The 72,089-nt window shown below is 38.4% G+C and overlaps 1 protein-coding gene and 4 non-coding genes across 6 annotated transcripts; 2 read left to right on the top strand and 3 right to left on the bottom strand.

Annotated features, from left to right (window-relative positions):
• Nucleotides 1-13,478: 13,478 nt before the first annotated feature.
• Nucleotides 13,479-13,582, top strand: LOC130983552 (small nucleolar RNA R71). The gene has a single exon (XR_009087537.1). It is a non-coding gene; the product is annotated as a small nucleolar RNA R71 (small nucleolar RNA).
• A 17,049-nt stretch (nucleotides 13,583-30,631) lies between these two features.
• On the top strand, nucleotides 30,632-30,739 carry LOC130983513 (small nucleolar RNA R71). Its single transcript, XR_009087498.1, has one exon. It is a non-coding gene; the product is annotated as a small nucleolar RNA R71 (small nucleolar RNA).
• Nucleotides 30,740-41,082: 10,343 nt separating this feature from the next.
• On the bottom strand, nucleotides 41,083-41,190 carry LOC130984663 (small nucleolar RNA R71). The gene has a single exon (XR_009088580.1). It is a non-coding gene; the product is annotated as a small nucleolar RNA R71 (small nucleolar RNA).
• Nucleotides 41,191-52,591: 11,401 nt separating this feature from the next.
• LOC130979117 (uncharacterized) lies at nucleotides 52,592-56,864 on the bottom strand. 2 transcript variants are annotated; one of them, XM_057902480.1, is made up of 5 exons: nucleotides 56,486-56,864; nucleotides 55,060-55,182; nucleotides 53,853-54,703; nucleotides 53,051-53,454; nucleotides 52,592-52,959 (listed from the first exon to the last, which is right to left on the bottom strand). In XM_057902480.1, the coding sequence occupies exons 2-5, from the start codon at nucleotides 55,067-55,069 to the stop codon at nucleotides 52,854-52,856; spliced, it is 1,371 nt and encodes a 456-aa protein (XP_057758463.1). In that variant the 5' UTR covers nucleotides 55,070-55,182; nucleotides 56,486-56,864; the 3' UTR covers nucleotides 52,592-52,853. The 2 variants fall into 2 exon arrangements, with proteins under 2 accessions (XP_057758463.1, XP_057758464.1); XM_057902481.1 differs by having other exon boundaries at nucleotides 53,853-54,691.
• Nucleotides 56,865-68,556: 11,692 nt separating this feature from the next.
• LOC130984004 (small nucleolar RNA R71) lies at nucleotides 68,557-68,660 on the bottom strand. Its single transcript, XR_009087966.1, has one exon. It is a non-coding gene; the product is annotated as a small nucleolar RNA R71 (small nucleolar RNA).
• Between the last annotated feature and the right edge of the window lie 3,429 nt (nucleotides 68,661-72,089).

Genomic DNA, 72,089 nt, shown 5'->3' with positions numbered 1-72,089 from the left:
TCTTTGGATTATTCTCTTTCTTGCCTCTTAAATTGGTTTGTTTTCCCTTAGGAGCCATGATATTGATGAATCTTGGCTTAGTGATCACGGAAAAGCACACCAACTTAGAGGTTTGCTTGTCCTCAAGCAAAAGAAAAGAAAGAAGAGAGAGAGAGAAAGAGGAAATTCGAATGGTGTGGGTAAAGGGAGTTCCAAACGTGATTTATAAGGGAGGGAGAAGAGATTTCGAAAAAAATAAAATTTGAAAGGAGATTTGAGAAGATATGAAAAGAAATTGAGGAAAGGGTGAGTTTTTGAAGAAGATTTGGGATTAATTTGAAATAGATTTGAAGAATGGTTTTGATTTGTGAAGATTTGAAAGTGAATGATGAAAGGTTGAAGTGCATTTATGTAGAAGAGTATGGTTAAAAAGAGGAAAGTTTGAAAAAAATTGAGTTGAAAACAAAATGTGGTCCCCCCACCTTTCTGGCGTTAAACGCCCAGAATGGCACCCATTCTGGCGTTTAACGCCCATTTGCTACCCCTTTTGGGCGTTTAACGCCCAGCCAGGTGCCCTGGCTGGCGTTAAACGCCAGAAATCCTTTGTCACTGGGCGTTTTTCCAAAACGCCCGGATGCTGCACACCTGGCGTTAAACGCCCAGAATGGTGCCCATTCTGGCGTTTAACGCCCAAAATGGTACCATTACTGGTGTTAAACGCCCAGAATGGTGCCCATTCTGGCGTTTAACGCCCAAAATGCCTCTTACTGGCGTTTTTTTCGCCAGTAAGCTCATTTTCTCTGCTTTTTGAGCTGAATCCTTCTGTAACTCTGTGAATTCCTTCATTTTTGATACTTGCCTCTGTAAGAACAATTCATACACCTTCTAATGACTGGGTTGCCTCCCAGCAAGCGCTTCTTTACTGTCTTTAGCTGGACTTTCACTGAGAGTCACTCGAGTCTCAGTTTTGAGCATTCCTGCTCAAAATTTCCTTCAAGATAGTGCTTGATTCTCTGTCCATTAACAATGAACTTCTTGTCAGAATCAATATCCTGAAGCTCAACATATCCATATGGTGATACTCCTGTAATCACATACGGACCCCTCCACCGGGATTTGAGTTTTCCTGGAAACAATTTGAGCCTGGAGTTAAAGAGCAGAACTTTTTGTCTTGGCTCAAAGACTCTGGTTGACAACTTCTTGTCATGCCACTTCTTTGCCTTTTCCTTATAAATTTTTGCATTTTCAAAGGCATTGAGTCTGAACTCCTCTAGCTCATTTAGCTGGAGCAGCCTTTTCTCACCAGCTAATTGTGCATCCATGTTTAGGAATCTGGTTGCCCAGTAGGCCTTATGTTCCAGTTCTACAGGCAAATGACAGGCCTTCCCATATACTAGTTGGTATGGGGAGGTTCCTATAGGAGTCTTGAATGCTGTTCTATATGCCCACAGAGCATTATCCAAGCTCTTTGCCCAATCCTTTCTTCGGGCCATTACAGTCCGTTCCAGGATTCTTTTTAGTTCTCTGTTAGAGACTTCAGCTTGCCCATTTGTCTGTGGATGATATGCAGTTGCCACTTTATGGCTAATTCCATATCTAACCATAGCAGAGTATAGCTGTTTGTTGCAGAAATGAGTGCCCCCGTCACTGATTAGCACTCTGGGAACGCCAAACCTGCTGAAAATATTTTTCTGGAGGAATTTCAGCACGGTCTTGGTATCATTAGTGGGTGTAGCAATTGCTTCTACCCACTTAGATACATAGTCCACTGCCACCAGAATATAAGTGTTTGAGTATGATGGTGGGAATGGTCCCATGAAATCAATTCCCCATACATCAACAATTCTATCTCTAATATCCCTTGTTGAGGCATGGCATATCCGTGAGGCAGGTTACCAGCTCTTTGGCAACTGTCACAGTTACGCACAAACTCTCGGAATCTTTATAGAGAGTAGGCCAGTAGAAGCCGCACTGGAGAACTTTAGTGGCTGTTCGCTCACTTCCAAAATGTCCCCCATACTGGGATCCATGGCAGTGCCATATGATCCTTTGTGCTTCTTCTCTGGGTACACACCTGCGGATCACTCCGTCAGCACATCTCTTAAAGAGATATGGTTCATCCCAAAGGTAGTACTTGGCATCTGAAATTAGTTTCTTTCTCTGCACATAACTGTACTCTTTGGGTATGAACCTCACAGCTTTATAGTTTGCAATATCTGCAAACCATGGAGCTTCCTGAATGGCTAAGAGTTGCTCATCTGGGAAAGTCTCAGAGATCTCAGTAGAAGGGAGGGACGTCCCAGCTACTGGTTCTATCCGGGACAGATGATCAGCCACTTGGTTCTCTGTCCCTTTTCTGTCTCTTATTTCTATATCAAACTCTTGCAGAAGCAACACCCATCTTATAAGCCTGGGTTTTGAATCCTGCTTTATGAGTAAGTATTTAAGAGCAGCATGGTCAGTGTACACAATCACCTTTGATCCCACTAAGTAGGATCTAAACTTGTCAATGGCATAGACCACTGCAAGTAATTCTTTTTCTGTGGTTGTGTAATTCTTCTGTGCATCATTTAGAACACGGCTAGCATAATAAATGACATGCAGAAGTTTGTTATGCCTCTGTCCCAACACTGCACCAATGGCATGATCACTGGCATCACACATTAATTCAAATGGTAGTGCCCAATCTGGTGCAGAGATGACTGGTGCTGTGACCAGCTTAGCTTTCAGGGTCTCAAATGCCTGCAAACACTGTGTGTCAAACACAAATGGCGTGTCAGCAGCTAGCAGGTTACTTAAAGGTTTTGCAATTTTCGAAAAATCCTTGATAAACCTTCTATAGAATTCTGCATGCCCCAGAAAGCTTCTGATTGACTTAACATTGGCAGGTGGTGGTAATTTTTCAATTACCTCTACCTTTGCCTTATCCACCTCTATTCCCCTGCTTGAAATTTTGTGCCCAAGGACAATTCCTTCAGTCACCATAAAATGACATTTCTCCCAGTTTAAAACCAGGTTAGTCTCTTGGCACCTTTTCAAGACAAGTGCTAGGTGATTAAGACAGGAGCTAAATGAGTCTCCATATACTGAAAAGTCATCCATGAAGACTTCCAGAAATTTCTCTACCATATCTGAGAAGATAGAGAGCATGCACCTCTGAAAGGTTGCAGGTGCATTGCACAGACCAAAAGGCATCCTCCTGTAGGCAAACACGCCAGAAGGGCAAGTGAATGCTGTTTTCTCTTGGTCCTGGGGATCTACTGCAATTTGGTTGTAGCCTGAATAGCCATCCAAAAAGCAGTAATAATCATGACCAGCTAATCTTTCTAGCATTTGGTCTATGAATGGTAAAGGAAAATGATCCTTTCTGGTGGCTGTATTGAGTCTTCTGTAATCAATACACATGCGCCACCCTGTGACTGTCCTTGTAGGAACCAGTTCATTTTTTTCATTATGAACCACTGTCATGCCTCCCTTTTTGGGGACAACTTGGACAGGGCTCACCCAGGGGCTATCAGAAATAGGATAAATAATCCCAGCCTCCAGTAATTTAGTGACCTCTTTCTGCACCACCTCCTTCATGGCTGGATTTAGCCTCCTCTGTGGTTGAACCACTAGTTTGGCATTATCCTCCAACAGGATCTTGTGCATGCATCTAGCTGGGCTAATGCCCTTGAGATCACTTATGGACCACCCAAGAGCTGTCTTGTGCGTCCTTAGCACTTTAATCAGTGCTTCCTCTTCCTGTGGATTTAAAGCAGAGCTTATGATCACTGGAAAAGTTTCATCCTCTCCCAGAAATGCGTATTTCAGGGATGATGGTAGTGGTTTGAGTTCAGGCTTGGGAGGTTTATCCTCCTCCTGAGGAATTTTCGAAAATTCCTTTGCCTCCTCTGGCTCTTCCTGATCAGTTTGAGCATCTTTGAAGATGTCCTCAAGCTCTGATTCTAGGCTTTCAGCCATATTGATCTCTTCTACCAGAGAGTCAATAATGTCAGCGCCCATGCAGTCATTTGGTGTGTCTGGATGCTGCATAGCTTTTACAGCATTCAACTTGAACTCATCCTCATTGACTCTCAAGGTTACTTCCCCCTTTTGTACATCAATGAGTTCATCCAGTTGCTAGAAAGGTCTTCCTAGGATGAGAGTTGCACTCTTGTGCTTCTCCATTTCCAGTACCACAAAGTCAGTTGGAAAGGCAAATGGCCCAACCTTGACAATCATGTCCTCTATTATGCCTGATGGGTGTTTAATGGAGCCATCAGCAAGTTGGAGGCATATCCTGGTTGGTTTGACTTCTCCAATCAACCCAAGCTTTCTGATAGTGGATGCAGGTATTAAATTGATGCTTGCTCCAAGATCACATAAAGCTGTCTTGGTGCAAGTGCCTTCTAATGTGCATGGTATCAGAAAGCTTCCAGGATCTTGAAGCTTTTCTGGTAAGCTTTTCAGAATGACTGCACTGCATTCTTCAGTGAGAAACACTTTTTCAGTTTCTCTCCAATCCTTCTTATGACTTAAGATTTCCTTCATGAACTTAGCATAAGAAGGTATTTGCTCAAGTGCCTCTGCAAACGGAATCTTTATTTCAAGAGTCCTTAAATAGTCTGCAAAGCGGGCAAATTGCTTATCCTGTTCCGCTTTGCGGAGTTTCTGAGGATAAGGCATCTTGGCTTGATATTCTTCAACCTTAGATGCTGCAGGTTTATTCCCTACAGAAGTGGTTGAAGAAGCCTTGTTAGAGGGATTACTGTCAGCACTCTCGGGTGTCTGTTTTTCCCTTGGCGTTTGGACGCCAGGATTGGGTGGAAAATGGGCGTTTAACGCCAACTTTTCCCCCTTTTCTGGCGTTTGAACGCCAGAACTGGGCAAGGAATGGGCGTTTAACGCCAACTTTCCTTCCCTTTCTGGCGTTTGAACGCCAATATTCCTCTCTGTGCTCTTTGATGAGCGGATAATTTGTACACTTTTTGGTATTGTTTTTAGTATGTTTTTAGTAGTTTTAGTTGAGTTTTTATTATATTTTTTATTATTTTTTAATTAAAATTTACTTTTCTGGACTTTACTATGAGTTTGTGTGTTTTTCTGTGATTTCAGGTATTTTCTGGCTGAAATTGAGGGATCTGAGCAAAAATCTGATTCAGAGACTCAAAAGGACTGTAGATGCTGTTGGATTCTGACCTCCCTGCACTCGAAGTGGATTTTCTGGAGCTACAGAAGCCCAATTGGCGCGCTCTCAACGGCGTTGGAAAGTAGACATCCTGGGCTTTCCAGCAATATATGATAGTCCATACTTTGCCCAAGATTTGATGGCCCAAACCGGCGTTCAAAGTCACCTCAAGAAATCCCAGCGTTAAACGCTGGAACTGGCACCCAAATGGGAGTTAAACGCCCAAACTGGCACCAAAGCTGGCGTTTAACTCCAAGAAGAGTCTCTGCACGAAAAATGCTTCATTGCTCAGCCCAAGCACACACCAAGTGGGCCCGGAAGTGGATTTTTATGTCATTTACTCATTTCTGTACACCTTAGGCTACTAGTTTTCTATAAGTAGGACCTTTTACTATTGTATTAAAAATCTTCGGATCTTTGGAACCTTTTTCTTGAGATCTTTTGATCACTTTGGGAGGCTGGCCATTCGGCCATGCCTAAACCTTATGCTTATGTATGTTCAACGGTGGAGTTTCTACACACCATAGATTAAGGTGTGGAGCTCTGCTGTACCTCGAGTATTAATGCAATTACTATTGTTCTTCCATTCAATTTCGCTTGTTCTTTGTCCAAGATATCACTTGTTCTTCAACTTAATGAAGGTGATGATTGTCATGAATCATCACCATTCTCACTCATGAACAAGGTGACTGACAACCATTCTTGTTCTACAAGCATCTGAGGCTTAGTGAATATCTCTTGGATTCCTGATAACACGATGCATGGTTGATCGCCTGACAACCGAGTGCTCGCCTGACAAACGAGCCAGCCATTCCGTGAGATCAGAGTCTTCGTGGTATAGGCGAGAACTGATGGCAGCATTCAAGAGAATCCGGAAGGTCTAACCTTGTCTGTGGTATTCTGAGTAGGATTCAATGACTGAATGACTGTGACGTGCTTCAAACTCCTGAGGGCGGGGCGTTAGTGACAGACGCAAAAGAATCACTGGATTCTATTCCGGCCTGATTGAGAACCGACAGATGAATTCCGCTATGCTGTGACAGAGCATATGCAATCGCTTTCACTGAGAGGATGGGAGGTAGCCACTGACAATGGTGAAACCCTTGCTTAAGCTTGCCATGGAAAGGAGTAAGAATGATTGGATGAAGGCAGTAGGAAAGCAGAGAGACGGAAGGGAAGGCATCTTCATGCGCTTATCTGAAGTTCCTACCAATGAATTACATAAGTATCACTATCTTTATCTTTTATGTTACTTTTGTTCATCATCATATACATTTGAGTTTGCCTGACTAAGATTTACAAGATGACCATAGCTTGCTTCAATACTAACAATCTCCGTGGGATCGACCCTTACTCGCGTAAGGTTTATTACTTGGACGACCCAGTGCACTTGCTGGTTAGTTGTGCGAAGTTGTGTAATGCCATGGTATTGAGCTACCACGTTTTTGGAGCCATTACCGGGGATTATGAGAGTTGTGAAAAAGTATTGTTCACAATTTCGCGCACCACTCTTGCTGTCCTCAGAGGGATTTTGAACAGTGGTTTGGTTGTCCTCTATTATTTGTTCCTTATTAGGCTTTTTGCTCTTTTGAGCAGTGGTATTCAAGTTCTTCCCACTCCTCAATTGAACTGCTTGACACTCCTCTGTTATCTGTTTAGATATTTGCTGTTTTGCTTAATTCAACTGTAGTTCTATGCTCTTATTAGCAACTTTAGTTTCATGGAGCATCTCTTTAAATTCTGCTAACTGTTCTGTCATCAGGAGTAGTTGTTGATTAAGCTCCATTATCTGTTCTTGAGGATTAGAGTCAGTGACTACTGTCATGACTTCCTCTTCTGGAGAGAACTCATTGCTAGAGTACAAATATTGGTTTCTAGCAACAGTGTCTATAAGCTCTTGAGCTTCTTCAATTGTCTTCCTCATGTGTATAGATCCACCAGCTGAGTGGTCTAAAGACATCTGAGCTTTCTCTATAAGCCCATAGTAGAAAATGTCTAACTGTACCCACTCTGAAAATATTTCAGAGGGGCATTTTCTTAGCATACCTCTATACCTCTCCCAGGCATTGTAAAGGGATTCATTATCCTCTTGTTTAAAGCCTTGGATGTCCAGCCTTAGCTGTGTCATCCTCTTTGGAGGGTAAAAATGATTCAGGAATTTGTCTGACAACTGTTTCCATGTCTTTATGCTTGCTGTAGGTTGGTTATTCAACCACCTTTTAGCTTGATCTTTTACAGCAAATGGAAACAGTAATAGTCTGTAGACATCCTGATCTACCTCTTTATCATGTATTGTGTCAGCAATTTGTAAGAACTGTGCCAGAAACTCAGTAGGTTCTTCCTGTGGAAGACCGGAATACTGGCAATTTTGCTGCACTATGATAATGAGTTGAGGATTTAGCTCAAAGCTGCTTGCTTTGATGGGGGGCGTGCAGATGCTACTCCCATATGCAGCTGTAATGGGGTTAGCATATGACCCCAGAGTCCTTGTGGACTGATCAATTCCACTTAAGTCCATAATGGACAAAAGGGAAATGATAATGATTGCAAAGAGATAAATTTTGTTTATTTTTATTTATTTTTTTTTTGAATAACCGAAAAAATAAAACAAAAGGAAATAAAAAATAAAAAAAAAATTTCGAAAATCAAAAGGGAAAATGAGATCAAAGCAAATTGAGAACTGAATCAATTAATAAAAAAAAAGATTTTGAAAACAGCAATTAAAAAGATATTATTGAAAAATTTTTATGAAAAAGATTTGATTCTTAAAAAGAGGAAAGAGAAAAACACAAAAAGACACCAAACTTAAAATTTTAGAAAATCAAACACTAATTTTTTCGAAAATTTTAAAGGAAAAACACAAAGAGGACACCAAACTTAGAACTTTTATGAATCAAAAAGGGACTAAGAACAAGAAAAATTCGAAAATCAAAAGAAAAACAACAGCATGCAATTGACACCAAACTTAAAATATGAAACTAGATTCAACTAAAAGACTCTAAACCAACAAAAATAAAACAGTCCTAATCTAAGCAACAAAATAAATCGTCAGTTGTCCAAACTCGAACAATCCCCGGCAACGGCGCCAAAAACTTGGTGCACGAAATTGCAATCACACTTTTGCAACCTCGCACAACTAACCAGCAAGTGCACTGGGTCATCCAAGTAATACCTTGCGTGAGCAAGGGTCGATCCCACGGAGATTGTCGGCTTGAAGCAAGCTATGGTTATCTTGTAAATCTTAGTCAGGATATCAGAAATTATCAGGATTGATTGTAAAGAGCAAAAGAACATGAAATGGTTACTTGTATTGCAGTAATGGAGAATAGGTTGAGGTTTGGAGATGCTCCATCTTCTGAATCTCTGCTTTCCTACTGTCTTCTTCTTTAAACACGCAAGTCTCCCTCCATGGCAAGCTGTGTAGGGTTTCACCGTTGTCAGTGGCTACCTCCCATCCTCTCAGTGAAAGCGATTGCATATGCTCTGTCACAGCAGAGCGGAATTCATCTGTCGGTTCTCAATCAGGCCGGAATAGAATCCAGTGATTCTTTTGCGTCTGTCACTAACGCCCCGCCTTCAGGAGATTGAAGCACGTCACAGTCATTCAATCATTGAATCCTACTCAGAATACCACAGACAAGGTTTAGACCTTCCGGATTCTCTTGAATGCCGCCATCAGTCCTAGCTTATACCACGAAGATTCCGATTAAAGAATCCAAGAGATATCTACTTAATCTAAGATAGAACGGAGGTGGTTGTCAGTCACACGTTCATAGTTGAGAATATGATGAGTGTCACAGATCATCACATTCATCCAGGTTAAGAACAAGTGATATCTTAGAATGGAAGCAAGCATGATTGAATAAGAAACAGTAGTAATTGCATTAATCCATCAGGACACAGCAGAGCTCCTCACCCCCAACCATGGGGTTTAGAGACTCATGCTGTGGAAGTACACAAGAAACGTGTAAAAAATGTCATGAGGTCATAAGGTACCGATACAATGTCAAAAGATCCTATTAATAGTAAACTAGTGTCCTAAGGTTTACAGAAATGAGTAAATGACAGAAAAATCCACTTCCGGGCCCACTTGGTGTGTGCTTGGGCTGAGCAATGAAGGAATTTCGTGTAGAGACCTTTTCTGGAGTTAAACGCCAGCTTTCATGCCAGTTTGGGCGTTTAACTCCAAATTTTATGCCAGTTCTGGCGTTTAACGCTGGAATTTCTGTAGGTGACTTTGAGCGCCGGTTTAGGCCATCAAATCTTGGGCAAAGTATGGACTATTATATATTGCTGGAAAGCCCAGGATGTCTACTTTCCAATGCCGTTGAGAGCGCGCCAATTGGGCTTCTGTAGCTCCAGAAAATCCACTTCGAGTGCAGGGAGGTCAGAATCCAACAGCATCTGCAGTCCTTTTCAGTCTCTGGATCAGATTTTTGCTCAGGACCCTCAATTTCAGTCAGAAAATACCTGAAATCACAGAAAAATACACAAACTCATAGTAAAGTCCAGAAAAGTGAATTTTAATTAAAAACTAATAAAAATATACTAAAAACTAACTAAAAGATACTAAAAACATACTAAAAACAATGCCAAAAAGCGTACAAATTATCCGCTCATCAATGTTCCACCCTTAATTGTTCCACATTGTGGCTTAAATCTTCTAAGGAAGTGTTGAGTTGTTCCCAATAGTTGTTGGGAGGAAAGTGCATCCCTTGAGGCATCTCAGGGATTTCTTGATGATGAGCTTCCTCATGCATCTCTTGAGAATCGTGGAGGGTCTCTCTTGCTTGCTCTATCCTCTTCTTGGTGATGGGCTTATCTTCTTCAATGGAGATGTCTCCTTCTATGATAACTCCAGCTGAGTAACATAGATGGCAAATAAGGTGAGGAAAAGCTAGCCTTGCCATGGTGGAGGGCTTTTCGGATATTTTGTAGAATTCATTGGAGATGACTTCATGAACTTCTACTTCCTCTCCAATCATGATGCTATGAATCATGATGGCCCGATCCACAGCAACTTCAGATCGGTTGCTAGTGGGAATGATGGAGCGTTGAATGAACTCCAACCATCCTCTAGCTACAGGCTTGAGGTCCAGTCTTCTTAGTTGGACTGGCTTGCCTTTGGAGTCTCTCTTCCATTGAGCTCCTTCCACACATATGTCCATAAGGACTTGGTCCAACCTTTGATTAAAGTTGACCCTTCTAGTGTAGGGGCGTGCATCTTCTTGCATCATGGGCAAGTGGAACGCCAATCTCACATTCTCCAGACTAAAATCTAAGTATTTCCCCCAAACCATTGTGAGATAATTCTTTGGACTCGGGTTCATACTTTGATCATGGTTCCTAGTGATCCATGCATTGGCATAGAACTCTTGAACCATTAAGATTTTGACTTGTTGCATGGGGTTGGTTAGGACTTCCCAACCTCTTCTTCGGATCTCATGTTGGATTTTCGGATACTCATTTTTCTTGAGTTTGAAAGGGACCTCAGGGATCACCTTCTTCTTTGCCACAACATCATAGAAGTGGTCTTGATGGCTTTTGGAGATGAATCTTTCCATCTCCCATGACTCGGAGGTGGAAGCTTTTGTCTTCCCTTTTCCTTTTCTAGAGGATTTTCCGGCCTTAGGTGCCATTGATGGTAATGGAAAAACAAAAAAGCTTATGCTTTTACCACACCAAACTTAAAATATTGCTCGCCCTCGAGCAAGAGAAGAAAGAAGAGAAGAAGAAGAAGAAGAAAATATTGAGGAGAATGGGGAGGGTGGGTTTCGGCCAAGGTATAGAAGAGGGTGTTGTGTTGTGTGAAAATGAAGTGGAATGGAAGGGTTTATATAGGGAAAGGGGAGAGGGTAGGTTCGGCCATTTTAGGGTGGGTTTGGGTGGGAAAGATTTTTGAATTTTGGAGGTAGGTGGGGTTTATGGGGAAGAGTGGATGGATGTGAGTGGTGAATAGGTGATGGGGAAGAGAGATTGAGGTGATTGGTGAAGGGTTTTGGGAAGTGTGACATGGGGAAGAGTGTTAATAGGATTAGGAGGTAAGGTGGAAATATGTTAGGTGGGGATCCTGTGGGGTCCACAGATCCTGAGGTGATCCTGTGGGGTCCACAGATCCTGAGGTGTCAAGGAATTCCATCCCTGTACCAATTAGGCATGTAAAATGCCTTTGCATACCATTCTGACGTTTAAACGCCGAGGTGATGCACGTTCTGGGCGTTCCACGGCCATGTAAAGCATGTTCTGGGCGTTCAACGCCCATATGTAGCATGTTTCTGGCGTTCAGCGCCAGCTTTTCTCAAGGCACATTCCTGGCGTTCAAACGCCAGAATGTTGCTTGTTTCTGGCGTTCAGCACCAGATTCATGCTCTGTTCTAGCGTTGAACGCCAGCCAGATGCTCCTTACTGGCGTTGAACGCCAGTCTGTCCTTCCTCCAGGGTGTGATTTTTCTTCTGCTGTTTTTTATTCTGATTTTAATTTTTATATTTTTTCTTGACTCCACATGATCATGTACCTAATAAAACACAAAATAACTATAAAATAGAATAAAATAAAAATTAGATAAATAAAATTGGGTTGCCTCCCAACAAGCGCTTCTTTAATGTCAATAGCTTGACAGTGGGCTCTCATGGAGCCACAAGGTGATCAGGTCAATGTTGTATAGTCCCAACACCAAACTTAGAGTTTGGATATGGGGTCTTAACACTAAACTTAGAGTTTGGTTGTGGCCTCCCAACACCAAACTTAGAGTTTGACTGTGGGGGCTCTTCTTGACTCTGAACTGAGAGAAGCTCTTCATGCTTACTCTCTTTTGTCATAGAGAGATGGCCATGTGCCTTAAACACAAGGTAGTCCCCATTCAATTGAAGGACTAATTCCCCTCTGTTGACATCTATCACAGCTCCTGCTGTGGCTAGGAAAGGCCTTCCAAGGATGATGCATTCATCCTCTTCCTTCCTAGTGTCTAAGATTATGAAATCAGCAGGGATGTAAAGGCCTTCAACCTTTACTAACACGTCCTCTACTATTCCATAAGCTTGTCTCAATGACTTGTCTGCTAGTTGTAATGAGAACAAGGCAGGTTGTACCTCAATGATCCCCAGCTTCTCCATTACAGAGAGTGGCATAAGATTTATCCCTGACCCTAGATCACATAGAGCTTTTTCAAAGGTCATGGTGCCTATGGTACAAGGTATTAAGAACTTGCCAGGATCTTGTCTCTTTTGAGGTAAAATTTGCTGAATCCAAGTGTCTAGTTCCCCAATGAGCAAGGGAGGTTTATTTTCCCAAGTCTCATTACCAAACAACTTGGCATTCAGCTTCATGATAGCTCCTAAATATTGAGCAACTTACTCTCCAGCCACATCTTCATCCTCTTCAGAGGAAGAATAGTCTTCAGAGCTCATGAATGGCAGAAGGAGATTTAATGGAATCTCTATGGTCTCTATATGAGCCTCAAATTCCTTTGGATCCTTAATAGGAAACTCCTTCTTGCTTGAGGGACATCCCAGGAGGTCTTCCTCACTAGGATTTTCGTCCTCCTCCTCCCTTGTGCATTCGGCCATGTTGATTACATCAATGGCCTTGCACTCTGCTTTTGGATTCTCTTCTGTATTGCTTGGGAGAATACTGGGAGGAGTTTCAATGACTTTCTTACTCAGCTGGCCTACTTGTGCCTCCAGATTTCTGATGGAGGATCTTGTTTCACTCATGAAACTGAAAGTGGCCTTTGACAGATCAGAGACTAGATTGGCTAAATTGGAAGTGTTTTGTTCAGAATTCTCTGTCTGTTGCTGAGAAGATGATGGAAAAGGCTTGCTATTGCTCAGCCTATTGCGTCCACCATTATTAAAGCCTTGTTGAGGCTTTTGTTGATCCTTCCATGAGAAATTTGGATGATTTCTCCATGATGAATTATAGGTGTTTCCATAAGGTTCACCCATGTAATTGACCTCTGCCATTGCAGGGTTCTCAGGATCATAAGCTTCTTCAGAAGCTGCCTCTTTAGTACTGTTGGATGCATTTTGCCATCCATTCAGACTTTGAGAGATCATGTTGACTTGCTGAGTCAACACTTTGTTCTGAGCCAATATGGCATTCAGAGCATCAATTTCAAGAACTCCCTTCTTCTGAGGTATCCCATTATTCACGGAATTCCTCTCAGAGGTGTACATGAATTGGTTATTTGCAACCATGTCAATGAGTTCTTGAGCCTCTTCAGGCGTTTTCTTTAGGTGAATAGATCCACCTGCAGAATGGTCCAATGACATTTTCGAAAACTCAGATAGACCATAATAAAATATATCTAATATGGTCCATTCTGAAAACATGTCAGATGGACACCTCTTGGTCAACTGCTTGTATCTTTCCCAAGCTTCATAGAGGGATTCACCATCTTTTTGTTTAAAGGTCTGAACATCCACTCTAAGCTTGCTCAGCTTTTGAGGAGGAAAGAATTTCTCCAAGAAAGCCGTGACCAGCTTATCCCAGGAGTCCAGGCTATCCTTAGTTATGAATCCAACCATATTCTAGCTCTGTCTCTTACAGCAAAAGGGAAAAGCATGAGTCTGTAGACTTCAGGATCAACTCCATTTGTCTTAACAGTCTCACAAATCTGCAAGAACTCAGTTAAAAACTGGTAAGGATCTTCAGATGGAAGTCCATAAAACTTGCAGTTCTGTTGCATTAAAGCAACTAGTTGAGGTTTAAGCTCAAAATTATTGGCTCCAATGGCAGGAATGGAGATGCTTCTGCCATCAAATTTGGACGTTGGTTTTGTGAAGTCACCAAGCATTCTCCTTGCATTATTGTTGTTGGGTTCGGCTGCCATCTCCTTCTCTTGTTCTAATATTTCTGAAAGGTTACCTTTAGATTGTTGTAATTTAGCTTCTCTTAGTTTCCTCTTCAGAGTCCTTTCAGATTCAGGATCAGTTTTAACAAGAGTGCTTTTGTCCTTGTTCCTGCTCATATGAAAGAGAAGAAAATAAGAAAAGAAAGAGGAATCCTCTATGTCATAGTATAGAGATTCCTTTATGTTAGTAGAAGAAGAAAGGGGAGGAGAGTGAAGAAGAATGGGTTCGGATATTTAGATGAAGAGAGGTGAAGAGAAGTGTTAGTAAATAATTAAATAAATAGAAGAGGAGAAGGGATAGAGAATTTCGAAAATAAATTTTTTTAAAAAAAAGGAGTTAGTAATTTCGAAAATTGGATAAGAAATAAGATTAAATTTAAATTAAAAATAATTAAATTAATTAAAAAGAATTTTGAAAAAGGATGAGATATTTTCGAAATTGGAGAGGGAGAAGTAGTTAGTCGGTTTTGAAAAAGATAAGAAGCAAACAAAAAGTTAGTTAGTTGATTGAAAAAGATTTGAAATTTTAATTTTAAAAAGATAAGAAGATAAGAAGATAGATAAGATATTTTTTGAAATCAAATTTTTGAAAAAGATAAAATTTTGAAAAAGATAAGATTTTTAAGAAAAAGATATTTTGAAAAAGATTTAATTTTTAAAATGACTTAACTAATAAGAAACTACAAGATAAGATTCTAGAATTTAAAGATTGAACCTTTCTTATCAAGAAAGTAACAAACTTCAAATTTTTGAACGAATCACATTAATTGTTAGCTAATTTTCGAAAATTAGATATAAAAGATAAGAAAAAGATTTTTGAAAAATAATTTTTAAAACTTTTGAAAATAAATAAAAAAATGAAAAAGATATAATTTTTGAAAAATATTTTGAAAAGATAAGATTTTTTTAAAAATTGAGAATTTGACTTGACTTGTAAGAAACAACTAATTTTTTAAAAATTTTTTACTAAGTCAACTCAAATTTTCGAAAATTTGGAGAGAAATAAGGAAAAGATATTTTTTATTTTTGAATTTTTAAAGATGAGAGAGAAAAACACAAAAGTGACCCAAAACATGAAAATTTTGGATCAAAACACAAGATGCATGCAAGAACACTATGAATGTCAAGATGAACACCAAGAACACTTTGAAGATCTTGATGATCATCAAGAACATATTTTTGAAAATTTTTGATGCAAAGAAAACATGCAAGACACCAAACTTAGAAATCTTTAATGTATGGACTCTAACAAACGAAAAATGCATATGAAAAACAACAAACAACACAAAACAAGAAATCATCAAGATCAAACAAGAAGACTTGTCAAGAACAACTTGAAGATCATGAAGAACACTATGAATGCATGAATTTTTCGAAAAATGCAAGAAAATCTTTTTAAAAAAACATACAATTGACACCAAACTTAAAAATTGACTCAAGACTCAAACAAGAAACACAAAATATTTTTGATTTTTATGATTTTATGATTTTTTTGGATTTTTAATAATTTTTTCGAAAATATTTTTGGAAAAAAAACGAAAAAGAAAGAAAAATTTTGAAAAAGATTTTTGAAAAATTTTTGAAAAGAAAATTACCTAATCTGAGCAACAAGATGAACCGTCAGTTGTCCATACTCGAATAATCCCCGGCAACGGCGCCAAAAACTTGGTGGACGAAATTGTGATCATCAATGATGGCTCTTTGGCATGTGCATAAAAATTAACTCAGCACTTTCTTTCCACAACTCCGTTCAACTTAACCAGCAAGTGTACTGGGTCATCCAAGTAATACCTTACGTGAGTAAGGGTCGATCCCACAGAGATTGTTGGTATGAAGCAAGCTATGGTCACCTTGTAAATCTCAGTTAGGCAGATTAAATGGTTATGGATTTCGAAAATTAATAATAAACAGAAAATAAAATAGGATAGAAATACTTATGTAAATTAATGGTGGGGATTTCAGATAGGCGTGTGGAGATGCTAGAATCCTCTTGAATCTCTACTTTCTCATTATATTCATCCAATCCTTCTTACTCCTTTCCATGGCAAGCTGTATGTAAGGCATCACCGTCGTCAATGGCTACTTTTCATCCTCCCGGGAAAATGGTCCTATGCGCTGTCATTTTACGGCTAATCGTCTGGAGGCATCACCCTTGCCGATGGCTACATCCCATCCTCTCAATGAAAATGGTCCAAATGCTCTGTCACAGCACGGCTAATCATCTGTCGGTTCTCAATCAGGTTGGAATAGAATCCCTTGATTCTTTTGCCTCTGTCACTAACGCCCAGCCTTCAGGAGTTTGAAGCTCGTCACAGTCATTCAATACCGAAATCCTACTCGGAATACCACAAACAAGGTTAGACTTTCCGGATTCCCGGGATCCTACTCGGAATACCACAGACAAGGTTAGACTTTCCGGATCCCCATGAATGCCGCCATCTATCTAGCTTATACCACGAAGATTCTGTTGGGGAATCTAAGAGATATGCGCCCGGCCTAAAGTAGAACGGAAGTGGTTGTCAGTCACGCGCGTTCATAGGTGAGAATAATGATGAGTGTCACGGATCATCACATTCATCAAGTTTGAAGTGCAACGTATATCTTGGAATAAGAATAAAAGAGAATTGAATAGAAAGTAATGGTAATTGTATTGAAACTTGAGGTACAGCAGAGCTCCACACCCTTAATCTATGGTGTGCAGAAATTCCACCGTTGAAAATACATAAGTGAAAGGTTCAGGCATGGCCGAATGGCCAGCCCCCATTGTCTAAGGACTATGCGCCCCCAGATGTTCCTTAGATCTAAAGTGATCAAAAGATGTCTAATACAATAGTTAAAAGTCCTATATATACTAGACTAGCTACTAGGGTTTACATGAGTAAGTAATTGATGCATAAATCCACTTCCGGGGCCCACTTGGTGTATGTTTGGACTAGGCTTGATCTATCCACGAGCTGAGGCTTTTCTTGGAGTTGAACGCCGAGTTATAGCGTGTTTCTGGCGTTCAACTCCGAGTTATGACGTGTTTCTGGCGTTTAACTCCAGACAGCAGCATGTACTTGGCGTTCAGCGCCAATTTACGTCGTCAATTTCCAAATAAAGTATAAACTATTATATATTGCTGGAAAGCTCTAGATGTCTACTTTCCAATGCCGTTGACAGCGCGCCATTTGGAGTTCTGTAGCTCTAGAAAATCCATTTCGAGTGCAGGGAGGTCAGATTCCAACAGTATCAGCAGTCCTTTTGTCAGCCTTTTTTCAGTGTTTTGCTCAAGTCCCTCAATTTCAGCCAGAAATTACCTAAAATCACAGAAAAACACACAAACTCATAGTAAAGTCCAGAAATGTGAATTTAACATAAAAACTAATGAAAACATCCCTAAAAGTAGCTTGAACTTACTAAAAACTACCTAAAAACAATGCCAAAAAGCGTATAAATTATCCGCTCATCAGGTATTGTGATGAGCGGATAATTTATACGATTTTGGCATTGTTTTTAGGTAGCTTTTAATAGGTTTTAGTTACTTTTTAGTATATTATTATTAGTTTTTATGCAAAAATCACATTTCTGGACTTTACTATGAGTTTGTGTGTTTTTTTGTGATTTCAGGTATTTTCTGGCTGAAATTGAAGGACCTGAGCAAAAATCTTATTCAGAGACTGGAAAAGGACTGCAGATGATGTTGTTGGATTCTGACCCTCCTGCACGCGAAATGGATTTTCTGGAGTTACAGAAGCCCAATTGGCGCGCTTCTAATTGCGTTAGAAAGTAGACATCTTGGGCTTTCCAGCAATGTATAGTAGTTCATACTTTATACTTTGCCCGAGATTTGATAGCGCAAACTAACGTTTAAACGCCAGCTTCTTACCCTTTTCTGGCGTTAAACGCCAGAACTCGCATAAAAGTTGGAGTTAAACGCCCAAACTGGCACCAAAGCTGGCGTTTAACTCCAGGAATAGCCTATGCACGTGAAAGCTTCAATGCTCAGCCCAAACACACACCAAGTGGGCTCCAAAAGTGGATTTCTGCCCTATCTATCTTAGTTTACTCATTTTCTGTAAACCTAGACTACTAGTTGAGTATAAAAACTACTTTTAGAGATTTATTTTGTACCTCATGACATTTTACAACGAAATTTGTATCTTCTATGGCATGAGTCTCTAAACCCCATGGTTGGGGGTGAGGAGCTCTGCTGTGTCTCGATGGATTAATGCAATTATTTCTGATTTCTATTCAATCATGCTTGTTTCTATTCTAAGATATTCATTCGCACTTCAACATGATGAATGTGATGATCCGTGACACTCATCACCATTCTCAACTTATGAACGCGTGCCTGACAACCACTTCCGTTCTACCTTAGATTGAGTGTGTATCTCTTGGGTTCCTGGTTCACGAGTTTGATTGCCTCTCCTAACAACAGAGTGTTCAAATCCGTGAAACCAGAGTCTTTGTGGTATAAGCTAGAATCAATTGGCAGCACTCCTGAGATCTGGAAAGTCTAAACCTTGTCTTTGGTATTCTGAGTAGGATCTGAGAAGGGGTGACTGTAACGAGCTTCAAACTCACAAATGTTGGGTGCAGTGACAGTGTGCAAAAGGATCAATGGATCCTATTCTGGGACGAGTGAGAATTGACAGATGATTAGCCCTACGGAACCCGTAGTTGGACCATTTTCACTGAGAGGACGGATGGTAGCCATTGACAACGGTGATCCACCAACATACAGCTTGCCATGGAAGGAGCCTTGCGTGCGTGAAGAAGACAACAGTAGGAAAGCAGAGATTCAGAAGACAGAGCATCTCCGAAACCTCAACCTGTTCTCCATTACTGCATAACAAGTACTCTTTAGTTCATGTTCTTTTACTTTTTGCAAACAAAACTCTTCTCATTATTAATCTCCTAACTAAGGTTTAAAAGATAACCATAGATTGCTTCAAGCCGACAATCTTCGTGGGATCGACCCATACTCACGTAAGGTATTACTTGGACGACCCAGTGCACTTGCTGGTTAGTTGTACAAGTTATGAAAAGTGTGATTTACAATTTCGTGCACCAGCTACCATCCATCCTCTCAGTGAAAATGGTCCTCTACGGTTTTTCGCATGGCTAATCATCTGTCGGTTCTCGATCATGCCGGAATAAGATCCATTGATCCTTTTGCACACTATTACTGCGCCCAACACTCGTAAGTTTGAAGCTCGTCACAGTCATCCCATCCCAGATCCTACTCAGAATACCACAGACAAGGTTTAGACTTTTCGAATATCAAGAATGTTGCCCATTTGATTCTAGCTTATACCACGAAGACTCTGATCGCACGGAATGGAAGCTCTGTTGCCAGGAGAGGCAACCATGCATCGTGAACCAGGAGGCCAAGAGATACACACTCAAGCTCTCGCAGATAGAACGGAGGTAGTTGGCAGGCACGCGTTCATAAGAGAGGATGATGATGAGTGTCACGGATCATCACATCCACCAGGTTGAAGTACGAGTGAATATCTTAGAACAAGAATAAGCTTGAATTGAATAGAAAACAGTAGTAATTGCATTGATTCATGAGGAACAGCAGAGCTCCACACCTTAATCTATGGTGTGTAGAAACTCCACCGTTGAAAATACATAAGAACAAGGTGGCCATGCCTCCCAAATAGCATGAAACAAACAAAAAAGGGTTCAAAGACCTGATCCCAAGATCAAAGATGATCAAGAGATCACAGATGATCAAAAAGATAAAAATACAATAGTAAAAGGTCCTATTTATAGAGAACTAGTAACCTAGGGTTTACAGAAATAAGTAAATGATGCAGAAATCCACTTCCGGGGCCCACTTGGTGTGTTCTTGGGCTGATCATTGAAGCTTTCACGTGCATAGGCTTCTCTTGGAGTTAAACGCCAGCTTTGGTGCTAGTTTGGGCGTTTAACTCCAGTCTTTATGCCAGTTTGGGCGTTTTACGCCAAAATTTTAATGCTGACTTGGAACGCCAATTTGGGCCATCAAATCTCAAGCAAAGTATAAACTATTATACATTGCTGGAAAGCCCAAGATGTCTACTTTCCAACGCAATTAAAAGCGCACCAATTGAGCTTCTTTAGCTCCAAAAAATTCATTTTGAGTGCAGGGAGGTTAGAATTCAACAGCATCTGTAGTCCTTTTTCAGCCTCTGAATCAGATTTTTGCTCAGGTCCCTCAATTTCAGCCAAAAAATACCTGAAATCATAGAAAAATACACAAACTCATAGTAAAGTCCAGAAACGTGATTTTTGCATAAAAAATAATAAAAATATACTAAAAACTAACTAAATCATACTAAAAACTACCTAAACACAATGCCAAAAAGCGTATAAATTATCCACTCATCGGTGCTTAAGAGTGAAAACATGCTTTTTACGCCTTAAAATTTCCAACTATAATTCACTTTGATTCCACTCGATACCTTGATATGTTTGTTAAGTCATTTCAGGTTTAGAAGGCAAGGATTGGATCAAAGAAGTGAAGAAAAAGCATGCAAAGTGGAGAATTCATGATGAAATGAGGATTTGTGAAAATCATAACGCCACACATGCGTAACCCACACGTACGCCTGACCAAAAAATTTTTCCAATCGATGCGCACGTGTCACCCACGCGTACGTGTGACACTGGTTACGTGACCTCATTAAAGGAACATGCTGGGGGTGATTACTGAGCTGCTTCAGGTCCAAATCCAACTCATTTCTGAAGTATTTGAAGCCAAAATCAAGAAGTAACAAGGGGTAGCAATTAGACTAGTGTAGAAACCATGCCTTAGGTTAGTTCTAGAGAGAGAAGCTCCCTTTTCTTTCTAGAAATTAGAATTCTTAGTTTAATTTCATCTTAGATTTAAGTTTAATTTTTTGTTTTCAATTAGTTTTCCTTACAATTTCTTGTTATTATATCTTTGTTCTATTAGTTACTCTTGTTAATTTCTCTTTTGAGCTACTTTTTAGTTTTGAACACTGTTGTCACTTTTAATTTCATTTAATGCAATTTGATGTTTTATGTTCTTTCTTGCTTGCTTGAGTTATTCTTGTTATCTTCTTGCATTTGGTAGTATAGATTTTATATTTCTTGCAATTTAATATGCTTTTCTTTTATTGCACACCAAGCATTTGATAAAATACTTGGCTTAGGTTTAGAGTAGATTTTGAGCGTTCTTGGCTTGGAAAGAGAAATTAGGCAATCTTGATTTATTAGTACCCAATTTAGATTGGTGATCTAGAGTGATTAGTTAATCTTGTTTCCATTAACATTACTTATGGATTGGGATTAGCTAGACTTATTTGACTTTCTTTCGATGTTGGAGATAATGTAATTGGCTTTAGCTCTTGATAATTATTGTGTTACGATTAATGACTTGGATAGAAAACATAGATTCCCAATCCTTGCCATTAATGCCTCTTTTTAGTATTTGTCATCTTTAATTGTTTTGTTTACTTTCTTGCCATTTAATATTCTTGCTTCTTTATCATCAACCCACCTTTTTGAATCTCATAACCAATAATTGAGCACTCGATTGTAATTTCTTGGGAGAACGACCCAGGAGTAATACTCTCGGTTATTTTTATTGGGTTGAACTTGTGACAACCAAACTAAACTTTGATTGAGGGTTATTTGTTTTTTTAGATTTATACTTTGATGAGACTATTTTTGTGTGAAAATTCTAGACCGACGACCACCCTCTTTCAACTTGCCAGTGAAGTTGTGCGAGTTCTAATTTCACGCACCAGTATGCATGACCCTGAAAAGCTCCCAATTCTATTTCTTCATGAATTCTCCACTTGGCATACCTTTTTCTTCACTTCTTCAATCCATCCTTGCCTTGTAAGTCTGAAATCACTCAACAAACACATCATCGACTATGGAGAAAAGAGGGGTTTAATAGCAATTGACAAGAAATTAAATTGCAAGAAAATAAAGAATAAAGATAAGTAACTAAGAAAAATGAAAGGAGATTCAAATGCTAAAAGGGTCTTGGCAAGGTTTGAGAGTCAAGGTTTTCTATCTTAGTCATTGACCACAAACATGGCAATTATAAAAATTTAGTCCCACCTAGTCAACCTTAACATTGAGAGTAAGTCAAATGGGCATAATTGATCTTAATCCACAAATCCTAGCCAACTCACTAATTAGCTTAGTGAAAGACTAGCGTTAGTGGAAACAAAATCAACTAACAACCCTAAATCACCAATAAATATTGGACATCAATGACTCAAGGTCACCTAGGTCCTCAATCCCAAGCCAACAGTGTGAAAAACTACTCTAAAACTAAAATTGGCAAACAAGCAAGGCAATGAACTAAGCAAGCATAAACAAGAACAACTACTAAGCTATACAAGAACAATTACTAAGATATCACTAAATCAAAAAACAATTAATGCAAATTAAAGAGGATAGAAGCAATAAACTAATGAGAATGTAATAATGGATGAAAGGACCTTGACTTGGAGTTGAGAGTTAAGGAATCTTATCCTTGTTATAACCACGACCATAGCAATTACAATGAGTTATCCCACTTAGTTAATTCCTACACAATGAGAAAAATCAAGTAGACATAATTGGCCTTAATCCACAAATCCTAGCTAACTTGCTAATTGAGTTTAGCAAAAAGCTAGCATTAGTAGAAACAAGAGCAACTACCAACCCAAAATTACCACTTAATGTGAATTAAATTTAGCAAATTAAGGGCCTAAAAAGTATGTTTCCAATATTAAGCACAATTTAGGAGGAATTCATACAACCATACTATTTCAATAAATAAATAAGAGAAAAATTGATAAAATTCACTCATTTCAATACAAAATAAACTATCAAATTATGGTTTATCACAGCCGCCATTGCAAACCCTAGCCTCCATTCCAGTCACCTTCTTCTTGCTGCCGACATCTCGCCGTTCTTCACGTCGCCAGCTTCTTTCCCTAGTATAGCACGCTTCATCATCTGCCGCTGTCTCGCTTCATTGTCGTTCGCCAGGTCCATCTTAGTTAATTTTTCTTGCTCAATTTTATTGTGTTTAACCTGTTTTTCATAAAAAAATTGATTTGGTTAATTTAGTTTTTAATGTGTTCCAAAATAATTAGTTAATTAATTTGTAATTAGTTCCAAAATTATTTGTGAGCTCTGATCTCTTATGATGTTATGTGTGTACTATAATTGATTAATTTCATGGTTATCGATTTATGATGAGACTTGATGTTTTTAATTTGTTAAATGGGAGACTTAAATTTGTTGAATGGAAAGCTTGCTAATTATTGATTTAGTTATGCTGCTAGCTGCTGATTTTATGTTCATTTGCTAATTTTGAATTTCTTAAATGTGAAGTATATTAATTTTTATGTGTTTGCTATTTAGTTATGCTTTATGTAATTTCATATCTTGAATCTTTGAACGGTTCTAGTTTCATTAATAACTAAATAATATCATGAAAATATATCTACATGAGAGAGTTTTGAATGACAACAACAAAATATAAGTTAATAACTGTCATTTTTAGTTATTTTTTATTTTAACATGAGAGAGATTTGAATAATAACAGAAAAAATATTATTTTATATTAAGAAAAAATTAGTATAAGACCCAAGATATAAATTAGTTAGCATGTCACATATTATTGCTTTGGATTTAAATCATGAAGGCTCCCTGTTTAGTTGAGTTTAATTCTTAGAAAATAAATTGAGTAATGACTAATGTTGTGGATTAATATTGGTTGGATTTGTGGGAACTGTAAAGGTGGATATATGTTCAATTTTCGGGGAGGTTATGTCCAATTTTTTTGGAGAGTTTTGTTGAATGATTTCGTGTAGTATATATGCTGATTACTGTGAATAATATATTCTCTTTGAAGACATGACGACAAGTAGCAAAGGTAGATCAAGTGGGTCTCATGGTTGTGGTAGAGGGAGGGTTATGGTGCGCGAAATTGTGAGTTTAAGAAGATATGATTGGTTTTTTTAAAAAAATGTGATTGAGAAGATATGATTTGAAAACTATTTTAAAAAGATTTGATTTTTAAAAATTAGTAACTTGGCTATCAAGAAAAGATATGATTCAAACATTAAACCTTTCTCAACAGAAAAGGCAACATACTTGAAATGTTGAGTCAAATCATTAATTGATAGTAAGTATCTTTGAAAAAGAAAAGAAATTGATTTTGAAAATATTTGATTAAAAAGATTTGATTTGAAAAAGATTTGATTTTGAAAAACTTTGAAAACTTGAAAAAAATTTGATTTGAAAACAAAATTCTCCCCCTTGTGTCATCCTGGCGTTAAACGCCCAGAATGGTGCACATTCTGGCATTTAACGCCCAAAACTATACCCTTTTGGGCATTAAACGCCCAACCAGGTACCCTGGCTGGCGTTTAAACGCCAGTCTGTCCTTCTTCACTGGGCGTTTTGAACGCCCAGCTTTTTCTGTGCAATTCCTCTGCTGTATGTTCTGAATCTTCAATTCTCTGTGTTATTGACTTGAAAAGACACAAATTAAAAATATTTTGGATTTTTAATAATGAAGGATAATCAAAATGCAACTAAAATCAAATAACAATGCATGCAAGACACCAAACTTAGCAGTTTGTATACCACTGACACTAACAATATGAGAATGCATATGAGACACACAAAATACTTCAAGTCAATAGAATTCAAAGATTAGAGCACGGAAATCATCAAGAACATCTTGAAGATCACTAAGACACATGAATGAATGCATGCAATTGACACCAAACTTAAGATGAGACTAGTATCTCAACAAGAAACATAACATATTTTTGGTTTTTTTTTATGATCTTTTTGTGCTTTTTCGAAAATTAAGTGGGAAAAGATATCAAAATTCTTAATGAGAATTCCAGGAATCAGTGCAATGTTAGTCTAAGACTCCGGTCCAGGAATTAGACATGGCTTCACAGCCAGCCAAGCTTTCAAAGAAAGCTTCGGTCCAAAACACTAGACATGGCCAAAGGCCAGCCAAGCCTTAGCAGATCACTGCTCCAAAAGCAAGATTGATAAAAATCAACAAGCTCTTGTGATGATAAGTTGAAACCTCGGTCCAATGAGATTAGACATGGCTTCTCAGCCAGCCAGATTTCAACAAATCATCATGAAACTCTAGAATTCATCTTCAAGAATTTCGAAAAAAAAATACCTAATCTAAGCAACAAGATGAACCGTCAGTTGTCCAAACTGAACAATCCCCGGCAACGGCGCCAAAAACTTGGTGCGCGAAATTGTGAACAATACTTTTCACAACTCTCATAATCCCCGGTCATGAACTCCAAAAACTTGGTAATTCAATTCCATGGCATTACACAACTTCGCACAACTAACCAGCAAGTGCACTGGGTCGTCCAAGTAATACCTTACGTGAGTAAGGGTCGATCCCACGGAGATTGTTAGTATGAAGCAAGCTATGGTCATCTTGTAAATCTTAGTCAGGCAGACTCAAATGGATATGATGATGAACGAAAATAACATAAAAGATAAAGATAGAGATACTTATGTAATTCATTGGTAGGAACTTCAGATAAGCGCATGAAGATGCCTTCCCTTCCGTCTCTCTGCTTTCCTACTGTCTTCATCCAATCCTTCTTACTCCTTTCCATGGCAAGCTCGTGTAGGGTTTCACCGTTGTCAATGGCTACCTCCCATCCTCTCAGTGAAACGATTGCATATGCTCTGTCACAGCACGCGGAATTCAGCTGTCGGTTCTCGGTCAGGCCGGAATAATATCCATCGATACTTTTGCGTCTGTCACTAACGCCCCGCCTGCTAGGAGTTTGAAGCACGTCACAGTCATTCAATCATTGAATCCTACTCAGAATACCACAGACAAGGTTTAGACCTTCCGGATTCTCTTGAATGCCGCCATCAGGTCCTGCCTATACCACGAAGATTCCGATTAAAGAATCCAAGAGATAAACATTAGAGCCTCGTTTGCTTGTAGAACAAGAGTGGTTGTCAGTCACTTTGTTCATAAGTGAGAATGATGATGAGCGTCACATAATCATCACATTCATCATGTTCTTGGGTGCAAATGAATATCTTGGACAAGGAACAAGCGGAATTGAATAGAAGAACAATAGTAATTGCATTAATACTCGAGGTACAGCAGAGCTCCACACCTTAATCTATGGTGTGTAGAAACTCTACCGTTGAAAATACATAAGAACAAAAGTGATCATTGGTTTCGGCCCCAGAGAGGGAACCAGAAGAACCAAGATGAAAATACAATAGTAAAAGGTCCTATATATAGAGAACTAGTAGCCTAGGGTGTACAGAGATGAGTAAATGACATAAAAATCCACTTCCGGGCCCACTTGGTGTGTGCTTGGGCTGAGCAATGAAGCAATTTCGTGTAGAGACTCTTCTTGGAGTTAAACGCCAGCTTTTATGCCAGTTTGGGCGTTTAACTCCCATTTAGGTGCCAGTTCCGGCGTTTAACGCTGGGATTTCTTGAGGTGACTTTGAACGCCGGTTTGGGCCATCAAATCTTGGGCAAAGTATGGACTATCATATATTTCTGGAAAGCCCAGGATGTCTACTTTCCAACGCCGTTGAGAGCGCGCCAATTGGGCTTTTGTAGCTCCAGAAAATTCACTTCGAGTGCAGGGAGGTCAGAATCCAACAGCATCTGCAGTCCTTTTTAGTCTCTGAATCAGATTTTTGCTCAGATCCCTCAATTTCAGCCAGAAAATACCTGAAATCACAGAAAAACACACAAACTCATAGTAAAGTCCAGAAAAGTGAATTTTAGCTAAAAACTAATAAAAATATACTAAAAACTAACTAGATCATATCAAAAACATACTAAAAACAATGCCAAAAAGTATACAAATTATCCGCTCATCACAACACTAAACTTAAATTGTTGCTTGTCCTCAAGCAACTGAAAATCAAATAAGATAAAAAGAAGAGAATATACTATAGACTCCAAATTATCAATGAAACTTAGCTCCAAATTAGATGAGCGGGACTAGTAGCTTTTTGCCTCTGAACAGTTTTGGCATCTCACTTTATCCTTTGAAATTCAGAATGATTGGCTTCTTTAGGAACTCAGAATCCAGATAGTGTTATTGATTCTCCTAGTTAAGTATGATGATTCTTGAACACAGCTACTTATTGAGTCTTGGCCGTGGCCCAAAGCACTCTGTCTTCCAGTATTACCACCGGATACATACATGCCACAGACACATAATTGGGTGAACCTTTTCAGATTGTGACTCAGCTTTGCTAAAGTCCCCAATTAGAGGTGTCCAGGGTTCTTAAGCACACTCTTTTTGCCTTGGATCACAACTTTATTTCTTTCTTTTTCTTTCTTTTTCTCTTTCGTTTTTCTCCTTCTTTTTTTTTTCACTGCTTTTTCTTGCTTCAAGAATCATTTTTATGATTTTTCAGATCCTCAGTAACATGTCTCCTTTTTCATCATTCTTTCAAGAGCCAACAATTTTAACATTCATGAACAACAAATTCAAAAGACATATGCACTGTTTAAGCATACATTCAGAGAACAAAAGCATTGCCACCACATCAAACTAATTAAGCTAGTTTTAAAGATGAATTCGAAATCCTGTACTTCTTGTTCCTTTGTGATAACAACAGTTTTCATTTAAGAAAGGTGATGGATTCATAGGACATTCATAACTTTAAGGCATAGATACTAAGACACTAATGATCATAAGACACAAACATAGATAAACATAAGCATAAATTTTCGAAAAACAGAAAATAAAGAACAAGGAGATTAAAGAACGGGTCCACCTTAGTGATGGCGGCTTGTTCTTCCTCTTGAAGGTCTTATGGAGTGCTTGAGCTCCTCAATATCTCTTCCTTGCCTTTGTTGCTCCTTTCTCATGATTCTTTGATCTTCTCTAATTTCATGGAGGAGAATGGAGTGTTCTTGGTGCTCCACCCTTAGTTGTCCCATGTTGGAACTCAATTATCCTAGGGAGGTGTTCAGTTGCTCCCAATAGTCTTGTGGAGGAAAGTGCATCCCTTGAGGTATCTCAGGGATTTCATGATGAGTGGGGTCTCTTGTTTGCTCCCCTCTTGAATCAAGAATTTCATTGAACGCCCTCTTCATAAATGTCTATGAGGACTTGGTCCAACCTTTGATCAAAGTTGACCCTTCTTCATGGCCACAACTTCATAGAAGTGGTCTTGATGCACCCTTGAGATGAATCTCTCCATCTCCCATGACTCGGAGGAGGAGGCTTTTGCCTTCCCTTTCCTCTTTCTAGAGGTTTCTCCGGCCTTGGATGCCATAAATGTTTATGGAAAAACAAAAAGCAATGCTTTTACCACACCAAACTTAAAAGGTTTGCTCGTCCTCGAGCAAAAGAAGAAAGAAGAGAGTAGAAGAAGAAGAAATGGAGGAGATGGAGGTGGCTTTGTGTTCGGCCAAAGAGGTGTTGAGGTGATTGGTGAATGGGTGAAGAAAAGAGAGAGTGGTGGGGTTGGTGGGGATCCTGTGGGGTCCACAGATCCTGAGGTGTCAAGGAAAAGTCATCCCTGCACCAAATGGCATTCAAAAACACGTTTTGAGCCAATTCTGGCGTTAAACGCCAGGCTGGTGCCCTTTCCTGGCGTTTAACGCCAGGTTCTTGCCCTTTTCTGGCGTTTAACGCCAGTCTGGTGCCCCTTTCTGGCGTTAAACGCCCAGAATGGTGCCAGACTGGGCGTTAAACGCCCAACAACTAACCTTACTAGCGTTTAAACGCCAGTAAGTGCGTCCTCCAGGGTGTGCTGTTTTTCTTCCTGTTTTCCATTCTGTTTTTGCTTTTTTCATTGATTTTGTGACTTCTTATGATCATCAACCTACAAAAAAGATAAAATAACAAAAGGAAATAGTTAATTATAAAACATTGGGTTGCCTCCCAACAAGCGCTTCTTCAATGTCATTAGCTTGACAGAGGACTCTCATGGAGCCTCACAAAAGATTAGAGCAATGTTTGAACCTCCCAACACCAAACTTAGAGTTTGAATGTGGGGGTTCAACACCAAACTTAGAGTTTGGTTGTGGCCTCCCAACACCAAACTTAGAGTTTGACTGTGGGGGCTCAGTTTGGCTCTGTTTTGAGAGAAGCTCTTCATGCTTCCTCTCCATGATGACAGAGGGATATCCTTGAGCTTTAAACACAAAGGATTCTTCATTCACTTGAATGATCAGTTCGCCTCTATCAACATCAATTACAGCCTTTGCTGTGGCTAGGAAGGGTCTGCCAAGGATGATGGTTTCATCCATGCACTTCCCAGTCTCTAGGACTATAAAATCAGCAGGGATGTAATGGTTTTCAATTTTCACCAAAACATCCTCTACAAGTCCATGAGCTTGTTTTCTTGAGTTGTCTGCCATCTCTAATGAGATTCTTGCAGCTTGTACCTCAAAGATCCCTAGCTTCTCCATTACAGAGAGAGGCATGAGGTTTACACTTGACCCTAAGTCACACAGAGCCTTCTTGAAGGTCATGGTGCCTATGGTACAAGGTATTGAAAACTTCCCAGGATCTTGTCTCTTTTGAGGTAATTTCTGCCTAGACAAGTCATCCAGTTCTTTGGTGAGCAATAGAGGTTCATTCTCCCAAGTCTCATTTCCAAATAATTTGTCATTTAGCTTCATGATTGCTCCAAGGTATTTAGCAACTTGCTCTTCAGTGACATACTCATCCTCTTCAGAGGAAGAATACTCATCAGAGCTCATGAAAGGCAGAAGTAAGTCCAATGGAATCTCTATGGTCTCATTTTGAGCCTCAGATTCCCATGGTTCCTCATTGGAGAACTCTATGGAAGTCAGTGCACGCCCATTGAGGCTTTCCTCAGTGGCGTCCACCTCCTCTCTTTCCTCTCCAAATTCGGCCATGGTTATGGCTTTGCACTCTCCTTTTGGATTTTCTTCTGTATTACTTGGAAGAGTACTAGGAGGGAGTTCAGTAATTTTCTTGCTCAGCTGTCCCACTTGTGCCTCCAAGTTCCTAATGGAGGACCTTGTTTCAGTCATGAAACTTTGAGTGGTTTTGATTAGATCAGAGACCATGGTTGCTAAGTCAGAGGGGTTCTGTTTAGCATTCTCTGTCTGTTGCTGAGAAGATGATGGAAAAGGCTCGCCATTGCTAAACCTGTTTCTTCCACCATTATTGTTGTTGAAACCTTGTTGAGGTCTCTCTTGATTCTTCCATGAGAAATTTGGGTGATTTCTCCATGAAGAATTGTAGGTGTTTCCATAGGGTACTCCTAGGTAATTCACCTCTTCCATTGAAGGGTTCTCAGGATCATAAGCTTCTTCTTCAGATGAAGCATCCTTAGTACTGCTTGGTGCATTTTGCATTCCAGACAGACTTTGAGAAATCAAATTGACTTGTTGAGTCAATATTTTATTCTGAGCCAAAATGGCATTCAGAGTATCAATCTCAAGAACTCCTTTCTTCTGACTTGTCCCATTGTTCACATGATTCCTTTCAGAAGTGTACATGAATTGGTTATTTGCAACCATTTCAATTAGCTCTTGAGCCTCTGTAGGCGTCTTCTTCAGATGAAGAGATCCTCCAGCAGAGCTATCCAAAGACATCTTGGATAGTTCAGAGAGACCATCATAGAAAATACCCATGATGCTCCATTCAGAAAGCATGTCTGAAGGACATTTTCTGATTAATTGTTTGTATCTTTCCCAAGCTTCATAGAGGGATTCTCCATCCTTCTGTCTGAAGGTTTGGACTTCCACTCTAAGCTTACTCAATTTTTGAGGTGGAAAGAACTTTGCCAAGAAGGCATTGACTAGCTTTTCCCAAGAGTCCAGGCTTTCTTTAGGTTGAGAATCCAACCATATTCTAGCTCTATCTCTTACAGCAAAAGGGAATAGCATGAGTCTGTAGACTTCAGGGTCAACCCCATTAGTCTTGACAGTGTCACAGATTTGCAAGAATTCAGCTAAGAACTGATGAGGATCTTCCAATGGGTTTCCATGGAACTTGCAATTCTGTTGCATTAGAGAAACTAATTGAGGCTTAAGCTCAAAGTTGTTTGCTCTAATGGCAGGGATAGAGATGCTTCTCCCATAGAAGTCGGGAGTAGGTGCAGTAAAGTCACCCAGCACCTTCCTTGCATTGTTTGCATTGTTGTTGTTTTCGGCTGCCATGTGTTCTTCTTCTTTGAAGAATTCGGTCAGGTCCTCTAAAGAGAGTTGTGCTTTAGCTTCTCTTAGCTTTCGCTTCAAGGTCCTCTCAGGTTCAGGGTCAGCTTCAACAAGAATGCCTTTGTCTTTGCTCCTGCTCATAAGAAAGAGAAGGGAACAAGAAAATGTGGAATCCTCTATGTCACAGTATAGAGATTCCTTGAAGTGTCAGAGGAAAAGAAGGGTAGAAGACAGAAGTAGAAAATTCGAACTTATCAGAGGAGATGGAGTTCGAATTTTCGCATTAAGGAATAGTGTTAGTCCATAAATAGAAGGATGTGAGGAGGAGGGAAGTAATTTTCGAAAATTAAGTGAAAGATTTTGAAAATATTTTTGAAAAACATTACTTGATTTTCGAAAATGAAAGTGGAAAAGAAATCAAGTGATTTTTGAAAAAGATTTTGAAATTAGAAATCAAAAAGATTTGATTGAAAACTATTTTGAAAAAGATGAGTTTAAGAAGATATGATTGGTTTTTTTAAAAAAATGTGATTGAGAAGATATGATTTGAAAACTATTTTAAAAAGATTTGATTTTTAAAAATTAGTAACTTGGCTATCAAGAAAAGATATGATTCAAACATTAAACCTTTCTCAACAGAAAAGGCAACATACTTGAAATGTTGAGTCAAATCATTAATTGATAGTAAGTATCTTTGAAAAAGAAAAGAAATTGATTTTGAAAATATTTGATTAAAAAGATTTGATTTGAAAAAGATTTGATTTTGAAAAACTTTGAAAACTTGAAAAAAATTTGATTTGAAAACAAAATTCTCCCCCTTGTGCCATCCTGGCGTTAAACGCCCAGAATGGTGCACATTCTGGCATTTAACGCCCAAAACTATACCCTTTTGGGCATTAAACGCCCAACCAGGTACCCTGGCTGGCGTTTAAACGCCAGTCTGTCCTTCTTCACTGGGCGTTTTGAACGCCCAGCTTTTTCTGTGCAATTCCTCTGCTGTATGTTCTGAATCTTCAATTCTCTGTGTTATTGACTTGAAAAGACACAAATTAAAAATATTTTTGGATTTTTAATAATGAAGGATAATCAAAATGCAACTAAAATCAAATAACAATGCATGCAAGACACCAAACTTAGCAGTTTGTATACCACTGACACTAACAATATGAGAATGCATATGAGACACACAAAATACTTCAAGTCAATAGAATTCAAAGATTAGAGCACGGAAATCATCAAGAACATCTTGAAGATCACTAAGACACATGAATGAATGCATGCAATTGACACCAAACTTAAGATGAGACTAGTATCTCAACAAGAAACATAACATATTTTTGGTTTTTTTTTATGATCTTTTTGTGCTTTTTCGAAAATTAAGTGGGAAAAGATATCAAAATTCTTAATGAGAATTCCAGGAATCAGTGCAATGTTAGTCTAAGACTCCGGTCCAGGAATTAGACATGGCTTCACAGCCAGCCAAGCTTTCAAAGAAAGCTTCGGTCCAAAACACTAGACATGGCCAAAGGCCAGCCAAGCCTTAGCAGATCACTGCTCCAAAAGCAAGATTGATAAAAATCAACAAGCTCTTGTGATGATAAGTTGAAACCTCGGTCCAATGAGATTAGACATGGCTTCTCAGCCAGCCAGATTTCAACAAATCATCATGAAACTCTAGAATTCATCTTCAAGAATTTCGAAAAAAAAATACCTAATCTAAGCAACAAGATGAACCGTCAGTTGTCCAAACTGAACAATCCCCGGCAACGGCGCCAAAAACTTGGTGCGCGAAATTGTGAACAATACTTTTCACAACTCTCATAATCCCCGGTCATGAACTCCAAAAACTTGGTAATTCAATTCCATGGCATTACACAACTTCGCACAACTAACCAGCAAGTGCACTGGGTCGTCCAAGTAATACCTTACGTGAGTAAGGGTCGATCCCACGGAGATTGTTAGTATGAAGCAAGCTATGGTCATCTTGTAAATCTTAGTCAGGCAGACTCAAATGGATATGATGATGAACGAAAATAACATAAAAGATAAAGATAGAGATACTTATGTAATTCATTGGTAGGAACTTCAGATAAGCGCATGAAGATGCCTTCCCTTCCGTCTCTCTGCTTTCCTACTGTCTTCATCCAATCCTTCTTACTCCTTTCCATGGCAAGCTCGTGTAGGGTTTCACCGTTGTCAATGGCTACCTCCCATCCTCTCAGTGAAAACGATTGCATATGCTCTGTCACAGCACGCGGAATTCAGCTGTCGGTTCTCGGTCAGGCCGGAATAATATCCATCGATACTTTTGCGTCTGTCACTAACGCCCCGCCTGCTAGGAGTTTGAAGCACGTCACAGTCATTCAATCATTGAATCCTACTCAGAATACCACAGACAAGGTTTAGACCTTCCGGATTCTCTTGAATGCCGCCATCAGGTCCTGCCTATACCACGAAGATTCCGATTAAAGAATCCAAGAGATAAACATTAGAGCCTCGTTTGCTTGTAGAACAAGAGTGGTTGTCAGTCACTTTGTTCATAAGTGAGAATGATGATGAGCGTCACATAATCATCACATTCATCATGTTCTTGGGTGCAAATGAATATCTTGGACAAGGAACAAGCGGAATTGAATAGAAGAACAATAGTAATTGCATTAATACTCGAGGTACAGCAGAGCTCCACACCTTAATCTATGGTGTGTAGAAACTCCACCGTTGAAAACACATAAGAACAAAAGTGATCATTGGTTTCGGCCCCAGAGAGGGAACCAGAAGAACCAAGATGAAAATACAATAGTAAAAGGTCCTATATATAGAGAACTAGTACCCTAGGGTGTACAGAGATGAGTAAATGACATAAAAATCCACTTCCGGGCCCACGTGGTGTGTGCTTGGGCTGAGCAATGAAGCAATTTCGTGTAGAGACTCTTCTTGGAGTTAAACGCTAGCTTTTATGCCAGTTTGGGCGTTTAACTCCCATTTAGGTGCCAGTTCCGGCGTTTAACGCTGGGATTTCTTGAGGTGACTTTGAACGCCGGTTTGGGCCATCAAATCTTGGGCAAAGTATGGACTATCATATATTGCTGGAAAGCCCAGGATGTCTACTTTCCAACGCCGTTGAGAGCGCGCCAATTGGGCTTCTGTAGCTCCAGAAAATCCACTTCGAGTGCAGGGAGGTCAGAATCCAACAGCATCTGCAGTCCTTTTTAGTCTCTGAATCAGATTTTTGCTCAGATCCCTCAATTTCAGCCAGAAAATACCTGAAATCACAGAAAAACACACAAACTCATAGTAAAGTCCAGAAAAGTGAATTTTAGCTAAAAACTAATAAAAATATACTACATCAGGTTTCCATCGAATCTCCAGGGACTGTTTAGTCAACGCCCTCTACTCTGATTAACTCATCAATCCCTGTGACGTCACAAGCAAGTTCAACAGACCAGCAGTTCATCATGGTCCAAAACCCAAACTACGTGCCTCCTTCTGCTACGCCACCTATAGATCCAGCAACAAAGCTCATGGTGGGTGATTCCTCCAGTGCTCCCCAACAAGATGCCCATCCACCACCACCCGTCATCTGGCTGAGGATTTGGCCCGATGGCATGCAGGCATGAGTACATACTATTTTATAATCTTAAGTTTATTAATCTTAAATTTATGTGTTTCTATGTGTTTGTTAATCTTATATTTTTTCCTCTTATAGGTTTACACTAAACAATAATGCTTGCACACATGAGATCTCTGAGGTCATTAAGTCAATGTACAACTACCCGTGGCCAAGCTACGCGAAGATCCCTGTTGAGACCAGAGAACGATGGTTTCAAAAGTGGGCAGTAAGAACCCAATACTGTTGAATTAATTAAATGTATTTGAGATGTATTATTTTATTTTGACTAATTAATGTTGTTGAACCACTTTGTGCAGTTGAAATTCATATGGGATGCGGAGCAGAATCTCATGATTAGAAAGATTTACGACCACCGAGCAACTAAACGAATTCAGGAGATGATGAACGACGTTCATCAGGGGCAGGACAACCTAACGACCTGGATCCATCCATCCAGCAAGAAGGAACTAGAGGCCCATTTTAGAAATGATGAGGGGTTCAAGCATTGTTTTCTGACAAATATCGGTAACAAGGCTTCTTCGAGGTCGTCAAAGTATACGGGTGGGTGATGCCTACACATCATGTTGTGTTTTGCTATACTTTTTCATATCAAAATTTAATTAAATATGCTTAATTATTGAGTATTTTTGTGCTTAAGTCATATATTGCTTTGATCTCTTTGATTTGATGAATTTTTGTAGAAAATGGTAAAAAAAAGAAGCAACAAGCACAAAACAAAGCATTCTTGAGGGAGTGGCATTGGAATTGGTGTTGGGATTAAAGTGGCGTTGCCCTGAAAGCAAGCTGGCACTGGAACAGTCGTTGGAATTGGCGCTCATTTAACCAATGCCCACAAAAAGGTCACGCGTATGCGTGGGCAACGGGTACGCATGAGAATTGGAACTTCGCTCCTGGAAGCAAGGACCTGGCGTTGGTTTTGGCACTGGTTTGGGCACTTGTTTACTCAGCGCCTTTGAAAAAGGTCATGCGTACGCGTGGGCAATGCATACACATGAAAGTGAATCCAACGCCAGGATTAGAGGGTCGCTCGATTAATTAGCGCCTGCAATAAGGATCACGTGTACGCGTGGGGGACGCATATGCGTCACAAGTGAAAGTAGCACCCAGTATGAAGGGTGCTTGATTAAGCAACGCCCAAATCAACACCCATACATGATAAGTGACCCCTGGAGCTTCATTTTGGTTCAGTTAAATTCACTCAAATTCCACTCAAACTTAAAGCAAGCAAGACCACAATTGTGAACAAATCAAGGCCACAAAAATCATCTAGAATAGTTAATTTTCATTTGATTGTAATTTGTTTTGAATTTGATCTAGGATAGCTTATAAATAGGCTTTAGTTTTATTATATTGAGGGAGGAATGTCGGGAGCGGGTGTTTGGACTCCGCTCTTCTCACCCACACTTTTTTTCTCTTCCATTTTCTTTCATACCCACTCTTGTAAATTTTTAGTTATGAGTCACTAACTCTTTCAATTGGAAAAAAGAGCTCTATTGCAATTTAATGGATTGATTTATTTTCATTCTTCATCTTCAATTCTTCTTTCATTGCTTCTTTAGAGAGAGTTTTTGTGCTTCAAAGATCTAATTACTATCGAGAGAGGGATTATATCTATTTGAATTCTATGATGAACTTGAGAAAGGAGTCATAGAATTCAGTTTGAGGCTCTTCTCTCATAATTCTCTTGATTGATAATTCTTAGTCATGTATGTGACATGTAACCACTTTGAATTGATACCTTGAGGGTTGTGTGGCTTTTGAATCAGAAATCAAAATTCATCTTTTCTCATGAGCAATTAGATCAAGAGATTGTTAATTGATAAAGTTAAGAGAAATAAAATCACCAAGAGATTGGGTCTGATTACTTATGATTTGCCAAGAGATCTATGATTGCATAATTGAAGAGGAGATAAGAATTGTTGATCCTGAGAATGCAATATCTCTTGATCCCAATGATCTTTTCATTTTTAATTCTAATTGTTTATTTTCTAGCTATTTACTTTCTTGCACTTTCTTTCTAGCACTTTACTTTATTGTACTTTATATTCTTGCCATTTATTTTCTTGTTCTTTATTGATTTCTTTTAAATTCAAGTCATTTACATTTCTTGTTTACTTATCATTCAACTATGATTGTCTAACTAGAATAATCAATTAGCTATTGATTGCTTAATCCTTTAATCCTCCTGGGATCGACCTCACTCATAGTGAGTTTTATTACTTGATTCGACCCGGTATACTTGCCGATAGTTATACGAATTTAATTTTTCAGTATCAGTGGATCGATGACCTTCATGAAGACGAAGAGTAGACAGGTAAGTAGTTTGGTAATGTTTGTTAGTAGTTACTTGAACTATTTGTTTGTTGATTTATTTTATTCGTTGATTTGATGTGCAGTCTAAGTCATTAGATCGTGAGGCGACACTAGCGGAGACCTTCAAGTATACCCATATCTTGAAGGCCAACAAGGAGAGATTTGCTGACAAGTGGTCTGCGGCCCATTATGTGAGTTTTAATTAATTCTAAGTTTCGAATTTATTTGGTTTAAATTCAATTAAATCTTATCCTAATCACAACGTGTGTGACACAAAAGGATTACTGATGAGCGGATAATTTGTACGCTTTTTGGCATTGTTTTTAGTATGTTTTTAGTATATTTGGTTTTGTTTTTAGTATATTTTTATTAGTTTTTAGTTAAAATTTACTTTTCTGGACTTTACTATGAGTTTGTGTGTTTTTCTATGATTTCAGGTATTTTCTGGCTGAAATTGAGGGACCTGAGCAAAAATCTGATTCAGAGACTGAAAAGGACTGCAGATGCTGTTGGATTCTGACCTCCTTGCACTCGAAGTGGATTTTCTGGAGCTACAGAAGCCCAATTGGCGCGCTCTCAACGGCGTTGGAAAGTAGACATCCTGGGCTTTCCAGAAATATATGATAGTCCATACTTTGCTCAAGATTTGATGGCCCAAACCGGCGTTCAAAGTCACCCTCAGAAATTCCAACGTTAAACGCCGGAACTGGCACCAAAATGGGAGTTAAACGCCCAAACTGGCATAAAAGCTGGCGTTTAACTCCAAGAAGAGTCTCTACACGAAAATGCTTCATTGCTCAGCCCAAGCACACACCAAGTGGGCCCGGAAGTGGATTTTTATGTCATTTACTCATCCTTAGGCTACTAGTTTTCTATAAGTAGGACCTTTTACTATTGTATTTTCATCTTTGGACATCTAGTTCTTAGATCATTGGGAGGCTGGCCTCACGGCCATGCCTAGACCTTGTTCTTGTGTATTTTCAACGGTGGAGTTTCTACACACCATAGATTAAGGTGTGGAGCTCTGCTGTACCTCGAGTATTAATGCAATTACTATTGTTCTTCTATTCAATTCCGCTTGTTCTTTGTCCAAGATATCACTTGTTCTTCAACTTGATGAATGTGATGATCCGTGACACTCATCATCATTCTCACCTATGAACGTGTGACTGACAACCACCTCCGTTCTACCTTAGATTGGGTGAATATCTCTTGGATTCCTGATACACGATGCATGGTTGATCGCCTGACAACCGAGTGCTTGCCTGACAAACGAGCCAGCCATTCCGTGAGATCAGAGTCTTCGTGGTATAGGCAAGAACTGATGGCGGCATTCAAGAGAATCCGGAAGGTCTAACCTTGTCTGTGGTATTCTGAGTAGGATTCAATGATTGAATGACTGTGACGTGCTTCAAACTCCTGAAGGCGGGGCGTTAGTGACAGACGCAAAAGAATCACTGGATTCTATTCCGGCCTGATTGAGAACCGACAGATGGATAGCCGTGCCGTGACAGGGTGCGTTGAACATTTCCACTGAGAGGATGGGAGGTAGCCACTGACAACGGTGAAACCCTTGCATAAGCTTGCCATGGAAAGGAGTAAGAAGGATTGGATGAAGACAGTAGGAAAGCAGAGAGACGGAAGGGAAGGCATCTTCATACGCTTATCTGAAGTTCCTACCAATGAATTACATAAGTACCTCTATCTTTATCTTTATGTTTTATTCGTACATCACTATACCATTTGAGTCTGCCTGACTAAGATTTACAAGGTGACCATAGCTTGCTTCATACCAACAATCTCCGTGGGATCGACCCTTACTCGCGTAAGGTTTATTACTTGGACGACCCAGTGCACTTGCTGGTTAGTTGTGCGAAGTTGTAGTGATCACAATTTCGCGCACCAAGTTTTTGGCGCCGTTGCCGGGGATTGTTTTGTGTATGGACAACTGACGGTTCATCTTGTTGCTTAGATTAGGTATTTTTTTTCAGAGTTCTTAAGAATGAATTCTAGTGTTTCAAGGTGATGTTCTTATCATCACCAAAGCTGATTGATTCTCATCAATTTAGCTCTTGAATGCAATGTCCTGCTGAAGCTTGGCTAGCCATGTCTAATTCCTTTAGACTAAAGCTTTAGACTAACATTGCATGATTCCTGGAATTCTCATTAAGAATTTTGATACCTTTATTTTCTTTTTCTACTTAATTTTCGAAAAAGCACAAAAAAAATTACAAAATCATAAAAACCAAAAATATTTTATGTTTCTTGTTTGAGTCTAGAGTCTCATGTTAAGTTTGGTGTCAATTGCATATTTCTGTTCTTTTTGCATTCATGCATGTGTCTTCATTAATCTTCAGGTTGTTCTTGATGATTCTATTACTCTGATTTTTAATTCTCTTGACTTGAGTGCTTATATGTCTCATATGCATTCTCATTTTGTTAGTGTCAGCAGTATACAAACTGCTAAGTTTGGTGTCTTGCATGCATTGTTATTTGATTTTAGTTTTATTTTGATTATTCCTTATTATTAAAAATCCAAAAATATTTTTAATTTGTGTCTTTTCAAGTCAATAATACAGAGAATTGAAGATTCAGAACATACTGCAGAGGAATTACACAGAAAAAGCTGGGCGTTTAAAACGCCCAGTAAAGAAGGACAGACTGGCGTTTAAACGCCAGCCAGGGTGCCTGGTTGGGCGTTTAACGCCCAAAAGGGTAGTGCATTGGGCGTTAAACGCCAGAATGTGCACCATTCTGGGCGTTTAACGCCAGGATGGCACAAGAGGGAGGATTTTGTTTTCAAATCAATTTTTTTTTCAAGTTTTCAAAGTTTTTCAAAATCAAATCTTTTTCAAATCATATCTTTTCAATCAAATGTTTTCAAAATCAATTTCTTTCCTTTTTCAAAGATACTTGCTATCAATTAATGATTTGATTCAACATCTCAAGTATGTTGCCTTTTCTGTTGAGAAAGGTTTAATGTTTGAATCATATCTTTTCTTGTTAGGCAAGTCATTAATTTTTAAAATCAAATCTTTTTAAAATTGTTTTCAAATCATATCTTCTCAATCACATATTTTTTAAAACCAATCATATCTTCTTAACCTCATCTTTTTCAAAATAGTTTTCAATCAAATCTTTTTGACTTCTAATTTCAAAATCTTTTTCAAAACTCACTTGATTCTTTTTCCACTTTGAGTTTTCGAAAATTATCAATCAATTTTTCAAAATGATTTTAAAAAACTTTTTAATTAATTTTCAAAAATTCTCTTCCCCTCTTCCCACATCCTTCTATTTATGGAGTACCACTCCTTCTCAATGCACAATTCGAACTCTATCTGATTAAGTTCGAATTCTTCTACCTCTTCCTTCTAATTTTCTTCTTCTCTGACACCTCAAGGAATCTCTATACTGTGACATAGAGGATTCCACATTTTCTTGTTCTCTTCTCTTTCATATGAGCAGGAACAAAGAAAAAGGCATTCTTGTTGAAGCTGACCCTGAACCTGAAAGGACCTTGAAGCGAAAGCTAAGAGAAGCTAAGGCACAACTCTCTATAGAGGACCTAACAGAAATCTTCAAAGAAGAAGACATGGCAGCCGAAAACAACAACAATGCCAACAATGCAAGGAAGGTGCTGGGTGACTTTACTGCACCTACTCTCAACCTTTATGGGAGAAGCATCTCTATCCCTGCCATTGGAGCAAACAACTTTGAGCTTAAGCCTCAATTAGTTTCTCTAATGCAACAGAATTGCAAGTTCCATGGACTTCCATTGGAAGATCCTCATCAGTTTTTAGCTGAATTCTTACAAATCTGTGACACTGTCAAGACTAATGGGGTTGACCCTGAGGTCTACAGACTTATGCTATTCCCTTTTGCTGTAAGAGACAGAGCTAGGACATGGTTGGACTCACAACCTAAAGAAAGCCTGGACTCATGGGAAAAGCTAGTCAATGCCTTCTTGGCAAAGTTCTTTCCACCTCAAAAATTGAGTAAGCTTAGAGTGGAAGTCCAAACCTTCAGACAGAAGGATGGAGAATCCCTCTATGAAGCTTGGGAAAGATACAAACAATTGATCAGAAAATGTCCTTCTAACATGCTTTCTGAATGGAGCATCATAGGTATTTTCTATGATGGTCTCTCTGAACTGTCCAAGATGTCTTTGGATAGCTCTGTTGGAGGATCTCTTCATCTGAAGAAGACACCTACAGAAGCTCAAGAACTAATTGAAATGGTTGCAAATAACCAATTCATGTACACTTCTGAAAGGAATCCTGTGAACAATGGGACTAATCAGAAGAAATGAGTTCTTGAGATTGATACTCTGAATGCCATTCTGGCTCAGAACAAGATATCGACTCAACAAGTCAATTTGATTTCTCAAAGTCTGTCTGGAATGCAAAATGCACCAAGCAGTACTAAGGATGCTTCATCTGAAGAAGAAGCCTATGATCCTGAGAACCCTTCAATGGAAGAGGTGAATTACCTAGGAGAACCCTATGGAAACACCTATAATTCTTCATGGAGAAATCATCTAAATTTCTCATGGAAGGATCAACAGAGACCTCAACAAGGTTTCAACAACAATAATGGTGGAAGAAACAGGTTTAGCAATGGCAAGCCATTTCCATCATCTTCTCAGCAACAGACAGAGAATTCTAAGCAGAACCCCTCTGACTTAGCAACCATGGTCTCTGATCTAATCAAAACCACTCAAAGTTTCATGACTGAAACAAGGTCCTCCATTAGGAATTTGGAGGCACAAGTGGGACAGCTGAGCAAGAAAGTTACTGAACTCCCTCCTAGTACTCTCCCAAGCAATACAGAAGAAAATCCAAAAGGAGAGTGCAAGGCCATCAACATGGCCGAATTTGGAGAGGAAGGAGAGGAAGTGAACGCCACTGAGGAAGACCTCAATGGGCGTGCACTAGCCTCCACTGAGTTCCCTAATGAGGAACCATGGGAATCTGAGGCTCAAAATGAGACCATAGAGATTCCATTGGACTTACTTCTGCCTTTCATGAGCTCTGATGAGTATTCTTCCTCTGAAGAGGATGAGTATGTCACTGAAGAGCAAGTTGCTAAATACCTTGGAGCAATCATGAAGCTAAATGACAAGTTATTTGGAAATGAGACTTGGGAGAATGAACCTCCTTTGCTCACCAAAGAACTGGATGACTTGTCTAGGCAGAAATTACCTCAAAAGAGACAAGATCCTGGGAAGTTTTCAATACCTTGTACCATAGGCACCATGACCTTCAAGAAGGCTCTGTGTGATTTAGGGTCAAGTGTAAACCTCATGCCTCTCTCTGTAATGGAGAAGCTGGGGATCTTTGAGGTACAAGCTGCAAGAATCTCACTAGAGATGGCAGACAATTCAAGAAAACAAGCTCACGGACTTGTAGAGGATGTTTTGGTGAAGATTGAAAACCATTATATCCCTGCTGATTTCATAGTCCTAGAGACTAGGAAGTGCATGGATGAAACCATCATCCTTGGCAGACCCTTCCTAGCCACAGCAAAGGCTGTGATTGATGTTGATAGAGGTGAACTGATTATTCAAGTGAATGAAGAATCCTTTGTGTTTAAGGCTCAAGGATATCCCTCTGTCACCATGGAGAGGAAGCATGAAGAGCTTCTCTCAAATCAGAGTCAAACAGAGCCCCCACAGTCAAACTCTAAGTTTGGTGTTGGGAGGCCACAACCAAACTCTAAGTTTGGTGTTGAACCCCCACATTCAAACTCTAATTTTGGTGTTGGGAGGTTCCCACATTGCTCTGATCATTTGTGAGGCTCCATGAGAGCCATCTGTCAAGCTATTGACATTAAAAAAGCGCTTGTTGGGAGGCAACCCAATGTTATATTTTATCCATTTTCTTTTGTTATTTTATGTTTTTTGTAGGTTGATGATCATGAGAAGTAACAAAATCAATTGAAAAAGCAAAAACAGAATGAAAAACAGGAAGAAAAACAGCACACCCTGGAGGAAGAACTTACTGGCGTTTAAACGCCAGTAAGGCTAGCAGGTGGGCGTTTAACGCCCAGTCTGGCACCATTCTGGGCGTTTAACGCCAGAAAGGGGCACCAGACTGGCGTTAAACGCCAGAAAAGGGCAAGAACCTGGCGTTAAACGCCAGAAATGGGCACCAGCCCGGCGTTTAACGCCAGAATTGGCTCAAAACGTGATTTTGTTTGCCATTTGGTGCAGGGATGACTTTTCCTTGACACCACAGGATCTGTGGACCCCACAGGATCCCCACCACTCTCTCTCTTCTTCACTCATTCACCAATCACCTCAACACCTCTTCCCCAAAAACCCTTCACCTATCAAATCCCATCTTCTCTTCACCACTCACATCCATCCTTCATAAAACCCCACCTACCTCACCATTCAAATTCAAACTACTTTCCCACCCAAACCCACCCTCACTTGGCCGAACCTTACCCTTCCCCCTACCCTATATATACCCTTCTTCACCCCTTCATTTTCACACAACCTAAACACCACTTCTCTCCCTCTTTGGCCGAACACAAAAGCCATTCCCTTTTTCCTCATTTCTTCTTCTTCTACTCTCTTCTTTCTTCTTTTGCTCGAGGACGAGCAAACCTTTTAAGTTTGGTGTGGTAAAAGCGTTGCTTTTTCGTTTTTCCATAACCATTTATGGCATCCAAGGCCGGAGAAACCTCTAGAAAGAGGAAAGGGAAGGCAAAAGCTTCCACCTCCGAGTCATGGGAGATGGAAAGATTCATCTCAAGGGTGCATCAAGACCACTTCTATGAAGTTGTGGCCTTGAAGAAGGTGATCCCCGAGGTCCCTTTTTCACTCAAAAAGGGTGAATATCCGGAGATCCGACATGAGATCCGAAGAAGAGGTTGGGAAGTTCTTACCAACCCCATTCAACAAGTCGGAATCTTAATGGTTCAAGAGTTCTATGCCAATGCATGGATCACCAAGAACCATGATCAAAGTGTGAACCCGGATCCAAAGAATTATCTTACTATGGTTCGGGGGAAATACTTGGATTTTAGTCCGGAAAGTGTAAGGTTGGCATTCAATTTGCCCATGATGCAAGGAGATGAACATCCTTACACTAGAAGGGTCAACTTTGATCAAAGGTTGGACCAAGTCCTCACAGTCATATGTGAAGAGGGCGCCCAATGGAAGAGAGATTCAAGAGGGAAGCCGGTTCAATTGAGAAGGCATGACCTCAAACCCGTGGCTAGAGGATGGTTGGAGTTTATCCAACGCTCAATTATTCCCACTAGCAACCGGTCCGAAGTTACTCTAGACCGGGCCATCATGATTCATAGCATCATGATTGGAGAAGAAGTGGAAGTTCATGAGGTTATAGCCCAAGAACTCTATAAGGTGGCGGACAAGTCCTCTACCTTAACAAGGTTAGCCTTTCCTCATCTCATTTGTCACCTCTGTTATTCAGTTGGAGTTGACATAGAGGGAGACATCCCCATTGATGAGGACAAGCCCATCACTAAGAAGAGGATGGAGCAAACAAGAGACCCCTCTCATTGCACTTTCCTCCACAAAACTATTGGGAGCAACTGAACACCTCCCTAGGAGAATTGAGTTCCAACATGGGACAACTAAGGGTGGAGCACCAAGAACATTCCATCCTCCTCCATGAAATTAGAGAAGATCAAAAAATCATGAGAGAAGAGCAACAAAGACAAGGAAGAGACATTGAGGAGCTCAAGCATTCCATAGGATCTTCAAGAGGAAGAAAGAGCCGCCATCACTAAGGTGGACCCGTTCTTTAATTTCCTGTTTTTCGAAAATTAATGCTTATGTTTGTCCATGTTTGTGTCTTATGATCATTAGTGTCTTAGTGTCTATGCCTTAAAGTTATGAATGTCCTATGAATCCATCACCTTTCTTAATTGAAAAAAGAAAGAATTGCATGAATTTTGAATTTTATAACAGTTTGATTATTTTGATGTGGTGGCAATATTTTTGTTTTCTGAATGTATGCTTAAACAGTGCATATGTCTTTTGAATTTGTGGTTCATGAATGTTGGCTCTTGAAAGAATGATGAAAAATGAGACATGTTACTGAGGATCTGAAAAATCATAAAAATGATTCTTGAAGCAAGAAAAAGCAGTGAATACAAAAAAAAATCGAAAAAGAAAGAGGAGAAGAAAGAAATAAAGTTGTGATCCAAGGCAAAAAGAGTGTGCTTAAGAACCCTGGACACCTCTAATTGGGGACTCTAGCAAAGCTGAGTCATAATCTGAAAAGGTTCACCCAATTATGTGTCTGTGGCATGTATGTATCCGGTGGTAATACTGGAAGACAGAGTGCTTTGGGCCACGGCCAAGACTCAATAAGTAGCTGTGTTCAAGAATCATCATACTTAACTAGGAGAATCAATAACACTATCTGGATTCTGAGTTCCTAAAGAAGCCAATCATTCTGAATTTCAAAGGATAAAGTGAGATGCCAAAACTGTTCAGAAGCAAAAAGCTAAAAGCCCCGCTCATCTAATTAATACTGATCTTCATAGATGTTTTTGGAATTCATTGCATATTCTCTTCTTTTTTTATCTTATTTGATTTTCAGTTGCTTGAGGACAAGCAACAATTTAAGTTTGGTGTTGTGATGAGCGGATAATTTGTACGCTTTTTGGCATTGTTTTTAGTATGTTTTTAGTATATTTGGTTTAGTTTTTAGTATATTTTTATTAGTTTTTAGTTAAAATTCACTTTTCTGGACTTTAATATAAGTTTGTGTGTTTTTCTGTGATTTCAGGTATTTTCTGGCTGAAATTGAGGGACCTGAGCAAAAATCTGATTCAGAGACTGAAAAGGACTGCAGATGCTGTTGGATTCTGACCTCCCTGCACTCGAAGTGAATTTTCTGGATATACAGAAGCCCAATTGGCGCGCTCTCAACGGCGTTGGAAAGTAGACATCCTGGGCTTTCCAGCAATATATGATAGTCCATACTTTGCCCAAGATTTGATGGCCCAAACCGGCGTTCAAAGTTACCCTCAGAAATTCCAGCGTTAAACGCCGGAACTGGCACCAAAATGGGAGTTAAACGCCCAAACTGGCATAAAAGCTGGCGTTTAACTCCAAGAAGAGTCTCTACACGAAAATGCTTCATTGCTCAGCCCAAGCACACACCAAGTGGGCCCGGAAGTGGATTTTTATGTCATTTACTCATCCTTAGGCTACTAGTTTTCTATAAGTAGGACCTTTTACTATTGTATTTTCATCTTTGGACATCTAGTTCTTAGATCATTGGGAGGCTGGCCTCACGGCCATGCCTAGACCTTGTTCTTGTGTATTTTCAACGGTGGAGTTTCTACACACCATAGATTAAGGTGTGGAGCTCTGCTGTACCTCGAGTATTAATGCAATTACTATTGTTCTTCTATTCAATTCCGCTTGTTCTTTGTCCAAGATATCACTTGTTCTTCAACTTGATGAATGTGATGATCCGTGACACTCATCATCATTCTCACCTATGAACGTGTGACTGACAACCACCTCCGTTCTACCTTAGATTGGGTGAATATCTCTTGGATTCCTGATACACGATGCATGGTTGATCGCCTAACAACCGAGTGCTCGCCTGACAAACGAGCCAGCCATTCCGTGAGATCAGAGTCTTCGTGGTATAGGCAAGAACTGATGGCGGCATTCAAGAGAATCCGGAAGGTCTAACCTTGTCTGTGGTATTCTGAGTAGGATTCAATGATTGAATGACTGTGACGTGCTTCAAACTCCTGAAGGCGGGGCGTTAGTGACAGACGCAAAAGAATCACTGGATTCTATTCCGGCCTGATCGAGAACCGACAGATGGATAGCCGTGCCGTGACAGGGTGCGTTGAACATTTCCACTAAGAGGATGGGAGGTAGCCACTGACAACGGTGAAACCCTTGCATAAGCTTGCCATGGAAAGGAGTAAGAAGGATTGGATGAAGACAGTAGGAAAGCAGAGAGACGGAAGGGAAGGCATCTTCATACGCTTATCTGAAGTTCCTACCAATGAATTACATAAGTACCTCTATCTTTATCTTTATGTTTTATTCGTACATCACTATACCATTTGAGTCTGCCTGACTAAGATTTACAAGGTGACCATAGCTTGCTTCATACCAACAATCTCCGTGGGATCGACCCTTACTCGCGTAAGGTTTATTACTTGGACGACCCAGTGCACTTGCTGGTTAGTTGTGCGAAGTTGTAGTGATCACAATTTCGCGCACCAATTACAAATAGAGATTGGAGGCTGCAACCCAGTAATATTAGCTGCCTAATGGAAACGACGAAGCCGGCTCCGAGACCTTAGTGCTAGATCCTAATAGGGTATGGCGCGAGACTGCCTCTGAATCCCATAAGAATCTCAACTTCGGGTTAGGGTGGTTCTTCGCCAGTGGCCTCCGCTCATCCGCATTGGCGTCTTCCTCTACCTTTGCCTCTAATCACCATCCCTGCCGATCCCCAGGAAGTTGTCAACCTGAGGGAAGAGGAGAAGCTGACACAGGAGCTTCACCAACAAGCAGAGAAGTCTGAGCAGAGGTACAAGGACCATCTTACATGGGTGGGAGGAACTGTTGCCATCTGCTTGGACCTGACGGAGAATCTGGAGCAGCTAGATTGTTTGCAAGAGCAGATAGAGGTGCTCAACTAGAAAATGCGTGATGGAGGTAGTGGCACTGCTGGTACCAGCGACAACACTACTGGTGGGGCACCGACATCAACACCTACGCCGCCGCTTCAAGAGGGGGAAGATGATGACGACGATTATTGGGATCTCTAGGGTTTATTTTTTATGTCTACTTCATTGTATTCTACTTCCGTGGCATTTTATTATATTCAGACCATTTATTTTTAAGAAAAGAATTTGTTGATTTCTGGTAATTTTGAGTTTCTGCTAACGATTTTGTTAACAAGAGTTTTAGTTTGACAACTAATTGTGGCTTAACTATGCCAAAAAAGTTACTGTAGGATTTGCCAGCAGACAAATTCGACGGCAATTAGGCACTAAAACACGTGATATGGCAACAAATTCATGAAAAATTGATGGAAAATCTGCTGGTAATTAGCGTTGGACAAAAATAATCTTCCGGTAAACAATTTTTGGCGCTATTTATACCATCAACTCCAGAACAATGGTAAATCCAACGGTAGACTAATTACCGGCGGTTTACCGTCGAATTTATTTTATGAATCCGACGGTATTCAGCACTTTTCTTGTAGTGTAGGATTTGAGTGTCGCCAACTGACATAATGACGATTTTGGACTATCGTTGGTAATGAGTATCGCTAAACTGTTTATGACAGTTTTTGAAGTATAAAATCATCACTAATTTGTAACACTTGTCAATGTGTTTTTTATGTTCTATTTCACGACATTTTGAAGCTGCTGTTAAATTACTAAATCCTATGACATATTTTTCTTATATTTCGTGACTATTTTAAACCGTCACAATATTTAGCGATGATTTAAAACCGTCACTAAGTTACTAGTTTTTGTGCTAATTTTTATGTATATTTAGTGACTATTGAAACCGTCACAATATTTTTAGTAACAATTTTTCGATTTAAAATCGTCACTAAGTTACTAATTCTTGTGACAGTCTTTCCCTGTATTTAGTGACTATTTTAAACTGTTATAGTCTCTCCAAAATCAAAGCTTTCTGTTATCAAAAGTTGAATTCTCTATAATTGACATTGTATTTCAACAATCTAAATTCAATCCCACAACTTTTACAAAAATAGCAACAATGTATTTCAAAAGTTAAATTTTAATTACAAGTTTTACATAGTCATAATCCATAATATGTAAATTCAAAAATTTTAACTTAATCCAAACATGTAAAGGTAGCAATTCAATCATAAAACCCTTTTAAGGTCCAATTTGGGTAAACAACTTAATTAAACTCCTTTTGAAAAAATAGCTTAAACAATAAATGACTATATTAAAAGTAGCTTATAAATAAGTTATTTTGTAGTTGGATTTTTAGTTCTAAAAGTGCTTACTTTATAAAAATGTAGTAAAAAATAGTAGTATTATGAGAGAAGTCATTTTTTTTAACTTCTTTATAAGCTCCTAAATAACTTCTTAGAAAGCCTCAATTTGATTTCAAAAATTGCACCAGACATTAATACTACTACTTTTCATAAGTCAAAAGTTTAAAAAAATTACTTTTGAATCTTTCCAAATGGACCCTAAATGTTGGATGGCCTATGTTGTTGAGGTTCATGATTGGCAAAAGAAGATAACCTTGTCTGTGTCGATGATTCAAAATTTGCAACTTACCATTAAAAATAAAAAAATATATTTTAGAGAATATTTTAGGATGCTTAACAAATCAACAAGCATTATATAAGAGGCTACGATTACAAACTACAATCATTTTAGAAGAAGTTATTGATAATGAAAATTGAGTATGCAGGTCTATAAAATTAAGTAGAATGTATATCCTTATGTATAATGTATATACCTATCTTACCTTAGTAAAAAATAGGGTAGTAATTGACTCTCTCTATAATTCAGAAAAAAATTTACTTACTCTTATAAAAATTGTATTTGTAATTTCAAATTTTGATTTTCAGTTCTTGATAATCTATTAGTTGTAGTAGATTACAAAGATTTTCTTGGATAAGATGAGGATTCAATCACTTGAGATAGATGAACAATAAATCCTATACCTCTAATATAACTTGAATTCTTTTTATCAAATACTTTAATATATGCTTCATTTTCAGAAGCACCCTCACAAATTTTCTTTTATAAGTCTTCTTGAATGATATTTTATAAGCAAAACAACTTGAAAATAATTGAATTCAGCTACTAACCCGAGAAAAGATTGTATAGAATCAACTTATTATCTAGGGACCTCTCAAGTATCACTACCCAAATTATTTAGAATATTATCTTCCATAGCATAGTGTGACTTGTTTTTAAGATTCGCTGTCTTTGACCATAGTGTGACTTGTTTTTGCCACCATTTCATAATTCCCTAGTTTTATTTTCTTAACCGTTTCTCTACCTCTTTCTCTCTTCTATATTCTGCATCTCTTTCTTTTATATTCAACTAACTATACCCAATTATTTTATTTATTTTTTTAAAAAACATTGAAAAAAACGGAACTACCCTCTTCTGCTGCTGCTGTGCTGCATGTTGTTAATCTCGAGCTCTTTACTTGTTGTGATAATCAGGTTTACTTACTCAACAATTTGTCTATTCTTTCCTCAATTTCATTTTTTGTACGCATGAATCACGCAGCTCAAGCTCTTAGGATTCTAAAGTTTCCCTCTTCAGCTAGTTTTAATACACAAACTACTATGCATGTAAAGGTTTTGGTGACACATAACTATACTTTTGATTAATAATACTGATGGAAGAGGTGAATTTTCTTTCAGATTTCATGCCTTTAAAAATGGATCCTAATTTCAACTCCAGTTTCTTCAATGAATTTAGATTCAACCAAGTTCCCATTATCCCCAGTGTAGAGGAACAGTGCCCTGATCCTGTAAATGGGTTGAAAACCATGAACTTTGGATTCATGAATGACCCTTCTCTTCTTCCACCTAACCAAAACAATGCTCAAAATTCTACTTCTTCTAAGACATATTTTTCTAAATTAATATATCAAAAAATTTAAAATGACGAATCCAATTTTTCTGGTCAACTCTTCATGCTAAACTTTTGGGGTTGTATTAGCTGTTGATAAAAATGCCATTTGACCAAGAAGACAGGTGCATCATCAAAATCTATTGATCAACATGCATGATATGAGAGTTCATTTATAATTTCATGTTTTAAGGTTGCCTTTGGAAGGAAAATTGAGTTTGAAAGGTAGATAATGGGAATAGAGACTGAAATAAAAAATGAATTAAATTTTTATATTGTATTTGATATAAAATATTTTAAATTGAGTTATATCTTAATATTATATTTGGTCTAAGATAAATATAGAGATTGAAAGATAAATTTAGAATTTAAAAAATTAAATAAGAGTATTTTTATAAAAAAATGTTATAAAAATTGTAATTTTCATTTAAAATTGTGTTCCAATAATAAAATTTTAATTTTAGTTCCTAATTACTAGATACAATATTCAATTTCAATCTTCTAATTTCATTATTTCAATCTCAATAGTAAAAAAACAAACGCAGCCAAAGAATTACAATAGAAGCCACTAAACAACCGAAGAATAAGGAATTAGAATTTTGAACTAGATAATATATATTTTCTGAAAATTGACAAAAACAAAGTAACAACCACTTGGCAACCGTAAGCGATATTAACCCATTTAAATAACCAAAATTCAACCCAAAAGAAAAAAGGCCCTTACATCATTTAGTAGGAATTTTAGTTTGAAACATCATGCTACTAAGTCAAATGACATACCAACTTATGTGTACCACGGCAGTAGGATTAAAAGTGAGTTAAATTATTTTGTGAATTAATTCGAGTTTGGTTAGTTAACAATTTGTTAAACTGAGCTCATAGACTCATGAGTCCAACTTGAATTTAGATAGATTCAACTAATTGATTCAAAGAATTCACTTTTATATAATTAATAATATATAATTTTCTACATACATATTATTATAACATTTTTTGTCATATCTAGATTGTAATATCTTTATAATTCAGTGCTAGATTATAATATTTAGATTGATTTTTCGCATAGTAAACGATGAATAAATAATGTACTTCTATCAATTCACTACGTAAAATATAATGGTAGTGCTTATATGTACTGTAACGTGTTTATTTCTAAAAGATTGTCATGCAGATAATAACTTTTGAAGCGAAATTTCACTTACTTTAGTAGAATTTGTGATAAATAGAATTATATAAAGTGATTGATAGATTATTATATAAAAACTCAAAAGATGATAAATACTTTACTATACAAAACTACATCGTTTCTATGTTATACGCACCATAATAGATAACGAAATACATGAACAAATTCATTTTATTTTATACTATTCATTGATAAAAGAGCATACATGTCTATCATCTATTATCGTATATGACCTAATTAGTATCTTTTTTTTTTCTTAAAGATCTAATTAGTTTAAGAATGAACTCCTCAAATATCTAATTGTTACTTTATTCGAATACAAATTATAATTAATAGATAACTTTTCTTATAAATAAATTATAATTGTTAGTCAAATTTAAAATTCGTAAATAAACTTAATTGTTAATAAACCAAAGTGAGAGCCTAACTTAACCTAATTCAACTCAACTTCTACTTGCCCTAAAACTAAGAAACGTTTAATTGTCCCTCCCATCAAACTGAATATCCTAATTGGAACCCATCATTTAGTCCATCTTCCATATAAAGTTCGGCTACTTGTGGCAAAATATTAATTCTCAGATTTTTTATCCCCCAATTTAACGACTGAGGTAAATCTTTATGTTCAATCTATAGATTCCATAATAAGAGACAAATAATAATGATGCTAACTTCTAATATCATGACTTTAATAAAAGTAATATGTAACAAGAATTGTTTAAATGGAAATAAAATTAAAATCAATTATAGCATCTACAAGGTATAAAAGGCATGCAAGCAACTCTAAAAACTCTAAAGATTTTTGCTTGCAAGAGCGTTAACTCGGGCATCATTCTAAAACAACTCGCTGCACACTAGAGAATAGCTATATGCATGACTCCCAAGGATATCTTAAAAATGGTATATATCAATTTAACCTATTAAATTAAGAAAATAATAATAATGATAATACTAATAATAATAAGAAGAATCATCTTTAGAATCTACAGCAAAGGGCACTCCAGCAACTGCGATGCTTCCCGTAATGCCTTTTCTCCGCTTTTGCCATTCTGATCGGGCTGCTATTCCATTCAGACTGCAATCTGCATTGTAGAAAGAAGTAAACATTAGTTTTGGTTGCATACTGATAACATAAAGGAATTACTTAACAGAAGAGGCTTTCTAGAAACTTACATTGGAAAGGCAAATGACCTCGTGCTGGTTGTACTGCTATCTGAACGAAGAGAAATGCTACCGGAATAAGGCACCGGCCCTGAGTAACTTATACGACCAGATACAGGGCCAACGGCAGAGAAACTTGACTCGCCTAAGGTATAACGATCCTGACTAGTTGCAACCTGACCATCGGTCACTGCATCTAGAGGCCTAAATGCTTGAGATTCAACAGCTCGGTGACATTCATCATTGCCACAAGCCACAGGATCCGAAGGACCCAACACATTAGTTAAGTTTCTGTTCTCCACATCACCATTCGATTCATCAACTTCTGATGCCAAAGTGTGGCTAGCTAACACTGCTTCCTCGGTTGTATCTTTGGATTCCACAGATTGGGAATGCAATTCCAGCTTACCAGACACCTGCAAATAAATCACATATCATTTTCAAAATTCTCTCTTTCACATAAAAACATGTAATTTTGGAGAGAAAATGTTACTGCTAGGACAATAGTAACTTCAGTTTTAATAAATGCACCAGAAGATCAGCGTGCCACAGGATAGATAGTAAGAAATAAATAATCAATGATCTAGAAACTTCACTTACTAGCATATAAATTGAAACTAATCTAGAAACTTCACTTACTAGCATATAAATTGAAACTATGGTAGCTTTTTAAGTTCTAGATTTTGCGCTGTAACTTGTGATGATTTCATGAACAATTCATGTTTCACAGTGATATCTAGGAGGCATGACTGCATGAAATTTACAAAAATAAATAAAATAAAACAAAATGTGACATTCACTACTATGTTCACACCTGCTCAGCACTTTCATCAGAAGACCTAGAACCCTGCGTATCTCGTTGTTGTGTTTGAGTATCTAACTTTTGCAGTAAAGCGATCTCTGTGCTAACATTTTCACCAAGTTCTTGAGCCACATTCTCATCTATGTGCATCATATCCTTGGAATGATCATCATTTTCAGAAACCTGATCAGATTCCTTCGTTGATGGAAGATGCAGTGGATTGATCTCATGGCTGTCTTTCTTCTTTTTTCCGTCGTTGTAATTCTTGGAAGGAATGCAATTGTAAGCCTTTTCATTGACGTTCTCAAACAAAATCTTTTCCATCTTTGGTACTCCTTCATCAATACAGATATCCTTGACAACATTACTATTCTCTCTGTAACAAACTGCAATTTCTGGTTCGCATTCTGTGACGCTTTTGTCCATATAGACATCCAATGACTTCTCAAATGAATCTATCATGTCTGGAGGATTAGGGACCTGTGATGTAGCCGACTTATTAAGCGATTCCATATCATTCTGTAACTTCATAAGTGTCTCTAAATCATTAGAACGAGACAAGGGATCAATAACATCCCCGAACTCTGCATCACAATAATTTTTGGGATTGTTCATGCAACTAGAAAAATCAAGTTCTGTTCTAGACTTGCAATCTTCTGGCTGCATGTTATGTGATGATAGGTCTGAATCTTGTTCACGCTTCTTGAAATCAATTGAGTTGTCATTTTCATATTGCTTCACTTTATGGTTTTGTAGTTTGTATCCAGCACTGTCTAGATGTTGGCCATCAAACTCAATCGACTGAGGTTCAGCCTCATGGCTAGTATTTGTAGGTACGAAAGCCAAGTCACCTTCGGCCACAACTTTTTAAAATTAGTGGAAAATGAGTCAGGAATACCAGAATATCACAAAAACAATAAGCAACTTGATTAAAATCATCATCATTCAAGCACTAGAAGAACGAAAGAAAATACCCATAACCTAATTCATTAACAAAACTGAAAATCTTTGTGTTCCACATTCAAAACATGGGTCATGAAACAATCTACCATTGAGGTAAGCTACAAATCATCACCCAAAATATTTAGAGTGACATATACAAGGCCCATTCAAGGAATAAAATCATACTAGTCCAAAATGTGAACCCAAGAGAAAGCATATGGCTGAAAGAGATAGTAAAAGAACCAATTGCAGAAACCAGAAATGAACAGTATGATACCTAGTTTCATGGTTTAACAAGGTTCAATGCATTGGCAAATCTCTATGTATGTGCTACAAAAACTTGTAATTGATAATTACAAATAAATGAAGCAATTCTGATCACACAATGTGCCGCAAGAACCTGAAAATCAACAAAAACCAAGGAGATTAGCTGGTAACTAATGATACCTGTACTTTAACAGAAACAAAATTCATAGTGGACTCGAGCTTTCTACCAAATCACTTGGGCAATAACCAAATTTAAATGAAGACCAAAGCCACCAAGGCTAAAAAAAAGGAAGCGAAAAGAATAGGTCGTAATGCAGAATTTCTAGGAAGCCATTAAACATTTAGAAAGGAAACTGAATTCTGTGATAATACCTTGTACTCCTACATAGTTGAGGGAAACTCCAAGAACTAATAACCAAATTCGAATCATAGCGCCACGATTATTATTAAGTGAAATAAAAAGCATAAAACAAGTTTCAAGAATGTTAGCATTGTTTACATTATATCACATTATCACTCAAATCTGTAGAACCGAGGAGGGACCATATAAACAAACCAATGACAATATCAAATAGAGAAAAAAAAAAGAATGAAAAGAAAAAAGCAGCAGTTGGCTTTTTCTTTTTTATAAGTAGAAGATTTCGGCCATGTAGAATCCAAGTACAGTGCTCGGTGTACAAGAGGACAAGAAAAAATTATAAGAAAAATAAAAAAGTTTTAAAAATCTGAAAACTTTTTCGAAAGTTATAAGCTGGAAAATTACAGAAATAATAATAATTATAAAAAAAACATAAATTTTAAGCCACAACTCCACAAGGGTCTAAACTCTAAAGAATAACAAGATGAATAATAACCCTACCAGTGTTTTGTCCTTTAGCCCTGATTAGATCTGACTCAATCAGAATAAACTAACTTAAAGAAATCCACCCATAAAGGTACAGTTAAAAAAAACGCAAACAAATCCCTTCTGGGTTTTGCAAATTGTGAAGAAAATCAGGGAATTTGGTCTCATCGAAACGTTAAACTGAACCCAAACCCTTCATTACCCCATCAAAAAGGTAAAATAATAATAAAAATAAGAGAGGGGGAAAAAGAGAAAAGAAAAAATAATAAAGAAAAAAGAGAAAGACTTTAGGGCTAAATAAAGATTCTGTATCTCTCTTCAATCTTCTTTTCTTGGGCTAAAAAATAAAATAAAGAACACTTTACTTCTTATTCTCTCTATCAGACCTTTGAGAACTGACAATTTCAGAAACAATATTAATAAAATTAAGTAAAAGCAATTTAAACTAAAACAAAGAAGGAAATTTATAGCATACACAAATTATAGTAGGAAAAGAAAAGCGTCGATCATTTCTTATGGAAAACAAGATGAAGCTTGAAGGAGAGAGAAAGAGAAGGTTTAGTTAAAAATGAAAAGAAAGAAAATAAATTACCTGCTAAAAAGAGTCCAAAGGTGACGAAGACGGAAGAGGAGTTTTCCTTTGGAAGCTGATATAACCAAAAATGTACTTTGAGTGTTTAAGAGAGGAAACTCAACGAAGGAAGGAAGAAAGAAAGGAAGAAGAGAGAAACCAAAAAACTTCTGAGCTAATTAATTAACTAATATACCAAATTAGACTCATATACTAGGCTACAATAATAACTAATAATTAATAAAAAAAGAAAGTAGCTACAGAATACTGAGGAGATAATGGATGAGTTGTAATTATAACCTTCATAATGGTCAACTGTTTACTCTGTTACACACACTATCTCTCTCTAGAAATCCTTTAATTTCTCTCTCTAAAAACTTCCCCTTCCTTCTTAATCCTAATTTCTCACTCGCTCTCTTTCTATCCACCTTGTTCAGCAATTAATGCAAAAGACTAACGCATAGCAACAAACAGCCCCTACTATTTTCTTCATTACTACTACTACTACAACCTTCCAATGCCATACAATCGCACATTCAATAGGGTATATGTAATTTGTCCATTGCATTAAATTATCAACTCTACCACCTCTTCCACTTACCCAAATTCTTAAATTCCAATTCCAGACCCAAAATAACATTCAATTTTCAAGGGTACCACTGCAGCGGGAACGAGTGATTAATTATTAATCCATTTGTCACGAATAAACAAACAAATGGTTAGTTATAGAAAAGTTTTGTTTTTATTTTTAAATCCAAAATGAGATTTAAAATTTTCACTTTTAATCAAGAGCCAAGTGATTTTTCTTTGGTTGCTCGTGAATTCGTGATGTCTCCTATTTAAAAGATTAAGAACTAATTCTTCGTAAAATGTAACTCTATTTAAAAGTTTGTTTTGTTAATGAGTTATTAAGGTCTAGTTTAATTAATTAAACTCGAAAAAATAATTTAAACAATAAATAATTCTATTAAAAATAGTTTATAAATAAGTTATTTTGTATTTAGATTTTTAATTTTAAAAATATTCATTTTAAAAGAAATGTGATAAAAAATAGTAATATTATGAAAGAAGTCATTTTTTTTAGAATAAATAACCATTTGTACGCATGAGAGATGAAAATGCTGACATTTGTACCCATGAAAGCTCGAAACTAATATTGTACCCATAATAGATGCCTTCCGTGTGACAAAAGTGCCCTAACTTAGATCTGAGCTTGGTTCGTGGGTTTCCGATCCTACGTGGCACTCCCTCCCTTATCTTCAATCCCTCTCTCTCTTACTCATACACACTCTCTCTCCAAACCCCACTCTTCACTCTTCAAACCCCACTTTGCCCCTTCTTCCTCGACACTTGCTCCCTCACCATCCACTCCGTCTTTCACACAGACAAAGCCATCCTCTTCTCCCTCCCCACTACCTCTGACCCCATCAAGGACACCTTCCTCACTCTCATGCTTTCTAACCGCTCTTTCTTCATCCTCACCTTCTCCACCTCCCATTCCTCTTTCGCACTCTAAATCCGGGATGGTACTTCTCAACCATCTCTTCATACCGGTCAACCAAGCCAGCCCAGTAAGTAGTAAGAATTCTCAAGGAAAATAATATCATCATCGTCCCCCTCGTCTTCATCTATCTCTTCCCCAGACTCATTCTCCTCTTCATCAATTATGGAAAAAAATTCAAACTTTGAAAAAAATCAGGCACTCAATAAATCAGTAACACAAAAAATCAAAGTGAAGGAGAAAAGGACCTGCTGTCGATTTCGGGGAGCACCCACTCCTTCTTGGACCAGATGCCGTAGGGCCAGGTGGTGCGGCCGAGAAATGGGAGCGCGTGGCGAGCCCCGCGGAGGTTCGGGAGAAGTGGATGCACGCAAGCGCCGTGGTGGACGGCAAGGTGTACGCCATGGCGGATCGCGGCGGCATCGCGTTGGATCCCCGATGCGGCGCTTGGGAGAGCGTGGGAACGGAGTTGGACCTCGGGTGGCGAGGGAGGGCGTGCGTGGTGGATGATATTCTTTATTGCTACGATTACTTGGGGAAGATTAAAGGGTTCGATGTGGAGTGAGGTATGGAAAGAGCTGAAGGGGTTGCATAAGGGGTTGCCTCGGTTTCTGTGTGATTCTACCCTGGCTTGGGGGGGTGGAAGTGCCACGTAGGTTCGGAAACCCACGAACCAAGCTCAGATCCAAGCCAAGGCATTTTTGTCACACGGACAGCATCTCTCATGGGTACAAGATTAGTTTCGAGCTTTGATGGGTACAAATGTCAGCGTTTTCATCTCTTATGGGTACAAATGGTCATTTATTCTTTTTTTTTTTATAAACTCCTAAATAACTTTTTAAAAAATTGCAATTTAATTTTAAAAATTGTACCCGATATTAATACTACTACTTTTCATAAAACTTAAAAGAATTACTTTTGAAATTTTCCAAACAGACCCTAAATGTGCCATGAAATTTGGATATTTCGTTGAATTGTCGTGTTCGCCCGTTTGATATATTTTGAATACGACATTACATTCGTTTTACATGCGTAATATTTTTCTCTAAACACACTTAAATATTATCACTTACCACTATATCTATACTTATTGTTAATATATATATATATATATATATATATATATATTTGAAATTAGTTTAAAAAATAATAAAAAATTAAAAGAAAATAATAAAAATATTAAAATATTATTATAATTTATTAAAAAATATTTTCTATTTTATCATATATTGTATTTCTATATTGAATTTGAATTTTCTAAAGTTTGAATTTTACTTTAGAAAATAAAGTATGATTTCTCACTATTGATTTTATAGGTGGGATCATGAATAAATATAAAAGAGAAATTTTTCAAAGGTAGAATATCACACTTTACTCTCTAAAATGAAATTCAAACTTTAGAAGATCCAAATCCTTTTATATCAATGTATTGTCTATGTGTATTTCATATTCTTGTCAATATATCATAAGATATGCACAACATCAAATTCAAACTTTTATAACCACTGGTTAAATAACTAAAGCATGATTCGAGCAGGTGATGAACCACGGAAAATACACCCTCATGATTTGATTTCCAAAACTTTGTTACCAAAAATAGACTAATAATCGAATTTGGAATTTTGTCACAATTAAAGCTTCCCCATACCAAACCTACATTACCAACAACCAACCGAGTCACACCAGCTCTCTCATTTATGCTTCTTTAATGGATTATTATTTATCACCTTTTTTACTCTCTACCTTTTCAGGGTTCCATGGATTATTCAGGCAACCTTACCTCTTTCTTTACAATATTTTTCGAACAGCCAAATGGCACCTAAAATTTTTCAGAGGAAATCTCAGTTATCTCTAGTTTCAAATCTAATCTACACCGGCAAGCCCTAAAACATCAACACAGAGAGCAACGAAGACGCGAGCGCATTGGTGCCTTGACCGTGTCTTGAAACAACGAAAACAACAACTACAACAACCAACAACGTTTGCAGCTCGCAGAATCACAACAATATAATAAAAAAATAAAGAAAAAAGATGAAATAACAAAACCAAAACCTGCTTTGACTATCTCATTAAAAAATAAAAAGTAAATAAAAGAACCAAGTTTAGTTTTGAGGGGTATATGATGTGTGAAAAAAATGGAGCGTTTGGGAAACTTTACCGTTGGAGAGACGGGTATAAGGGTTTTGTTCGGGTGGAGGTGGGGCACAGCATAAGGATGGTGTTACTTCAGAGTGCAGAGAGCGAGTAGTGTCTAGTGTGTGGTTTATTTTGGGGCTATTGGCGGCGTGAAGTGCGGTTAGCACTTTGGGTGTTGGCGCAAATCTTAATGGGGGTTTCGCATTTTCAGACTTAGTTCAGCTGTCCCTACTTTGTAGTCTGTACGTTCTTCTCTTTTGTTGATGTGTTTTCTTTGATAAACTTCTCTTCTGTTTATTTATTTGCCTCCTTGTTTTCTAGCCATCTCTTTTCTTTATATAGGCAGTCTCTTTTTCCCCAAGACTTCTGGTATTTCTTAAAATAAGAAAATTTATGTTGGGTCATTCAAACTTTTTGTGGTCTCTTATGTATTTAATGTAGAATTTAATTTTTATTTTTTGTTACCTAAAGAAATTTAATACCAAAAATTTTATTGATTTTTTAAGTATTTTTATAAATAAATAAATTAAATATTTTATACACCACTAATTTAAAAAGTATTTATTTTGCGTACTATTTCTCCTCTTCCGTGCTTTTTGCAACACATAATTTTTGTTGAAAAGTACAAAAATTTATTAACGCACAAATTTTTTAAGTATAGCATACAAAATTTTACATATAATACAAATTTTTGCATATAGCAAACAAATTTTTGCACACAACACACAAACTATTATTGCGAATGTATTTTGTTAGTTGGACGAGTCGATATTTTAAGTATGTAGTTCTCCAAAAATTTCTATGCTGCACATCAAACTTTATGTACTCTCAAGAATGCTGCCAATGGATTCTAGCTTATACCACGAAGACTCTGATTAAGGAATCTAAGAGATATTCATTCGATCTAATGTAGAACGGAGGTGGTTGTCAGGCATGCGTTCATAGGTTGAGAATAGTGATGAGTGTCACGGATCATCACCTTCTTCATATTGAAGTGCGAATGAACATCTTAGATAGAAACAAGCGTGTTTGAATAGAAAACAAAAATAATTGCATTAATTCATCGAGACGCTGCAGAGCTCCTCACCCCAACAATGGAGTTTAGAGACTCATGTCGTCAAAGAGTACAAAGTTCAGATCTAAAATGTCATGAGGTACAAAATAAGTCTCTAAAAGTTGTTTAAATACTAAACTAGTAACCTAGGTTTACAGAAAATGAGTAAACTAAGATGGATAGTGCAGAAATCCACTTCTAGGACCCATTTGGTGTGTGCTGAGGTTGAGACTTAAGCTTCTCACATGCCTGGGCTGTTTCTGGAGTTAAACGTCAGGTTGTAACCTGTTTCTGGCGTTTAACTCCAACTTGCAACCTGTTTCTGGCGTTCAACGCTAGAATGCAACATGGAACTGGCGTTAAATGCCAGTTTACGTCGTTTATCTTCACGCAAAGTATGGATTATTATATATTGCTGGAAAGCCCTGGATGTCTACTTTCCAAATCAATTGAGAGCGTGCCAATTGGATTTCTATAGCTCCAAAAAATCCATTTCGAGTGCAGGAAGGTCAGAATCCAACAACATCAGCAGTCCTTTTTCAGCCTGAATCAGATTTTTGCTCAGCTCCCTCAATTTCAGCCAGAAAATATCTGAAATCATAGAAAAACACACAAACTCATAGTAAAGCCCAGAAATATGAATTTTGCCTAAAAACTAAAAAAAATATACTAAAAACTAACTAAAACATACTAAAATCTACATGAAATTACCCCCAAAAAGCATATAAAATATCCGCTTATCACAACACCAAACTTAAATTGTTGCTTGTTCCCAAGCAACTAGATAAATAAAATAGGATAAAAAGAAATTAAGAAGCAATAATATCTCAGAGTTTCAAGTGAAGCTCAGATTCTAATTAGATGAGCGGGGCTAGTAGCTTTTTTCTTCCGAACAGTTTTGGCATCTCACTTTATCCTTTGAAATTTAGAATGATTGGTATCCATAGGAACTCAGAATTTAGATAGTATTATTGATTCTCCTAGTTTAGTATGTTGATTCTTGAACACAGCTATTTTATGAGTCTTGGCCGTGGCCCTAAACACTTTGTTTTCCAGTATTACCACCGGATACATAAATGCCACAGACACATAACTGGGTGAACCTTTTCAGATTGTGACTTAGCTTTGCTCAAGTCCCCAATTAGAAGTGTCCAGAGTTCTTAAGCACACTTTTTTGCTTTGGATCACGACTTTAACCACTCAATCTCAAGCTTTTCACTTGGACTTGCATGCCACAAGCACATGGTTAGGGACAGCTTGATTTAGCCGCTTAGGCCTGGATTTATTTCCTTGGGCCCTCCTATCCATTGATTCTCAAAGCCTTGGATCCTTTTAACCCTTGCCTTTTGGTTTAAAGGGCTATTGGCTTTTTCTATTGTTCCTTCTTCTTCTCTTTTTTTTCACTGCTTTTTCTTGCTTCAAGAATCAATTTCATGATTTTTCAGATTATCAATAACATTTCTCTTGTTCATCATTCTTTCAAGAGCCAACAATTTTAACATTCATAAAATTCAATATAAAAAATATGCACTGCTCAGACATTCATTCAGAAGACAAAAAGTATTGCCACCACATCTAAATAATTAGAATTTTTCTTATTAAAAACTCGAAAAAATATTGCCTCTTTATTCTAAAAATCTACTATTTTATTCATGTTTGATGATGATGAGAAAAATAAATTATAGCTTAATTGGAGATAAAATCAAAATAGATATACTAATTACTACTACTCATATATAACTTCTAAGGTAAATTCCTAATAAGAACAACTATCACAGAGTTAAGGCTAAGATTAGGACTCAACAACCTTTATTTTAGGAGGTGGATGCTCCTTTAATCTGTGGGGTGCTTGGCCCTTCAAGAGACAGCTTCTGACGCTTCAGTTGCTTCAGTTCACGCCCTTGCTCTTCTTGTTCCTTAAGCAGTTTGCAAAGCATGCTATTTTGATTTTGCTGTTCTTCCTTTAGTTGCTCCATAGCTTCTTGCAACTTGGTGACAGATGCTTCAAGACGCTCCCAGTATTTAATTTGATGGATTTCCGGGAGGAACTCCTGTGCTTTCCTCTTGATCGGGTCGTCCTGCACTTGTTGTCCTTCCATTGACTTTTTGGCGATTGGTCGCTCAACTGAGATATACTCAGTTACTCCCATCTTCACCCCAGCATCTTTACATAGCATAGAGATTAAGCTTGGATAAGCCAATTTGGCATCTTTGGAGTTCTTGTTTGCAATTGTGTAAAGTTCACAAGAAATTAGCTGATGAACTTTCACTTCTTTTCCCAACATAATGCAATGGATCATTACTGCTCTTTTGATGGTGACTTCAGAGCGGTTGCTAGTGGGTAGTATAGAACGCCCAATAAAGTCTAGCCAGTCTCTGGCGACTGGTTTGAGATCTTCTCTCTTGAGTTGATTTGGGACACCCTTTGTGCTGGTTATCCACTTGGTTCCAGGGAGGCATATGTCCTCTAGAAGGTGAAGGTGAACAATCTTCCCTCTGACCAAGGTCCGATAGTCATAGAAGGCGGTTCCAGCTATTCTCTGCCTGTCTGTTTGCCACAGATTAGAGTAGAATTCCTGAACCATGTTTTTTCCCACCTTTGTTTCAGAATTAGCTAGGATTTCCCAGCTCCTGTTTCGAATTTGCTCTTGGATCTTCAGATATTCATCATCTTTCAGATCGAATTTAACTTCTGGGATCATTGACCTTAGACCCATTATTTTGTAGTAATTGTTTGAATGTTCTTTGGTTAAGAACTTCCCTTGATTCTAAAGTGGTTTTGGAATATTCTCTTTCTTGCCTCTTGGAGTGGTTTATTTTCTCTTAGGAGCCATGATCTTAGTGGGTATTGGTTTAGTGATCACGGATAAACACACCAAACTTAGAGGTTTGCTTGTCCTCAAGCAAAAGAAAGGAAAGGAGAGGGATAGAAGTAGAGCCAATTTCGAATTGTGAAGGAGAGGAGGGAGGCCAAACGTGGATTTAAAGGGGAGGGGGTGAGTTTTCGAAAATTTTAAAAAAGATAAGATAGAAGATATGATTTGTAAAAGATAAGTATGATAGGAAAAAGATGTAATTTAAAATTTAAAAGTTAAGAAAGATATTTGAAAAAGATAAATCTGAATTTTGAAAAGAATATATGATGAGTTTAAAAAGATTTGAGAAGAATTTAAAAAGATTTGAAAAGAATTCAAAAAGATAATTGAGTTTTGAAAAAGGTTTGAAAAGATATTGAAGAAAAATTAAGAAACATGTTTAAGATTTTTGGAATTAAAGTTGAAAGATGAGAGTTTGTAACATGTTTATGCAAGAAATCATGAATTGAAACATGTAAAATGGAAAAAATTTGAAGTAAAAATGAATTTACCTCCTCCCCACAATCTTCTGGCTGGCGTTAAACGCCAGAAACTCTCTTATCACTGGGCATTTTTTTGAACGCCCAGGATGCTGTAAATTTGGCGTTAAACGCCCAGAAGATGCTTCTTTCTGGCGTTTAACGCCCAGATGGCTATCTCTACTGGAGTTAAACGCCTAGTAGATGCTTTTGTTGGGCGTTTAACGCCCAAAACAACTCTTACTGGCTTTTTCGCACCAGTGAGCTTCTTTTTGCTGTTTTATCCTCTGAATCCTTCTGTAACTCTGTGAACTCATGCAATTGCTATTTTACCTTGAAGATAATTAATATGAACCTGTAAAATTCAATTAATTAACAAATAAGCTTTGTTAATGGCTGGGTTGCCTCCCAGCAAGCGCTTCTTTATTGTCTTTATGATGAGCGGATAATTTGTACCCTTTTTGGCATTGTTTTTAGTATGTTTTTAGTAGTTTTAGTTGAGTTCTTAGTATATTTTTATTAGTTTTTAGTTAAAATTTACTTTTCTGGACTTTACTATGAGTTTGTGTGTTTTTCTGTGATTTCAGGTATTTTCTGGCTGAAATTGAGGGACCTGAGCAAAAATCTGATTCAGAGACTGAAAAGGACTGCAGATGCTGTTGGATTCTGACCTCCCTGCACTCGAAGTGGATTTTCTGGAGCTACAGAAGCCCAATTGGCGCGCTCTCAACGGCATTGGAAAGTAGACATCCTAGGCTTTCCAGCAATATATGATAGTCCATACTTTGCCCAAGATTTGATGGCCCAAACCGGCGTTCAAAGTCACCCTCAGAAATCCCAGCGTTAAACGCCGGAACTGGCACCAAAATGGGAGTTAAACGCCCAAACTGGCATAAAAGCTGGCGTTTAACTCCAAGAAGAGTCTCTACACGAAATTGCTTCATTGCTCAGCCCAAGCACACACCAAGTGGGCCCGAAAGTGGATTTTTATGTCATTTACTCATCTCTGTAAACCTTAGGCTACTAGTTTTCTATAAGTAGGACCTTTTGCTATTGTATCTGAGAGCTTTTGATCATGTTTTTATGATTGAACTCACTTTGGGAGGCTGGCCATTCGGCCATGCCTAGACCTTGTTCTTATGTATTTTCAACGGTGGAGTTTCTACACACCATAGATTAAGGTGTGGAGCTCTGCTGTACCTCGAGTATTAATGCAATTACTATTGTTCTTCTATTCAATTCCGCTTGTTCTTTGTCCAAGATATCACTTGTTCTTCAACTTGATGAATGTAATGATCCGTGACACTCATCATCATTCTCACCTATGAACAAAGTGACTGACAACCACTTTTGTTCTACAAGCAACCAAGGCTCTAGTGAATATCTCTTGGATTCCTGATACACGATGCATGGTTGATCGCCTGACAACCGAGTGCTCGCCTGACAAATGAGCCAGCCATTCCGTGAGATCAGAGTCTTCGTGGTATAGGCGAGAACTGATGGCGGCATTCAAGAGAATCCGGAAGGTCTAAACCTTGTCTGTGGTATTCTGAGTAGGATTCAATGATTGAATGACTGTGACGTGCTTCAAACTCCTAGCAGGCGGGGCGTTAGTGACAGACGCAAAAGAATCACTGGATTCTATTCCAGCCTGACCGAGAACCGACAGCTGATTAGCCATATGCTGTGACAGAGCATAGGAACATTTTCACTGAGAGGATGGGAGGTAGCCACTGACAACGGTGAAACCCTACATAAGCTTGCCATGGAAAGGAGTAAGAAGGATTGGATGAAGACAGTAGGAAAGCAGAGAGACGGAAGGGAAGGCATCTTCATACGCTTATCTGAAGTTCCTACCAATGAATTACATAAGTGCCTCTATCTTTATCTTTATGCTTTATTCGTATACCACTATACCCATTTGAGTCTGCCTGACTGAGATTTACAAGGTGACCATAGCTTGCTTCATACCAACAATCTCCGTGGGATCGACCCTTACTCACGTAAGGTATTACTTGGACGACCCAGTGCACTTGCTGGTTAGTTGTGTGAAGTTGTAGTGATCACAATTTCGCGCTACCAAGTTTTTGGCGCCGTTTCCAGGGATTGTTTTGTGTATGGACAACTGACGGTTCATCTTGTTGCTTAGATTAGGTATTTTTCTTCAGAGTTCTTAAGAATGAATTCTAGTGTTTCATGATGATCTGTTAAAATCTGGCTGGCTGAGAAGCCATGTCTAATCTTATTGGACCGAGGTTTCAACTGATCATCACAAGAGCTTGTTGATCTCTATCAATCTTGCTATTGGAGCAATGATCTGCTAAGGCTTGGCTGGCCATTGGCCATGTCTAGTGTTTTAGACCGAAGCTTTCTTTGAAAGCTTGCTGGCTGTGAAGCCATGTCTAATTCCTGGACCAGAGTCTTAGACTAGCATTGCAATGATTCCTGGAATCCAAATTAAGAATTCTGAAACTTTTATTTTCTATTTCCATATAATTTTCAAAAAAAAAACACAAAAAAATTTCAAAATAAAAAAAAAACCAAAAATATTTTATGTTTCTTGTTTGAGTCTAGTGTCTAATTTTAAGTTTGGTGTCTTGCATGTATTGTTTATTTGATCTTGGTTCTATTTTCAAGTCAATAGTACAGGGAACTGAAGATTCAGAACATGCAGCAGAGGAATTACACAGAAAAAGCTGGGCGTTCAAAACGCCCAGTGAAGAAGGACAGACTTGCGTTTAAACGCCAGCCAGGGTACCTGGTTGGGCGTTTAACGCCCAAAAAGGTAGCATTTTGGGCGTTAAACGCCAGAATGGATACCATTCTGGGCGTTTAACGCCAGGATGGCACAAGGGGGAGGATTTTGTTTTCAAATCAATTTTTTTCAAGTTTTCAAAGTTTTTCAAAATCAAATCTTTTTCAAATCATATCTTTTCAATCAAATGTTTTCAAAATCAATTTCTTTCCTTTTTCAAAGATACCTGCTATCAATTAATGATTTGATTCAACATTTCAAGTATGTTGCCTTTTCTGTTGAGAAAGGTTTAATGTTTGAATCATATCTTTTCTTGATAGGCAAGTCATTAATTTTTAAAATCAAATCTTTTTAAAATTGTTTTCAAATCATATTTTCTCAATCACATTTTTTTTAAAACCAATAATATCTTCTTAACCACATCTTTTTCAAAATAAGTTTTCAATCAAATTTTTTTGACTTCTAATTTCAAAATCTTTTTCAAACCACTTGAATTCTTTTCCACTTTGAGTTTTCGAAAATTATCAATCAATTTTTCAAAATGATTTTAAAAACTTTTTAATTAATCTTCGAAAATTCTCTTCCCCTCTTCCCACATCCTTTTATTTATGGAGTACCACTCCTTCTCAATGCACAATTCGAACTCTCTCTGATCAAGTTCGAATTCTTCTACCTTCTTTCTTCTATTTTTCTGTTCTTCTGACACCTCAAGGAATCTCTATACTGTGACATAGAGGATTCCACATCTTCTTGTTCACTTCTCTTTCATATGAGCAGGAGCAGAGACAAAGGCATTCTTGTTGAAGCTGACCCTGAACCTGAAAGGACCTTGAAGCGAAAGCTAAGAGAAGCTAAGGCACAATTCTCTATAGAGGACCTAACAGAAATCTTCAAAGAAGAAGAACCCATGGCAGCCGAAAACAACAACAATGCAAACAATGCAAGGAAGGTGCTGGGTGACTTTACTGCACCTACTCCCGACTTCTATGGGAGAAGCATCTCTATCCCTGCCATTGGAGCAAACAACTTTGAGCTTAAGCCTCAATTAGTTTCTCTAATGCAACAGAATTGCAAGTTTCATAGACTTCCATTGGAAGATCCTCATCAGTTTTTAGCTGAATTCTTGCAAATCTGTGACACTGTCAAGACTAATGGGGTTGACCCTGAGGTCTACAGACTTATGCTATTCCCTTTTGCTGTAAGAGACAGAGCTAGGACATGGTTGGACTCACAACCTAAAGAAAACCTGGACTCATGGGAAAAGCTAGTCAATGCCTTCTTGGAAAAGTTCTTTCCACCTCAAAAATTGAGTAAGCTTAGAGTGGAAGTCCAAACCTTCAGACAAAAGGATGGAGAATCCCTCTATGAAGCTTGGGAAAGATACAAACAATTGATCAGAAAATGTCCATCTGACATGCTTTCTGAATGGAGCATCATAGGTATTTTCTATGATGGTCTCTCTGAACTATCCAAGATGTCTTTGGATAGCTCTGCTGGAGGATCTCTTCATTTGAAGAAGACGCCTACAGAAGCTCAAGAGCTAATTGAAATGGTTGCAAATAACCAATTCATGTACACTTCTGAAAGGAATCCTGTGAACAATGGGACTAATCAGAAGAAAGGAGTTCTTGAGATTGATGCTCTGAATGCCATATTGGCTCAGAACAAGATATTGACTCAACAAGTCAATTTGATTTCTCAAAGTCTGTCTGGAATGCAAAATGCACCAAGCAGTACTAAGGATGCTTCATCTGAAGAAGAAGCCTATGATCCTGAGAACCCTTCAATGGAAGAGGTGAATTACCTAGGAGAATCCTATGGAAACACCTATAATTCTTCATGGAGAAATCACCCAAATTTCTCATGGAAGAATCAAGAAAGACCTCAACAAGGTTTTAACAACAATAATGGTGGAAGAAATAGGTTTAGCAATAGCAAGCCTTTTCCATCATCTTCTCAGCAACAGAGAGGGAATTCTAAGCAGAACCCCTCTGACTTAGCAACTATGGTCTCTGATCTAATCAAAACCACTCAAAGTTTCATGACTGAAACAAGGTCCTCCATTAGGAATTTGGAGGCACAAGTGGGACAGCTGAGCAAGAAAATTACTGAACTCCCTCCTAGTACTCTCCCAAGCAACACAGAAGAAAATCCAAAAGGAGAGTGCAAGGCCATCAACATGGCCAAATTTGGAGAGGAAGGAGAGGCAGTGAACGCCACTGAGGAAGACCTCAATGGGCGTGCACTGACCTCCACTGAGTTCCCCAATGAGGAACCATGGGAATCTGAGGCTCAAAATGAGACCATAGAGATTCCATTGGACTTACTTCTGCCTTTCATGAGCTCTGATGAGTATTCTTCCTCTGAAGAGGATGAGTATGTCACTGAAGAGCAAGTTGCTAAATACCTTGGAGCAATCATGAAGCTAAATGACAAGTTATTTGGAAATGAGACTTGGGAGAATGAACCTCCTTTACTCACCAAAGAATTGGATGACTTGTCTAGGCAGGAATTACCTCAAAAGAGACAAGATCCTGGGAAGTTTTCAATACCTTGTACCATAGGCACCATGACCTTCAAGAAGGCTCTGTGTGACTTAGGGTCAAGTGTAAACCTCATGCCTCTCTCTGTAATGGAGAAGCTAGGGATCTTTGAGGTATAAGCTGCAAGAATCTCATTAGAGATGGCAGACAACTCAAGAAAACAAGCTCATGGACTTATAGAGGATGTTTTGGTGAAAATTGAAAACCATTACATCCCTGCTGATTTCATAGTCCTAGAGACTGGGAAGTGCATGGATGAATCCATCATCCTTGGCAGACCCTTCCTAGCCACAGCAAAGGCTGTGATTGATGTTGATAGAGGCGAACTGATCATTCAAGTGAATGAAGAATCCTTTGTTTTTAAAGCTCAAGGATATCCCTCTGTCACCATGGAGAGGAAGCATAAAGAGCTTCTCTAAAATCAGAGTCAAACAGAGCCCCCACAGTCAAACTCTAAGTTTGGTGTTGGGAGGCTACAACCAAACTCTAAGTTTGGTGTTGAACCCCCACATTCAAACTCTAAGTTTGGTGTTGGGAGGTTCCAACATTGCTCTGAGAAAATGTGAGGCTCCATGAGAGCCCTCTGTCAAGCTACTGACATTAAAGAAGCGCTTGTTGGGAGGCAACCCAATGTTATATTTTGACTATTTTCTTTTGTTATTTTATGTTTTTTGTAGGTTGATGATCATGAGAAGACACAAAATCAATTGAAAAAGCAAAAACAGAATGAAAAACAGGAAGAAAAATAGCACACCCTGGAGGAAGAATCCACTGGCGTTTAAACGCCAGTGAGGCTAGCAGTTGGGCGTTTAACGCCCAGTCTGGCACCATTCTGGGCGTTTAACGCCAGAAAGGGGCACCAGACTGGCGTTAAACGCCAGAAAAGGGCAAGAACCTGGCGTTAAACGCCAGGAATGGGCACCAGCCCGGCGTTTAACGCCAGAAATGGCTCAAAACGTGATTTTGAATGCCATTTGGTGCAGGGATGACTTTTTCTTGACACCACAGGATCTGTGGACCCCACAGGATCCCCACCAACCCCACCACTCTCTCTCTTCTTCACCCATTCACCAATCACCTCAATACCTCTTCCCCAAAAACCCTTCACCTATCAAATCCTTCTTTCTCTTCACCACTCATCCATCCTTCATAAACCCCACCTACCTCACCATTCAAATTCAAACCACTTTCCCACCCAAACCCACCCTCACTTGACCGAACCTTACCCACCCCCTCTCCTATATATACCCTTCTTCACCCCTTCATTTTCACACAACCTAAACACCACTTCCCCCCCTCTTTGGCCGAACACAAAAGCCATTTCCTTCTTCCTCATTTCTTCTTCTTCTACTCTATTCTTTCTTTTTTTGCTCGAGGACGAGCAAACCTTTTAAGTTTGGTGTGGTAAAAGCATTGCTTTTTGTTTTTCCAAAACCATTTATGGCATCCAAGGCCAGAGAAACCTCTAGAAAGAGGAAAGGGAAGGCAAAAGCTTCCACCTCCGAGTCATGGGAGATGGAAAGATTCATCTCAAGGGTGCATCAAGACCACTTCTATGAAGTTGTGGCCTTAAAGAAGGTGATCCCCGAGGTCCCTTTTTCACTCAAAAAAGGTGAATATCCGGAGATCCGACATGAGATCCGAAGAAGAGGTTGGGAAATTCTTACCAACCCCATTCAACAAGTCGGAATCTTAATGGTTCAAGAGTTCTATGCCAATGCATGGATCACCAAGAACCATGATCAAAGTGTGAACCCAGATCCAAAGAATTATCTTACTATGGTTCGGGGGAAATACTTGGATTTTAGTCCGGAAAGTGTAAGGTTGGCATTCAATTTGCCCATGATGCAAGGAGATGAACACCCTTACACTAGAAGGGTCAACTTTGATCAAAGGTTGGACCAAGTCCTCATAGTCATATGTGAAGAGGGCGCCCAATGGAAGAGAGATTCAAGAGGGAAGCCGGTTCAATTAAGAAGGCATGACCTCAAACCCGTGGCTAGAGGATGGTTGGAGTTTATCCAACGCTCAATCATTCCCATTAGCAACCGGTCCGAAGTTACTCTAGACCGGGCCATCATGATTCATAGCATCATGATTGGAGAAGAAGTGGAAGTTCATGAGGTTATAGCCCAAGAACTCTATAAGGTGGCGGACAAGTCCTCTACCTTAGCAAGGTTAGCCTTTCCTCATCTCATTTGTCACCTCTGTTATTCAGTTGGAGTTGACATAGAGGGAGACACCCCCATTGATGAGGATAAGCCCATCACTAAGAAAAGGATGGAGCACACAAGAGACCCCA

This window comes from Arachis stenosperma, chromosome 5 (assembly GCF_014773155.1).
Source record: "Arachis stenosperma cultivar V10309 chromosome 5, arast.V10309.gnm1.PFL2, whole genome shotgun sequence".
Lineage (NCBI taxonomy): Eukaryota > Viridiplantae > Streptophyta > Magnoliopsida > Fabales > Fabaceae > Arachis > Arachis stenosperma.
Note: the sequence above shows the minus strand (reverse complement) of the source record. Positions and strands in the feature narration are given on the sequence as shown.

Excerpts from the sequence above, each read along its gene's own strand:
- LOC130979117 (XM_057902480.1), bottom strand. Across the intron at positions 53,455-53,852 it reads CTGATGAAAGTGCTGAGCAG|GTGTCTGGTAAGCTGGAATT; the intron begins GTGTGAACATAG and ends ATTTATTTGCAG. Across the intron at positions 52,960-53,050 it reads AGGTCATTTGCCTTTCCAAT|ATTGCAGTCTGAATGGAATA; the intron begins GTAAGTTTCTAG and ends TCTACAATGCAG.